The 72,089-nt window shown below is 38.2% G+C and overlaps 3 protein-coding genes across 3 annotated transcripts; 1 reads left to right on the top strand and 2 right to left on the bottom strand.

Moving 5' to 3' along the window:
* Positions 1-1,034: 1,034 nt before the first annotated feature.
* On the bottom strand, positions 1,035-5,447 carry LOC139735463 (macrophage scavenger receptor types I and II-like). The gene is made up of 2 exons (XM_071646219.1): positions 5,129-5,447; positions 1,035-1,102 (listed from the first exon to the last, which is right to left on the bottom strand). The coding sequence occupies exons 1-2, from the start codon at positions 5,445-5,447 to the stop codon at positions 1,035-1,037; spliced, it is 387 nt and encodes a 128-aa protein (XP_071502320.1).
* Positions 5,448-20,601: 15,154 nt separating this feature from the next.
* Positions 20,602-22,524, bottom strand: LOC139735462 (uncharacterized). The gene is made up of 2 exons (XM_071646218.1): positions 22,043-22,524; positions 20,602-21,098 (listed from the first exon to the last, which is right to left on the bottom strand). The coding sequence occupies exons 1-2, from the start codon at positions 22,317-22,319 to the stop codon at positions 20,602-20,604; spliced, it is 774 nt and encodes a 257-aa protein (XP_071502319.1). The 5' UTR covers positions 22,320-22,524.
* An 11,668-nt stretch (positions 22,525-34,192) lies between these two features.
* Positions 34,193-70,724, top strand: LOC139735485 (NXPE family member 3-like). Its single transcript, XM_071646240.1, has 6 exons — positions 34,193-34,367; positions 44,539-44,781; positions 48,170-48,367; positions 57,777-57,943; positions 62,631-62,692; positions 69,934-70,724. The coding sequence occupies exons 1-6, from the start codon at positions 34,245-34,247 to the stop codon at positions 70,722-70,724; spliced, it is 1,584 nt and encodes a 527-aa protein (XP_071502341.1). The 5' UTR covers positions 34,193-34,244.
* The last annotated feature ends 1,365 nt before the right edge of the window (positions 70,725-72,089 follow it).

Here is a 72,089-nt window from a genome sequence, read left to right as displayed (position 1 = left end):
CTCATTCATGAGTTGAATATATCAGTGCCAGTACAGGACTTGGCATAAACTTTGTTGTTACATTAATAATAAGCTAACACTTTACATGAAGTATTAGTAAAGTTTTTTGTTTTGTTTTTTGTTTTTTGTCATTTGTTTGTGGGTTTTTTGGCTGAAAACATGACATTAAGCACGTGTATCGAATAAGTCTTGCCACCGCCTCCTCGAATTCATAAAATGATTTTTTTTTCTCCACCACGATTCAGATGTGGCGTCATGTAGTTCCTGAAGCAAAAAATGTTACTAGTAATGGACATAATGTATACATTAGTAATGGCTTTTATCATGAGACAGCGACAACACTAAACAATAAAGCAGTACAAGTCTACACTTGTGTTCGATTTATTGATCACAAACATAGACATTTCAATATCTTGCTAAAAATGTTATACATGTACATGTACAGTTGATATTCCTGTAAACGTTTCCGACAGCCTTACGTGAACTATATAGAGTACATAAACGTATTTCAGTTTATTAAGAAAGACAAAAAATATCACATTGATGTCAAATAGTGATTTTGATTTTTTTCCTACCCGGCAACTTAGGGAAGCGCACCAGGAAAAGCCTGACATCTTGTACCCTTGTATTTTGCTTGTTTTGTTTATCTGTTATCACGTGTATTATCTTGCAAATACCGAATAGATAATCATAATGATAATAAATACTGATAAAGTAAATTGCTGTCGTTTTGACTAGTTTAACATACATGGGAGCTCATAAATTATCAACTATTCCCCACTGACACATTGCAACAACAGACACGGTCATGAAGAGTATATACACTGGTATTTAGGGGATATTTATGTTAGTAATGAAAGGACCTGGTAATAGTGAGCACTATGTTTGATACGAGATTTACTCTTACGCTACATAATGGTACTCTATTCGTGTACACACCGAATCACAGGTGAGGGCCCGGGCCCCTACGACTCCTACACGTTTATGAATACCGGCCCTGTACGGGTTCTCAGCTCTTAAGGCACATTTTACTGCTACATCAGCACCATGTGATGCTGCTCCCAAGGTGTGGCCTTTGCTGAAGTCGCGTTGGTCCTGGCAGCTTGGGAAATAACGGTATAAATACTAGTATTATGATGTTTGTAGACGAGATGGCGACCTCTATCGGCTGGCTCTGTAAACGATGCAGATGATTCCAAATACGATCACGATGCCAACCAAAACCGGGGTTGCTGGTATCCAAAATTCTGACCAGTCAGAAAAAAAAGGAATGATAACTTATGTTTGGCAAGAAATTTTTGGAGATGAAAACAAAATAGAAAAAATTCAGATACATACCTATTTCATATCAATTATACCGATTGAAGGGACACGCAGGTTAGTGGTTGGTTTGATGTCTCGTCAGTAATTATTGCGTAAGGCCTTAATGGTATAAAATGATTGTATGACTAGTAATCACTGTAAAGATGTGAATTCCATCAGCCTTATCCAATATTAGTAACGCATCAGTGAAAGTTTGACGAAAATCAGACAATCTGTTCAAAAGCTATAAATTTTGTAAGTTTCTGCCCAGTCATTACTGGATGAGAAAACTACTACCGTCCTGTTGACGACGTCATGTGCGTAGAACGAGACATGGAAAATATAAAGGGAATATCACAAAATATAATTTTCAGAAAAAATACACATTCCCTCGATTTGTCACTGATGTACTAGGTGTTTCAAAAAACATTTCCCACTTTTGATCATTGATAGCTCAAAAACTATTCATTCGATAAAACTGTCATTGATATAAATAATAGCTGAATAGTGTTCAATTTGGTTGAAGGTAATTTAAATGTGAAAGCATAAATCAGTTTCATTAAATCTAAGATTGATTTTGAAGTAAGGTTTCAGATTTTGATCAAATTTTAACCCTCTGTACAAAAATGAACTTTGCACAGGAACCAATGATGTGTATGTGAGTGTGTGCTGACAATGGCCCTGAACAATAGACATGCCTGAACCACCTGTTGACTAGGCGTCAGTCTCGTGCTCCCTGGCACATGAATGCTTAATCAATAATTCATGTGGATTGCCCAGGGCACTGCTAGTCTGGATTCATGCACGGTAAAGGGTAAACTGTATGCACATGGAAAAAGTAAGCACATATGCTTCCATGTGCTTCCAAACACCACATTCCGTTCCAGCTGGCAATCATTTTCAATTTTTGCTTCACATATCACTAAATTTGGGATATAAATAAGCATGAATGATCTAAAGTTCCTCATTTTAATACAACTGTCTACTAATTAAATAGTCAGACAAATTTTTCGCTTTTTGATAAAAAGAAATCATTTTTGATAAAGAGTTCAGCAGCATTTATCATTGGGGCGATATGTTTCACAGTAGATTTATTTAAGGCTCCATTTACACAAGTGTATACTCTAATTGATTTTCTTTGCTTCCTGTCACCATGTTTACGATAGAACAGAAGGTATTCATTGTAATTTCGTTTTTCAGAAGTAGGGAGAGCACCTATCGAGACCCAACGACAGTATCTGCAGGCGTTTGACTTTACACAGATACTGCCAGAGGCTGAATAAAGACTAGTTGTGATAGTGGAATTTCTCATGAATAAATAATGAAGCATTCAAACCCTAACCATTGTTTAGGACCATTGTCAGGGTGTTAACCACACACTCCCATACACACCCATTGACCCCTGTGCAAAGTGAAATTTTGTACAGAGGGTTGAAAATAGAGCAAAACCTGGAACCTAACTGTGAAATTAATCATGGATTTCATGAAACTGATTTATGTTTTCATATTCAAACCACCTTCAACCAAATTGTACACTATTCAGCTATTACTCATATCAATGACAGTGTTATCTGATATATAGTTTATGAATTATTAAGAATCAAAAGTGGGAAATGTTTTTTTGAAACACCTAGTTAAGGGTAATATTATTCCCCCTGCATTTTTATAGAGGCAAGTCAAGTGCTCATGAATTATGCAAGAAAAGTGAATTGAATCGAAGAAACTGAATTTTCTTTATAAAATTATTTTCTTTATATCGTTCTACACAATGTCATGTGACATCACAAACTTTAGTAGTTCTCATATCCAGCGATCCAACAGATTGTCCAGTTTTCATTAAACTTTTGCTCATGTTTTCTATTTCCGCATTCCCTCACATGTGTATATGACCTGAAAGGGATGTTCCCAAGAAGTTCTCCGACTGGACTTATAAAAGCGCTGTGCCTTATTCCTGAAGATGAGATGGTTTTGTTTGTGTGTGTAGCTGAGCATTCATTATGTGCGTGTGTGGTTAGGTAGTATATTAGTAGTTGTAATGGGCATGGGTGGGCTGCGGATTGTGGAGAGAAGGGAATGGTAGGTCAGTGGCGGATGCAGAGGGGGGCGCACTGGGCGCGCCCCCTCTTTAGTTTTTTTTAAAACAAAAGAAATAAAAAGAAAAAAATGAGGGGGGGGGGGCGTGCGCCCCCATTATGGTCCTGTTGACCTTTTGGAGCAGTGATTTAAAATATTTTCAAGATATCACTTTAGATGCATAATACTGTGTGGGTCAGTTGTATCACAAAACACCCTACTATATAAAATTTTTGCAACAAAGCCTAAAATATAAGGAGATATCACCGTTTTTCTCATTAAACTATAACTGTAGACGGTTTAATCTGGAAACATTTTTTATTATACGTATTGTTCACATTTTATATATTTAAAAATACTTAACATCGATTATACTGGTTCAAATTTTTACATTGGTTGTTTCTATCCCTTACATTTTAGAACTATTTAGAAGCACTAATGCTGTGTTTTTGTTCCATCTGCAAATGGTAAACTCTGCCTTTAATTTTGTAAAGGCGTCTCCCCTTTACGGAATTCCTGGATCCGCCCTGCAGGTGGTTATGTACAGGGCCGGCGCAGTGTTTTCAAAAGTGTGGGGGCCCACTTCCGGGTTTCATGAGCTAACAAGCAAAAAAAAAAAAAGTCCCTCATCTCTCCCCGTCCACTTCCGGGTTTCTTCAGCTGACAAGCAAAAAAAAAAAAAGGTCCTCAGCTCATTCTCTTCCCTCCCATTTCCGGGTGTTATAAAAAAAAAAGGTCTTCAGACAAAACACATAACCTTACCGCCGCCATACTTCAAGATCTCGATCTATTTCTTTTTTAGTGCCACTTACGTACTTCCGGGTTGAAAAAAGTGTGGGGCCCAAAGTGATGTCACCTTATATATTCCTTTGTATGGTGCACAAAAAGTGCGGGGGCCCGAGCCCTCACGGCCCCCACGGCTGCGCCGGCCCTGATGTAATACTGAGGCGCGGGGTGAGGATGGGAATAGGACATCACGAGCAATGACAGACTCCTGTCTGATATTTGTAATTTAAAGGGGAGGGGAGGTGAAGATACATGGAGGGTTTTTAATGTTTTGGATAACTATTGTAAAAGTATATTATCAGGAGCAGATGTAAAGGGGAGTTGTTTTGTGATGGTATTGATTATGACATAAAATGAAATTTAGATAAAATAGCTTTTTTTTGTTGGTAATTTTCTGTACTATTTTCGATCCATTTGTTATTGAGGTAAATGTGTGTCTCAGTTGTTATCTTCGTTAACTTAAATTGTGTGTATCAACAGTTACATTTTTTAATTTCTATTTCCTAGTTCGAAAATATGTTACTAAAAGAACTATTTATATTACACGTTGTACAGTAATACTAAATTGAATTGCTGTTTTTGGTATCATTTGAATGGAAGTAAATGAATATTATGGGGAAAAATACGTACCATTGTTTTGAAGTCCCTCATTGGCTCCCTCGGCAACTTCACGTACATCATATATGAAGAAAAAAAGAAGACATCAGGCATGATTACTGATAAGATATCTGCATCATAGGCCTATTCCTCGAGAAAGTAAAAAGAAAAAACAAAACCCAACCAATCAAATTTATGACGTGATATGAATGAATGAAAAGGCCGACCCTATTTATTTTGTTTTGTACGGGCAATTTCCGTGAAGTCCTTCCAAGTTGGTGAATTGCCTTTCTCACCTTTTTAATGCATGACAAATCACACGTTTCACATGTGAACGGCGAAATTAACAACATTTTGAATTAAAACCTACCTCTCACTGATCTCAGGCACCTGATACCGACGTCTATGATCAAGTCGCACCCAAAAAGCATTTCCTGGTAATCACGAATAAAACAATCTGTCAGACGGTCTTCGTTGCCGCTACATGAGGGCGTGGTAAACCACATCATTCCGACGCCGTGGTCAAAGGCGTAATGGTCCGTCACCACCTTGGCTCCGGTGAAATCCAGACTTAGCTGCCTGCACGCAACCATAGCGTCAGTGTCGTTGAAGTTCCTACTACATACGGTTCCCCAATGCTGTTCGAGGTAGATCTCTAATCTGCCCTCATTGGGGCGGATGCTTCCCATCAGCCTTAGATCGCCTTCACCTAAACACCATGGACAAAAAGCCATGCACGACGAGTGCGACTCAATCTCAGGAATGACTATATCAATAAGTGGAAGCAGTCATGAACTTATTTATGTCAAAATCAACCGATTATTTTGATCTTTTCAGTCCTGACGGGATTCGTATAGGGTGATGCAGCTGGCAACAATGAACACAGATACGTAAATGAATAAGAATTTGATCAGTAAAGGACGTTAATATACGCAATATAGTTGCCTCCACACGAATGAGCAAATTGTGAAACTTTGCACGAGTATGTATATGTCTGGACATTATTATTTTTGTTTAGTAAATATTGACCAAATTTGAAAAGAATTATTAAGAGGTGAAATAATAGGCACGCCATAGACTGGAATGAAGTCTTGATAATCAGAAAAAGGGATAAATGCAGGTCTATGTAAAAATAAACGACTGTTGTGTAAACGGTAATAATGTTTCTCAGAATCCAACATTTAAGACATATCCAGATTCTTTTGTTGCATTCTGATGCACCCTTTTTGCATTATGGCTTGTTACAGCTGAAATAAATCACAGCAATCATTAGTATATTGGTAGGAAATCATTGTGCCAACATTTATGATAGTAATCTAGCAGTTCTTGTTAGGTCCCATGTACACCCGAATCAAGGTCCTTCGTCGGAGATGACTTTCAAATGATATTCTGCACTATTTCCGTTATAGTTGCTCAGATATTTGCTAGTCTATATTGTTTGTAAATTGAAAATCTATGACATAAAGAAGCACATTATCTGCTCTACGTTGAAAAAAAAAATAATTGTGTAGTATTTATCCACTTACTCTGAGACACGGCTTGATTGACGCAGAAGGCAAAGACTAACAACATGAAACCCAGCTGAGAGCATGTACAATGTATGTTAATGCCGCGTCTCCTCTTCGACGGAACACATTTCGTCCTCAACGACATATCGCATTGCAACTGAGCCATCATCGGTCTTGAGCTTGATGAGAATATCAAGAGATGAGAAACAGAAAAAGAAATCAATTCATTTTCACTTCAAACGATGACATATGATTTGACTATTTTTTGTTTTATTTTCTTTATAGAATTATATCATCTTGCCATATCATCGAGGTACCCACATAGGATAGGCATAGTCTTTTTGAGTTAGTTCCATGCCAGTACTAATGTAACACCTCCTCAAGCTCTTGTGTCTTTGCTGGGTAAAAAAAAAAAACACGTCCCCCAAGACATGCGTGATGCCAACATCGTCACTGTCTAAAATAACAAGGGAGACCGCAGCGACTGCAACAACTATCGAGGCATCTCTCTCCTCAGTGTTGTCGGGAAAGTTGTCACACATGTTTAGTTCTACCACGTCTGCAGAGTCTTGCCTTCCGGATGTATTCAGAGTCGCAGAGCGGCTTCAGGGCAGGCCGATCTACAGTAGACATGAACTTCTCACTACGGCAGCTCCAGGGGATAGAAGTACCGAGAGCAGCAAAAAAGCTGTACATTGCCATCATGGACCTGACGAAAGCCTTTGACCTAGTCAACCGATGTGGACTCTTCAGTCTCCTGCAGAAATAGGACCCCTCCTCCCCGAGACTGCTCCAGATTGTCACATCCTTTGACAAAAGCATGCAAAGTAGAGTCTGCTATAACGATGGAACTTCTGATGCCTTCCCTGTGAGCAGCGCGGCGGTGTGCGAAGCAGGGCTGCATTCTTGCACTGACACTTTTTGGAATTTTCTTCTCCATGCTCCTTTAGCACGATTTCGAAGACTGCACGCGCGACTGCATGCATGCTAAAACAAAGGTTGAGGTTCTAATATCGAAAAGATGTTGTTTCCAGACGACGCGCTGCACTGATATCAAACACAGAGGTCGGATTGCAGAGGCTGGTTGATCGTACGCCCCATGCCTGTGAAGAATTTGGACTAACCATCAGCCTGAAAAAGACTAAGATTTTGACCCAAGATATATACTGACTCTCCTCCAGACATATCCATCAATGACACACATCTGGAAGAAGTGAACTCCTTCACCTACCTTGGTTCGACAATCTCCAGTTCCCTCTCCCTTGACAATGAGATAAGCAATAGGATAGGGAAAGTTAACGCAGTCATGGCCAAACTGAACAGGCGCGTATGGAACAACAGTCAGCTGACCAAGAACACCAAGCTCCGCGCAACGGCGTAGCCAGGATTTCATCTTAGGGGGGGCGGTTAGTCTGCGAGGGAGCGAAGCGACCGAGCCCGAGCGAGCGGAGCGAGCGAGGGGGGGAGGGTGTGGGAGGGGGGTGTCCCCCCTGCCACGGTAAGAACTTTTTGCATTTTGATGTTGTAAATGGTGCAATTTGATGCATGTTTTTGCGCGTTTAATCGACGTGAAACAGTCCCACTTGTTTATGGTAGCAGTTTATTTTGATGTAGATTATTATTGAACAATTTGCCTATAAAATGGTATAATTTAGATACACTTCTTGTATTAATTCTTTTCACTGAATATCATGAACGCGACTGAACCCGGGCGAGCGGAGCGAGCGACGGGGAAGGGGAGGGTGTGGGAGGGGGGTGTCCCCCCTCCCACGGTAAGAACTTTTTGCATTTTGATGTTGTAAATGGTGCAATTTGATGCATGTTTTTTGCGCGTTTTATCGACGTGAAACAGTCCCACATGTTTATGGTAGCAGTTTATTTTAGTGTAGATTATTATTGAACAATTTGCCTATAAAATGGTATAATTTAGATACACTTCTTGTATTAATTCGTTTCACTGAATATCATGAACGCGACTGAACCCGAGCGAGCAGAGCGAGCGGTGGGGTAGGGGAGGGTGTGGGAGGGGGATGTCCCCCCTCCCACGGTAAGAACTTTTTGCATTTTGTTGTTGCAAATGGTGCAATTTGATGCATGTTTTTGCGCGTTTTATCGACGTGAAACAGTCCCACTTGTTTAAGGTATATAGCAGTATATTTTAATGTAGATTATTATTGAAGAATTTGCCTATAAAATGGTGTAATTTAAACACACTTCTTGTATTAATTCTTTTCACTGAATATCATGAACGCGACTGAACCCGGGCGAGCGGAGCGAGCGAGGGGGAGGGGAGGGTGTGGGAGGGGGGTGTCCCCCCTCCCACGACGGTAAGAACTTTTTGCATTTTGATATTGCAAATGGTGCAATTTGATGCATGTTTTTGCTCGTTTTATCGACGTGAAACAGTCCCACTTGTTTAAAGTAGCAGTATATTTTAGTGTAGATTATTATGAAACAATTTGCCTTTAAAATGGTGAAATCTAAATGCACTTCTTGTATTAATTCTTTTCACTGAATATCATGAACGCGACTGAACCCGAGCGAGTGGAGCGAGCGAGGGGGGAGGGGAGGGTGTGGGAGGGGGGTGTCCCCCCTCCCACGGTGAGAACTTTTTGCATTTTGACGTTGCAAATGGTGCAATTTGATGCATGTTTTTGCGTGTTTCAACGAGTTGAAACAGTCCCACTTGTTTAAGGTTGCAGTATATTTTAGTGTAGATTATTATTGAACAATTTGCCTATAAAATGGTATAATTTAAATACACTAGTCTTCTTGTATTAATTCTTACACTGAATATCATGAACGCTGTCTGTTCAGCAATCAAGCAGAAAAAGCATGCACACGAGGGTGTAGATAGGGGCATATCCCCTGCCACACGAAGGTGATTTTGCGTTTTCAGACCTGAAATTCAGCGATCTGGTGCAAAGTTTTGGTGCAATACTTTTTCATCGAAGTGTTAAAATCACGGAATTTAGCTCTTATTCCAAATGTGCACCATCTGTGTGTATGTATAAAGTCTAGTGAGGTAGAGCTTAGGGGAAGGGGGATTCCCCCTCCCGCTCGCGGAGCTTATTGCGTTTTTTATAATTGAAATAAAGCGATCTGGGTATAGCCACAGTCTACTTCTATGCATGGCGGGGGGGGGGGGGGGCGAGCAGGGAGAAGGCGTTTGGCGAGTGTTATCTCCACCCTTCCCTTCCGATGGAGCTTTTGCCTTTTTAAGGTTGAAATTGAGATATCTCGTATACGCATATTTGATGGAATCAACATTTGGGAAATCACACACACACAAAAAAAAAAACAAAATGGGGGGGGGGGGGGGGCTGAGGGAGGAAAGGGTCGATTAAAAGGGGAAATTCCCCTTATACATGAAGGAACCTTGAGTTTTCGGAATATAAGTGATAAGTCTTGTGCACTCAGAATTATTCATAATTTTTTGTAAATCTAAAAAGTGTACTTAGCTAGGGAAAGAGGCACAGAGGGGGAGGGTTTGGGAGGGGGATACCCCCTCCCAAGCACGAGAGATTTTGCATATTTTGAATTGAAATTCAACGATCTGGTGCACACTTTGAGTGAAATATTCCAAAAAAAAAATATCTTATTTGATGAAAGGTTGCAAAGGAGACCCGCTTCATGTGCATGCATACAGTATACATGCATTTTTTTTTTCCGCCTCCCAAATCCCCGGTCCAAATCTTAGGGGGGGGGGGGGCGACCGCCCCCATCGCCCCCCCCCCCTGGCTACGCCAGTGGCTCCGCGTTTACCAAGCCTGCGTCCTCAGCACCCTGCTATACGGCTCTGAGTCCTGGGCAATGATATGCTGGCCAGGAGAAGAGGCTCAACACCTTCCACCTCCGTTGCCTCAGACGACTCCTGCACATAAAGTGGCAGGATATATAGGGTGACAAACACAGAGGACCTCATGCGTGCCGGCATTCTCAGCATGTTTTCTCTCCGAAGCCAGAGACGCCGAGCAAGTGGTTGGGTTATGTGCGTCGTATGGAACCAGGTCACATTCTTCGTCATATCAACACATCTATACACGACAACTTGAGACTTCCAGTATGACGGATGTAATATACCATTTTGAGATACTGGTGGACAATTTCAACCCTGATGAATAACAGCAGCTCTATTTCATGCTACTTTAGTTGTCTCTCGATTTTGCGCACGGACCGTAGATTTGCCGTCCGCGTTAAGCTTACGAAAACTCCCTGATATTACCAGCCATTGTCAACTATCCATATTCTGCGTATATGAGGATTATCATTATTTCACCTAGTGAACCTCCCAGTTGTAGAAATGCATGGTATTTCTACACAATTTGTCATGTTACCATGAAAGTACTCGAGTAAGCGGCATGTCTTTCAGCAGTCACATCAAAGAGGTTGAAGAGCTGGAGGTTCCACTGCCTGTAATAATAAAAAAAAAAACCAGCTGTCATTTTTCTTTGGATGCACAAAAGAATTCCACTGGTGCAACATTTACTGTGCCTTTCGTGATGGCGCCGTCTGTCTGAGCAATCTGAAGATTCCTTTTGAAATCGGCTATATTTTGCCTGTTATTTATCAAATAAAATGAAATTTCACCCAATGATGAAGCCTAACGAAACTTGAGGTAAATCCTACACTGCAAAAAGTCCGGTGTTAAATAGTGAACACCGAGCTGGTGTTAAATTTTCGGTGCTCATTTTATGGTGTTAAATTAACACCTCCGGGTGTCATTTCCAAATTTTAAACTGTTTTTTGAAGAGTTTCTTAGTAACTGCACTTCTTGTTGATTTTTAATTTAAACAAGACGATCAAGAATTTTACATTAAAATACTAGATTTTTGAAAAAATGTGAAAATAAATTTACACCAAAGTAACACCAGCTGGTGTGGTCTCTTATTGAAGCTGGACGGGTGTTAAACCATTGATATTAACACCAACAAATATCAAATCAACACCATGTGGTGTCATTTTTGAATTAACACCACTACAGTGTCAAAATAACACCAGGTACAGTGTCAAATTAACACGCCGAAGTGTCAGGTGAACACTTTTCAACACCATCACAGTGCATTTTCAACACCTGTGATTTAACACCCGTGGTGTTAAATCTAACATCGATGTTTTTACAGTGTATTCAATGATAAGTGCAGAATTGCAAATATGAGCTCTCGTATTTTGTGAAAGTATTTGAAACGGTATACCATCACTGCGAAATTAGTTTTCATCATTTCCGGGCACTTCCGGCAAAAGAAATTGATATGATATAATTTTTAAGCATGGTTCTTCGCTCACTTTTATAGTTTAGTGTTAAGACATGTAAACTCGAGTAGTTTTTTTTTCCCCGTTTCATCAATCTTTGCGCGATTTCCATGTCTGAACCAGTATGTACAGCCCATCTTTCATGAGAAAGGACGGCGAAAAGTATATTTACCGTCATAAAGACATAATTTCCTCAGAGGGCGACTGGTCATTATGCAGTGGCACATATATCAATAAAACATTGTCTCCTATTATGTGGGGCAGTCCAAGTTTGGCACATACTTCAAATGTCTTTAGTGGCGGAATCAAACATGAGATCAAGGGGAATCAAACTATTGTGGCTCCATCTCCTGAACCCCCTTGGTCACGCCACTAAATTATGATGAAATTCATGCAGTGAGATTCGGGCCCCGTTTTATGAAAAGATATAACCTGGCGTATAGACTAATGATAGAAATCAACTATGATGTAATAAATTTTAACTCCGCACAAAAAAGGACACAGCTCTCCTAATCATAATCACTCCGATGAGTCAAACGAACAGTTACTCACCATGGATACACACACACACACACACACATACACGCACACACACACACATACACACATTTTCTCTCTATGAAGAAGATGTCCTTGTACATTGCCTAATAGGGCTCATAACATACACTTCAGTTCTGACATAATTATCAATTTAAATGAGAAAGAGGCAGCTTAATATTACATGCATGTATACTAGAGCCTGTGTGTCCGCATGCATGAGTTCGCACATTGACAGAATAGTGTGATTCTGATGATTGAAAATGAACAGTGTCATTACGGCACACAGGAAAGTACAAGCCATGCCCAAGGTCACTCGATGTATAATTGAAAGAAAGAAAAAATTGCTGTGAATATCAATTTCGACATGAATGGTGATTGTAGCTTTGCGAACTTGCAGGTGTAGTACTTGATATGCAGGGGCTGCTAAAGGGGGACGGGGGGGGGGGGGGGGTCTGCAGCCACATCCCAACACTTTTTGCTATTATCCATCCCCCCCCCCCCCAGAAAAAGATCGAGACATAATACACACAAAAATTAATACGCGCGTGCGCGCACACACACACACACACACACACACACACAAATCCATTGCTTTCCGATTCCGCCCGACACGTTTTCAATTAAAGTAGGGGTGGGAAAGGTGATATTAACCTCGACCCTATCACCATCCTGAGTCTTGCCCCACTCCCTCCCCCCCCCCCCCCCCAAAGAAAAAAGTTTCGAGCCCCTTGATAGGTAAAATATTGACCGAATGATCGGTCTGTATTTTGTCGTCGCTGAGACGACGTCTGACTTCATCACGCGGATTCCTCTCCTGCCTACGGAGGAGAGCCGTTATGTCAAGAAATGATTAAAAAAAAAAACAACTCATCTGGACAGACGGATTTTTCTGTAGAGGTAAAATGATGCTACAGTCGTTTTTTGCAACAAAACCAGCTTCCTTGCTATTTGCTTTTTGAAAACACGATCATAACAGTGACACTTGACTTGACACGACGTCATTGAAAAGTAAGTCTATATGTCTTTCTAACCTTTTTCAAAGGTGGAAATCAATTTAGAGTCATATTGCAGGTGCGGGGGGGGGGGGGGAAATAATGGTTATATCTCAATGCATGTAGTCACATATCCTTGTAGACTACCCTGACCTCTATGATCTAAAATAATCCTAAACAGCTTTCATTCATGGAACTCATCCTCTACTCATTGACGGTCAGGGGAATTAAGCCTATAGCGTGGAGTGTGTATTTCTTGTTCACAATATGGCGATAGGACTTGAGACCGAATGACCGTAAATACATCTAGGTCCTATACTGATCTAAAGTGAAGTGCATCCAAAAATTCTGAGTTAAATCACAGAACCCGTCATGTATAAGTTTCATGTTGTTAATAATAGACGGGCTACGTGATACAATATAGGGGAATTAAAGTGGAGTAAATCGGGGGTAATGTTCGTTATTTTAGCGTTCGTCGGAACTGGATGATATCAATAAAGATTTGGACATAAACAGACATTGTCTTTTTCTCATTAAAAAAAATGGTAGAATTAAAGCTTGTGAGAATCATCGTAATCAATAAGTCCTATCACATATTGTTGCTTTCTGTGGTCTATACGAAGCTAATCTTCACAAAAGCCTCCGGTGAGTGGAGTCTTTCAGGCATGATACTCACCAATTTTATTATGAGCAAACGTTGCTCCTACTCGCAGCAGTGAGGGAAGATATGGGAGAGGCTCCAGCCTGGCTGTAGATGAACATGAAGATCCGACTGATGTATACCTGTGTAATCATCATGGAGTTTAATAGCGCCATGATCGAGGTGATATTCACTGGCATGAAGTTAGTCTGACTTCCAAACCGACTACTACTAATTGCTTCCCAGAATATTAACGCCCTCTAATGACGAAAGAATTAGCAGATTGAACTACTTAGTAGATGGTTCTGCAGGGAATGTCCCACTGGATTTCTATAGACATGTTACTTCCTATAGAGATCAGAGGTATGTTCGCGACTCGTTGAATGTAATATTAAGAAATAACGGCTAAAACAATACAATATGTTATATTTGTTAGTATAATGTCATCAATATCATCATAGCCAGAACTTCTTTTAGATGGTAAAGTATATGAACAAGGTAAAGAATCTCCTATACCGATGTGTGGAAAAAAATAATGAACATTGATTACGTTCATCTTGATAATCATATGGGCTACATGACAACGGAATGTTTTTAGAAAGGTTTTGACCAATAGTAGAAAAATGTGAATTTATATTTCTGCTATCATACGTAAATCTTTTATTTCGGACCTATCATACGTGATTTTAGAATTAGTATTTCCTTCCTTATACGTATTCATTGTGTATCATCAATAAATCTTGAGTATTCTATATACGCATACCATTCTAAACAAGGTCAATTTTTAATATGATATTTCCTTTGCTTCTGCATTTGATATGGTAATGTTCGCGACTACCACATCAGTATAGCGCTTTGCATCCAGTGGAAAAGGCGCTCTATAAATGTCTACTATTATTGATATATAGTGAAGGGTATAACGATGTGCTGTGACGTATTACAAGACTGTCATGTTTGTTCAACCTTATCAAACTTATTAATATAAATTATTTTTAGATGTTTTGAACGCAATATACGACTTCCAAACCGACGTGAGTTTGGGATTTCGTTTATGATAATGAAGTAATATCATAATAAAATTCTCTGTTCCTTACTAAAACTCAAGCTGTACGTACTTTAACATAAATGTTGCCTATCCCTCATAGCACCTTTCTTTGGCTGTCTAGAGCATTTGACCGGATGATACATTCACATCCTTTGGGCTAGTCCTTTTTGTTTGAATTTACTTGTAATAAACTTCCCTTGTTATTTTGTAAAGCACTCTTAAGATATATATATATATATATATTTATATATATATGCTCGTATCCGACCTTACCAAGCTATCATAAACAACAAAACACTTACACACTAAATGATCCCATTCAGAAAGTCAGAAACCACGGTCCAGACATTTTAGTTCCTTAACAATCAAAATTAAATGGCGCGACTTAACTCTTTTAAGGAGCAACTCAAGGGGTAAACACTGCACTGACAACTAATCACATCAGTTTCAAGCAGGCACGACATCCGGTTTTCTGCTCGTAACTTCACAATAAGGCTTTTCTGGAAAACAAATACTACACGGTAACAGTTCGTTACTCCGAAGATTCGTAATTCCAAAAATGAAACATGGTTCGTTATTCCTAAGAATTTTCACAATCAAGCATTTGGTCGAAATTGGTGGGGGTTAGTGGGACGATCGGGCTTCATCGGTCTTGATCGAGTTGATCTGATCGGCAGTGGTTCGTTAATCCAAAGATTCGTTAGTCCAAAAATAATATAAAGTTTTTATTCCGAAGATTCGTTAATCAGAAATTGAAAAAAAAAGGTTGGTAATTCTGAGGTTCATCAGTATGCTTCTCATCTCCGGATTAACAAACGTCTAGTTCTTCGGAATAACGAACCTGTGGAATGACGAACCTCATTTCATTTTCGGGTTAAGGAACCCTTGAGTATATAATCCCAATTACACGACGGGCTACGGACGTCCTCTCTCTCTCTCTCTATAGTCCCCCTTAACTAAAATTATTGTTCAACCCTTAACACTACTCACACGGACAACTACATACACACATACACACACGCGCACGAACACGCACTCGATCACGCACACACACACATGCACACGGACACGCTTCAACGCAGCGTTCTTTTACTGACTGTTATATGCACACCCAGGTTGGCTCTTTGTAATCATAATATTTTTATTTTCTGGTATATCATTCATTTGTTTCGAGGCGACGGTCTGAGTCACGCATTCCTCATGATGAATGTCTACAGCATTTCTGTATTTGACATAAGGTGATAATACAGTATTTGACAATTCATGCAAGGAAGTTGCGAGTAAGTTCGTGTAACTATTGAGTGATGCTTACTTGCATGTCACTTCATAAATCGTTGTATTTCGTTCATGTTTTTTTTTTTTCGAGAAGAAAACACAGAATTATAGCAACAACATGGTCATGCCGTGTAACGTTCAAGGGACCAGGCAATAATTAGTCTAATTTCAATCATTACAATGGTGATGAAATTATGTAAACGTTCTGAGGAACATACACGGAAGTAAAAATGTGATGATTCTTAAAGCGATTAATGCAGCTTCTATGCAAACATCAAGGAAAGTGGGAATATTGTCCACAAGATATTATCTTTCATTTGGCACATTCTATGGTATCATTTAGACAATGGTGAAATAGGAATACAGTGCTAAATTGATTATCTAGTTTAGGCGACTGCAGGTATATTACAATCTGCTTGTATTTTCCCACGAACTTTACTTAACAAATTCAAATGTTGTTCGGTTAACAAGGCAAAACTTTGCAGCAGCCTAGAACGTTTGGCAGCAATAGAAACTGAAACACATTATCAAACATCAACCAAATTCTGGTATCTAATTCTGTAATTGAGGGTCATTGGCTGAAAGTTGTTGTTAGGGTGTTTTTTTTTTGTTTTTTGTTTTGTTTTGTTTTTAGCTGCTGTTGGCTGCTGTTGACAGCAACACCGCAAGTACTTTTTTTCACTATTAATTTGTATGTGCAACAGCATCTTGTGAAGAACACTGCTGACTACAACCGGATACATTGTATCACAAACCAATAAAGCTTTAATGATATAGATACAGATATTCTCGTTTTGTTTTCTTTTTTGTTTTAGACTGCAGTATTTACGGTGAAATGTTAGCTTGAATAAAAGAATGTAATGAATCATTTGTTTAATGCTTGCTGAAGTACATAATGAACTACTCCATTAAATATTTTGTAAGATTATATGGTCCATATAACAATCTCATTAAAACATAACATATTATATGACAAATTTGATATTACTGTTGCAACAGATCACCATGGTGATTTCAAATGTTACATTCATGGCTGTGGAAGCAATATTTTCAAAGAAGGCGAAGTCAAAGAAAAATATCTGTAAGAGAAAGAGGTTTATGAAGTCCACAGAGCTGGTGGAAAGATGCATTTAAATACATCTCTGAAATTCATTTGCAACCCGAGTATCATCTGATTACTAAGAGGTCTTTAAGAAAAAGAACGATTGACTTGAACGAAATCCCTTATTGTCAATCGTGAAGTTAATAATTATTTTGGTATTACTACGAAAGCATCCCAAAAAGGTCCTGTAATGAGACACTGTATACGCTTTTACTCGCGTAAATACGCGTTCTTTTCAAAGTACGGGATTGGGCTGAAGTGATAATACATGTATACAGCTGTTACGCAGGCTTTTTTTCTTTTTCCTATAATCATTATGATGATAGTGCACATATCTTATCAACAAGAAAAAATACTTGTCATATTATGATCTTTAGGGATAATCCAAATATGTTAACAACAAGGAAAAATTCTTGTAACGTTATGATCTTCAGGTATGGATTGAAAGAAAGAAGATAAGTATGCATGCATGCATTTGTGGCGTATGGATTTATGTCTTGAGATGGTGACGAGGCTTTATATCTATCTAAGCATGAATCTAAAAATGAATGTGTTTTGCAAGCTTCCAGCAATGATCTTTTATGATTACCTCTGATACGTCAACAAAATTGTATATTGCTCAGGACGACTTACTGATAAATACATGACATTCAAATCCATGACTCTTCCTGGATCAATACACCTCATCATTCATCGATTTTCTTTCTTCGAAAGTTATATCCTAACTATAATTGAGAAGAAAATTAAAATTGATCATATGATATTCAAATTCATACATTTATTCATGAAAACGTGTGCCTAGACATTAACATCATCCATTCTCGCCTCTTGCGAAGCTTAAATGAGAATGCGTGCACTGCACTATAACTGCATCATAAATCATGTTCATATTAAGATTTTCTTTTGATGAGAACTGAATAAAGTTAAAGCGTGATATAAAACTTCTACTTCAAGAATTTTGTAATTAGATTCCAAATACGTAATAGCGTTGACACTTTGTCATTCAAATTCATCAATCTTCTATTTGCATATGGATGATTTTGGTCAATTAGATTGCAATTATGACATTGCTCTATAGTTGATCCTACACACACACACAGAAAAAAAAAATGCTTAAAACATAGGATGCCATTTAGAATGAAAGAGAGGGCCTGAAATACATCAGACCTTTGCCTGAAAACTAGCATCCATGAAAACGTTTTGATCAGTAATATACGTCAGCACATCATGGCATGGCAGATTGAATATGACATGTAGGCCTACAGGTATAACATGTATAGCAAGTTTTCCTGATACATTTTCACATCCACTATGTGATTATCAAATACATGTAGATGTATGTAAAAACATCTACAGATCAAAAAATGATAGCAATCCCATAAATACGGAACATAACTCACATGATATGTTAAGTTATACAAGAAACATTTTAATCAATCTATACATTATATTATTATGCTTATATTTGGAATTATATCGTCTGCTTATTAGGCAATGATAGGCAAAATAGAAACCGGCTGTGATTCACACGAGTTGATTCATAGGCCAAGTTTTTGAAAGGTGTTTACTTTGTTATGCTTGGCTTTGAAACTGTAATATACAACAAATTTCTATGATAACGGAAATACTATATAATAACGCTGAGAATAACTAAATAAAACATACATATACCAGACATAACATAACCATAACATACTAAACATATCCTAAAGAATCAGCTATACTTACCTAAGCCAAAAACACAACAAAAAACGTTCTTTCTCATACTCCATCAGTAAAATGTTCAATTCATTACCAATTTCCGTTCAATCATCCCCTTCACAAATTTTCAAGAAACTCCTCCGGCATCACCAGTTTATCTTTTGATTTCACTATTAATTTGTAAATGACCACCACTTTTATTATGTTGTATGTTTTCATATCTTTTTGATTTATTTTCCATTTGTATATATATGTTACTTGTGAGTAATACTATTTGTAAGTCCGTATTTTATTTTGTAACGTTTATACGTAAGGCTCGATCCCTTGTACAGCAGGCCTTTGTGGCTCTAAATGAAGCAACCATTCTTTTAAAGAAAACATAGATAGATAAATAAGTGAATTTCATCACAGACACCTTTTAAGGTGAAGTTGCTGTTATCCTCAACCTGACTGATCCTGCACAAAAAAGAGAGCAAAATCCTTGAATATCTAGTGGGAGCAGAAAACTTCATGTGTGAAGATATGAAATTTCTGAAATGAACGTTTGAATACAACACAGGATTGATCTGTCCGGTAATCATGGTTGGACGGAGGACGATATTCCCACAACTTTGTACTCGCTCTTTCTAAGTTGAACTCAACCAGTAAAACGATGCACTTGCTTGAAAACGAGGCGTAGTCTGCAGTGGTGTGAATTTCGCATTCTTCAAGAAGGCCTTTGCAGAAATGGGTGCCACACGTGGCACACGTAAGTCTGACCTGTGTGTATTTTTGTGATAACGAATGCCATCATTACTTCTTCAGAAGATAAGATGGTTTAATTCCTGTCTCATTAAATAAATAGATAATACACACTTTTTATAGGTATATATTGCCTACACCGCCCCACCATGTTTAAGTTTAGTCCATTGCTGTCACTATATATAATTTATATGTATATGTATATCGTGACCGTGGTTCTTCTCGAACTATTGATATGGTGTGGAGATTCATTTTGCCAATGATTAACCCTGACCAAAGCATTAGATAACACGTTGAAGATGAAAGTGCAATGTAGGCCAGTACAACGTATGTTATCTTGAATTATTCCAGAAAAAGTAAACTCGTGGTTAATCATTGTCCAGGCTGGAGATAAGTAGGGGAGCATGGGAAAAACATAAGTCAACGTAAGTGTTCACAGGACATTTTGAGCCCACCATCCTCCGGTTCTTGGGTACAAAGGTCAGGCTTGATACCCAAGTCCTGGCTACTTTAATCGACCCTCTACAGGGGCTGTGTGTTTCTGTGCTAATTTCCGCACTCGGACAATCTTGAATTTCAGATAGGCGTAAGCGCAAGATTTGAAAAGACTTCAGGCTCGACTTTTCCAGCGGAGTTATGGAAATATGATGGCCACGTCAGTTCAATGAAAATATCGTTTCAATAAGCGGAAGTTGAGCAAAACGCTTAACTCACACTCATTCACAGAAAGATGTACAATCCAGGACTTAAATGAATGTCCAATAAGAACACTGTTCGTCAATGGCCAAAACAGGATCGGTAAAAGGTCTAGCATAGATTTTTCCAGTGGAGTTGAATATGATGGCCACGTCAGTTCAATGAAAATATCGTTTCTAGTAAGCGGAAGTTGAGCAGAACGCTGAACTCACACCCATTCACAGAAAGATGTACAATCCAGGGCTTAAATGAATGTCCAAGAAGAACACTGTTTGTCAATGGCCAAAACAGGATCGGTATATAACGTCTAGCATAGAATTAGCTATAGGGATTGGTTTGCAAGCACTCCGTCATTTTGCTATTATGTCGTCATACGAGGGAGGTGGCATCATTTCTTGTGTTGGGTCACAGTTGGGGCTCTGCAAGTAACTGTGTGATGAAACGTCAGAATAGCTAGGTGGCGGTCCTGTACAAACAGTCGGCGATGTCGCAGGAAAAGATTGAAGCACTACCGGGGCAACCATTGAACTTCTTAGTAAAGCGTCGGACCCGGATGTCGACAGCGAGGAACCAGCGCCTGCAGCGTCGGTCCCTCTATCATCCCGTACCTGATTCTCAGTTGCTCCTGTAGGAGCCTCGTGCGACGGGGATGTAGTGGTAGCATCATCCAAACCTGGAGCAGGAACACGCCCGCGCCTGTAGCGAGGGATTGGTAGGAGGGATCGGCCAGTGGGACCCCATTCTCTGCGGCGCATGTAGGCGTGGCCAAAGAAGAAGACTACAACCGTCAGAAGCATGAAGCCACTCAAACGACCAGGCTCAGTTGCTCCACTCAACACTCTGCCACCTTTACGATTTAATACACACACACAAAAAAAAAAATGTTATTGAAGGATATTATGCAATTCTCAGCATTTTATTTTAAGCATTAAAAGTAAGATTATGATTGTTACTGTTGGCAATTTGTCGCTTGTGCTGGAACCAGTTAGACGTTGCATTGCCAACGAAAGTTTATCAATAATATCTGCTCTCATAAAATGAATAATCTAACACGGTACTCTAAAATTCTGATGTAGCATGGGGAGGTTCAATGCAAAGTTACTATTTCATTTTCGTTCAATTCGTTCATAAAGAATCTATCGAAATGTTTGACTGACGCAAACTCAAGTATTAATCCATTCGGGCTAAAAAATTCCCTTGTTAAGAACAGGTGATTATCAAATATAATCTCCTCAATCAACTTAAAGGTTTTCCCCTTCTTTGATATATATTTCGGTAATTCTTTCTATATGCAATTTTCTCTCGTAAAAAGCTCCCTAGCCCCATAAATTTTACCTCATTTATACCTTCTCTTTATCTAGTTTCTATGGGATCTAAAACTCGTTCACCATAGTTTGTATGGGTGAGGTTATGATGTTTGTGTTGATAAAGTTAGATACAAAACTCAATGTTGTTATTAGTACTCCACGCCAAACAAGGCAATATCTGATGTTAGAGATAATCATGTAGAGGAACAAGGAGATAACTGAGAGAAGTATTTTCACGTATTGTGTTCAATGGTTCTGTAAAATCTTTCTCTAAGGGTGCATGTAGTAATTTACCCCAAACGTCAGTTGTGTTATCTTCATAACTGAGAAATAGATTGAAGAATTGCATGAAATAAAGACTGGAAGTTTTTATAAATAAATGAGGAGGAGGTTGAAGAGCATGGATGTTAAAGCTTACATAAAGGAGATACTACCAAAGCAGAAAGAATTGAATAAAGAGCGATAAAACATTCTCAAAACCTACCACTACCGCAATCCACTGCTATGTCCCCTCCACCAGGGCATTTCTTTTCCTCACAAAGGCTGTACATGCAATCCGACAATCGTCTCTCGCGTCCATCACAATACACCCACTCCAACCTCACGCCGGTCGAACCACTAGCGTATACTCCGCCATCATACACGTCGACGTTGTCGGAGTCATAGGCGATGAAGCCCAGCTGCCTGCAGGCGACCAGTGCCTCTCGACGTCCGAAGTCGCCTCCGTTGTATATCGTTGCCCAGGAGGAACCCCCGAACATCTCAAGGCGACCGCGCCGAGGGGATGAACCGCCGACTAACCGCAAGTCACCATCTCCTATAGTTATTAAAAGGGAAAGCAAAAAGGGTTAGATCATACATAAGACACCTACCAAATCTTTGCATATCTTATTCTATGGTTGGGATTTCCAAAAACAAAAAACAAAAACAAAGATGCCATCTCTTCCTTAATTGACGTCAACAAGTAGCGCCTTTCGATATTCATTAAAATAGTTTCTTGCAATACACCTACCCGCGATGACTTCAAAATACTTTCACTTCGTCCAAATTAAGCTTAGGATCAAACAAAGCATTATGGTTACATGCAACAGATATTGCAAGTTCATTCATAATGTTCTAGACTCTCAATAATAAAATGATGACTTTCAGTAATAAGGGACAAGAATTAAAAACTAAATTCAGAATTGATCCCCCAACAAAAAAAGAAGCTTATAACTGATAATTTTAATGCAATAAAGTACCCAAACCCTCCCTCGTCGGTCAATTTGTGATGAAAAGATTTCCATTAACACCTCCATATTATGTAATCCCTGGTAATAACATTAAATTGACAACTTTCTTTATTACAGCAGTTTTGCCTTCCATATTGTAAAAACACTTTTGGAAAACACAGGAATAAATAACATGCTGCCGTCCGAGGGGCTGTTACGGCTACCGGAAGTACTTACGCTGGGCAAGTGCGAGTTCAGTGACTGCCAACACGAAGACGACGACGACTACCAACGTTGTCATTGGCCACTCGAGTGTTCCACCACGTCCACCTAGTCTCTACTGCTGTAGATATTTCAAAGTGTCAAATATATAGATAAGATGATAAAGCGGACTTATTGTAGCTAGCCTCTTGATTAATCAGAACGTGCAAAAGACACACACAAACACACAATGGTGATGCACACAAGTGTTGAATATGGCATGAGTATAATTAATTTCCCGGCATAATTGAATTTCAACAATTTTATCATGAAATATTCTGGGATCTTTTATTGCAACCCTGGAAGTCAACTGGTTATTTCCATTTTCTGTCAGTAATACTTAACGAAATTATACGAAATAGATCATATAATTCTTTGACATCTTTTTCCAATAATGAACGCTAATTTTGGATCTCTAAAGGGATGGTAATGTTTTGACTGAGATAAGACTTCAGGTTTCCAACGTTTTTTATGATATATGTATATATATATATATATATATATATATATATATATATATAATTGGCAGCAGATATATACATATATATATATATATATATGTATATATGTATATATATGTATCTTAGATGATGAGAAACTTTTTATGAAATAGGAAAAAGCGTACAATGCTGAAATGAATTCAAATGTTATTTGATAGATATTGGTTTTGCAATAGCTGAGATATCCAAAACAATAATAGAAGGTGGGACCCACATTTTATTAGAATCGCTTTGTTTTACTTTGTGAATGTCGCAGCCATTTTTAAAACCGATTTTCATCAATTAAACTTTGAATTCCTTTTAGAATTGCGTGCTTTTTAACATTTTTATATAGTGGTTTTTGAATATCTCACCAAAAGTTAAAAGCTGAATCCTCACCACAACCAATACTATGCCGTATTCCTTTAAGAAAAATGTCATATCATTATGAGTTCCCTTTACAGCTTCTCTTAGGTATACTGATGAATGTACATGAAGGTTGGATTTTGGGAGACAGCTATCGTATGACACACACAAGAGCACATGTTGTGCTCATAGAGAACTGAAAATTTGATCAAAATCAGACAAAAATTAGGGAAGTTATGCGTAATTTCGCTGATTTATGCAAAACAGCACATGCAGGAGCAGGTGATGTCTATATGCAAATGAGTGAGCTAATTATGCCATCACCTCGAAATTTTCCAAGTGCTGAAAAAGAAGAAAAAAGCTGACGAAAATTCTATCGTTTATGACGTAACAAGTAACATCTAAAGACCATGGAAGTAGCTTTATTACGACAGCATATTTACCATGTTTACTGAATAACGTGTGGGTCATGTATTATGCTTGTTTGTATGTACAATAATGTAGAAAATGAATGTGCTGTTCAAATACAATCATGATTAGGCCTAGATAAAAAAAGATGTATCAAAATCGATGTGCTGTACAGAGTTATGTAGTTCGTTCAATGATTATGAGTAAAAGCAATCAGAATAGACGTAATTGGTATAGAATAGCAGGTGTAATAAAATATAGAATATTTCCTAAAAGATTTGTCCAATGTCAGTTCTAACGCAATGTTCAAATTTGTAATTCAGCCGAATCACACCTAAGGGAAGATGGAATAGTTGATTATCATCTATTGTTATAAAAATAATAATTATGTATAACTTTACAAGTGCCCTTCTCACACAAGCGTATATGGAAATAATACGATATAGTTACCAGTGTAACGTTCAAATATATCAAGGTATATGTATTCCCATTGTACAATTTTGCTATGATATCATGGTCAAAACTGGGTATATGTTAACACATTCATCATTTTGAACTAAACATGTGATAATAGATATCAAAAAGGAGTGAAGCTCCTTGATATTACCCCTGAAATACATAAGGTGCATAATAATCTTAAGCTGCATTACTGAGATTTGTCTTAAGGGTATAGTGACAAGTTTAATCTTACAAGAGACATGGCCATAGCGTATCAATGAACACAGTTTGGATACGTTTGAATTTGCTCTGATGACCTCAAACTATGTGAAACATAGCCATAAGGATTGCAAAATTACAACACGCATATACAGGTATTTTGTAAGCTTTAGATTGTGGGAGATCTTTTTTTGTCTCTAAATCCATAGATTAACTTTCCATAATTTTTTGATTACTATCATTAGGCATGTAGGGTGGTCATCTTGTCAAGCAACTTTCTCTCTGTGACGTCATTAATAAACGGTTTCTTCTTTCGTATAATTTGCATAAATGGAAACAAAATGAAACATAGTCAATGTTTCATGTACGTCTTTGATTCATCAATGTATATTCTGCTTAGTCATTATGCATTTACGCAAAATATTTCTACTCTTTATGACCATTGTAATTTCTGTCGATATTTGCACCATGAGAAGGTTGCAGAAAAAAAATAAAAGCACTGACAGTGACTGACTCCAACAATAAGTAAGTAAAGGCACGATCATGTTCTCATTCATTAATGAAAATGAGAAATAGTGCGAGCTGTTAATATAGTAACTATTCCGGACTTTGCCATGATAATCTTCACAGCGTTCGACATGGTGTTGATGTGCATTTTACTAACGTCTACTGTCACAAAAAAATGATCTCCATGTAGCGTCACTCTTAGTACTGTTCATTATCTTTGTATATCTGAAGTGATATACGTATACGCCTGACATCTCGACGATACATACCGTGAATATTATACTCTCCATTGACAATCCCCAATATTCCGTCTATAGATGATGAAAATTTTTATGCCAGCAGCTTATGCAGGCATATCTTACGAATGCTTTTGTAAAGATATATTGCAATCTCGTCTCAGCATCATACAGGCATACTCACATACTCTTCGGAACGCTTCCCGTAAATAGCTGCTTCTCAGTATGTTTTTCATACGAATAAAGCAATGAAACCTACATGCATGATAACATCAAAGAACCTCATCACTACTATCCCTCCTGTGGCTCCATACAATGTACTTACTTCGTTGATTCTGGAGATTTCTTGCCGTCCTGATGCTCTGTTAGCCGCTTGATTTTGTAGGTGCCCTGCTCAGGATTTCACTCACGTACTCTGCAGGCATACACAACATCCTTACTCACCACGGATAGTCATCTGCATCACCCGCTGTTGTGCTATAATGGCGTATTATGCGTCGTATACCGCACGTTCACACACGGCCAGTATTAGCATCAGTGTCTGCATCAACGGCGCTCTGTGCCTGTAAATACAATATGGCGCCGCGATGAGCTATGTACATACATGTATATAATTCGGTGATGAGTTGGACCACTGGGAAATTTTGATTGATTGAGCACAAGATGAGCGTTTTCCGGAGAGAGTGTAAAAATAAATGAGGGCAATGTTCTTCACGTCGGATGACCATGTGTATATATTAATACAATGTAGGCCTATCCAATACAGGGAGCCCGGAACCGTTACATACACGATTTAGGAAATCCTTCTCAGTTTTAAACTGTAGGCCTACTGATGTTGAGTTAATATGTGCAGACGTGCAAGTTTTGGGAGGGGGTTGCTATTTCTTTTCTTTTCTTTTCTTTTGATTAGATAGGGGAACTACTTTTTGTGTATCTATATAATAGTAATATGATAACAATAATAGTGATATTTTATTTATATATATATATATATATATATATATATATATATGTATATACAGTGAAAACTTTGAGCAAACATATATATATATTCATTTTCATTTCATTTATTTCCACTTTCATAATTGGTTTACAAACTTTGCATTAAAAACAAACAAATAGACAAAAATACATGGTGTCAAATATGATAGTGGCAGAATCATGAGAAACACAAAGTAGGTTTATTGAAAATGATCCCTTTAAAAAATCATAGATTTAATGAAACTTATTTCTACTTTTATATTCAAATCACCTTCAACTAAATTGTACACTATACAACTATTACTCACACCAATGACACTGTTATCTGATAGTTTTCGATCTACTGAAGATCAAAAGTGGGAGATTTGTTTTTATAACACCTATACATCAAAATTGATAATTGTCAAAAACGCATTATCTGCTAAATCACCGTGCCTTATGATATGCTAAATTATCTCTAAAGTCATATCAATAATGCATGGGCTTGGGTTTCTCACATACATTGCACAGCTAGGACTAGCAAATATTACCTGCCGTGACAGTGATGCATGTTGGGTCAAAAATCACACGGTCAGGCCAAAGTAGATGGAGCAGAATGAAACACTTTTCAGTTCAGTTTGCCTCAGCTCTTTCCACTTAGCTCTATATAGTCTATATGACAATTAGCTTGTATTTTCTCACAGTTTATTCTTAAAATGACGAGAAACTGCAAAGCGTAGAGGTAATCAGCAGAGTTTGTCAGAAGAACCTTGGTTTCAGAGATTTTTAGTTTTCTAGGTTTTGTGAAAATATTTCTCTTTACAAGCTGAAAGTATAAAATAAAATGCTTGCGATGATCACGAGGCTCAAGGCTGGAAGACAGATATAATTTTCGCCGTTTTTCATCAGAATTTATCATTTCAAAGTACTAAAACATGTATTTGTCACCTTTAGACTCTTTACACTAGCATTGTTGCCTAATGGTAGGTCATTAAGTATTACTGAAATCATGGGCTTTCACATGGGTAATAGTTCCTTCACATACCGCCATGTTGCGACACTCGAGGCCATGGCGAAAGCTTCCGGCGGGCAGTGCAGGTGTACAAGCGCAGCTGCTTGCGCTTCAGCTGCGCTCTTCTCAATTCACTCCAATTCATTTCACTGTCATTGTCATTTTCATTTTCTTCTTCCAAAAAAGAACATAGCCTTCGTTTACATGGTATAAGAAAATTACGAATGATCTTGAATACACAATAGTTTCTTTTACAATAATAATTACAGACAACTGATGAATCGAAATCTCAACTTGTTACATTATCCATGGAATTTTCGCCGTTTTTCATCAGAATTTATCATTTCAAAGTACTAAAACATTTATTTGTCACCTTTAGACTCTTTAGACTAGCATTTTTGCCTAATGGTAGGTCGTTAAGTATTACCGATATCATGGGCTTTCACATGGGTAATAGTTCCTTCACATCCCGCCATGCGTTGCGACACTCGTGGCCATAGCTACAGATAGCTTTCGGCGGGCAGTGCAGGTGTTATACAAGCGCAGCTGCTTGCGCTTCAGCTGCGCTCTTCTCAATTCACTCCAAGTCATTTCACTGTCATTGTCATTTCAATTTTCTTCTTCCAAAAAAGAACATAGCCTTCGTTTACATGGTATAAGAAAATTACGAATGATCTTGAATACACAATAGTTTCTTTTACAATAATAATTACAGACAACTGATGAATCGAAATCTTAACTTGTTACATTATCCATGGAATTTTCGCCGTTTTTCATCAGAATTTATCATTTCAAAGTACTAAAACATTTATTTGTCACCTTTAGACTCTTTAGACTAGCATTGTTGCCTAATGGTAGGTCGTTAAGTATTACCGAGATCATGGGCTTTCACATGGGTAATAGTTCCTTCACATACCGCCCATGCGTTGCGACACTCGAGGCCATGGCTATAGATAGCTTTCGGCGGGCAGTGCAGGTGTACAAGCGCTGCTGCTTGCGCTTCAGCTGGGCTCTTCTCGATTCACTCCAATTCATTTCATTGTCATTGTCATTGTCATTTTCTTCTTCCAAAAAAGAACATAACCATCGTTTACATGGTATAAGAAAATTACGAATGATCTTGAATACACAATAGTTTCTTTTACAATAACAATTACAGACAACTGATGAATCGAAATCTCAACTTGTTACATTATCCATGCTGCGAGGGCAAAATAAAGAGAGAGAGAGGGGGGGGGGGGGTCCACTAAAAAGCTGAGCTTTGTTTACTGTGGACAACTCATTTAATCCTACAAAACGATTTTATGAAGTGATTCAAAACAAGACGGACAGCTGCTTCTGAGGAACTGGAGCAAAGATGATAAAAAAAAGGTGGCTTAAAGAGCTGTTCATGGAATAAAGCATGTCTTTCATTATCTGGGGATGATGACAATTGCATCTTTAATGGATTAGGTGAAATAAAACTGCGTCGGTAGGACTCAAACAAAGAAAAATCAACTTCCATATAAAGAATACAATGATTTATTTCGGAGTGCAGAAAATTGCAAAATTTATACGGCCTGCGTATATGAATGTATTTTTAGCTGATAAAGTCCTTAAATCATAAGAGGTATATTTATGAAAGTCGTCAGGTTGCCTTCTGTATAGATATTTATAAAATGATTAGTGTCTCGGAAAGACGTTCCTGAAATACTTTGGAGTGTATTATTACTAGAAATTGAACATGCATTGTCTCAACTGACACTGACATCTTTGTTAAAATCTTATAATCTATCAAATAATGATGCATCTAAATTATACTTTGATTAAATTAAATCTTGTGATAACAGCAGCTTGATAAATCTTGGTGGGTGTTTCCCTAGGCTGAGAATTAATGATTTATGGTAAAATTAAGTAAGGTTATGATATCAACAAAGAAAAGGATGTCATGCTTAGTCTGTTGATAATAACAATGCCACGTAATACTGTTTTACAGATATTGACTACGTGCTCTCGTATCAGTTGAACTTTATTGTCGACAGTGACATCCAGAAATTTAATTTCAGATGCGTTTTCAAAAGCAGTGATATCAGATATTTATTGGCAGAACTTCTAACATATTGCTAACAAGCATGTATACTTATTCATTTTGAAAGACTGCTAGGTACAATTAATTTGTTCTCATCTACTAAAGAACACGTTTTGCTATTCAGAATCTATAGTACGCACGAGAATTGGATTGTGGTGAGAAAAGAGAACACCTGAATGATTATTCTGCAAAAGAAGGATATTCGAAGATCTGCAAAATTCATTTACATGTATATAAATTGCTAAACAATAAAGGGCTTAGAAACCTACCCCGTGGAACTCGGCGTCAAGTACATCTTTATTGTTATTTGTTTTGGAGGTAACTCCTTAACCACCCAAAAGCCTACAATTGCCACGTATGCCATAATGAGCTAGCTTATATTTTGGAGGTAACTCCTTAACCACCCAAAAGCCTACAATTGCCACGTATGCCATAATGAGCTAGCTTATAGTAAGATTTCATGACTGTCACCAAATGAACGGGAAAAGTCCGGGAAATTACCGATGATATGACTATTTCAAATAAAGTGTGCGACATATCAATGAAGTGCCAAAGAGCGAGAATGTGGCTGTGTTTCTGTCGAAATCCAGATTGAAAATTAATGGTGAAATGTCATCAAAATTGAGAATATTGTTTGTTGTTGTATTGTTCTTGTTACTATATATTAATTCTTCAAAGACTTTGATAAGGATGAAAGTAAAGGAACAGTGGAAGAACCTTGTCAATTTTTAGGTGGTCACGAAAACATAATTAAATGTAGACCTGTATATGAAATGTATGTGAGAGAGGATCCACAACAGAAGAGATAATGCCTGTTAGAATGAATATTACCTTTATCATCAAAGCTTGCGCTGTGTTTGTTATTCACTGCAGTAACCCGTTGTTCATAATCGACAGAAGGAACTTGCAGAATTACCTTAAATGGCCTAAAAACTAAACAAAAAAGTGCTAGTCAGACTGCTATATGTTTTGAACAAAATTCAATCAATTGCTTAAATATCATACAGACTAAAAATATCGACTGTATAGCTGAAACTTCCAGTTATCTCATTGTTAGAGGAGGAAAGCCAATACAAAAAAAAATACTAGTAGGTTAATTTCCAAGGAAAGAGATATTCCCTACAGCACGATACAAAATCAAAATGGCAAAAATCGGATTAGAAATAAGGAAGATATAACATTTTGAAATATCGTTGTTTTGTTTTGTTTAGTTTGTTTATCTTTTTGAAAACATTCCTTCGGGAACCAGTCCTTACGAATGCTCAAATGACCAAATTGATGTTGCCATGCTTTCACAGTTTTTCATGTATGTTTTTAGTTGAATTCGAGAAAAAAAAATTGTTTATAGCTAGTACAAGAAGGTTTGTTCTCCATACCAAGATCAATACGAGGATACGTCAGAGTTAACATTTGTTCTTTCATATTTTAGGTGGTGTTAAGGCAAGTGTTACATATAGTGCTGAAATATGAGATTTTTATCAGTTCTGTACATGAAATGGATAAGAAATTGTGAGAGCCTGATATTATCAACTTGTTTATTTGAATATTCGTAAGGACTGGTCAAGAAACAAAAATATTTCCCGAAAAAAAAATTGTGATTTCAAAGTGTCATATCTTTCTCATTTCTTATCTCATTTTTGTCCTCTTTTATATCATTCTGATATAGGGAAAATATTTCTCTTTCTTTTGAAGTTTATCTATTTCTGAGGTGGATTTCCTCTTGAAATCCTATATTTGTAAAATTTCGTTTCTCTTTTGAAATATCCATGGTTTAAATGTTACAGTATTTTCCAAGTATGGATTTTTCTTATTGAATCGAATATTTTTCTTCCATTGCATAATTTGTTTTTTAGATTCTTCAGATTTTGTTTCTAATCTCTCATTTATAATAAGACCAATGTCTAAGGATAGATTTCGAATTTTTCAGAAGTCTCTGAGCTCTTTTATATTTAGCTCCTCTTTTATCTTTTAATTTTGGATTAACGCATCAAAATGTGTAGGAAATATCTTCAAACAATGTCTGATATATTCACATAATCCGTGTTAAAAAGCCTTGACCAGTCTGCCCTTATGGAATTGAACGAAAGTAAGCTAAATAATTTATGCTGTTGTGGCTCTGAGTCGTATATGTAAACGATTAAGGCTTATTGATACTATGTTTAAAGTCAAAGTAAGACATAATAGGCAAATGGTGGGTCATATCGGATTGAATGATGTTAGAATCGATAGCTAGAGTTAATAAAACCACTTATAGCAAATGCTGAACCTAAATTCCACTCCGTGCTAATATATCATCAATCACTTTCGTGGATTTGGTCACGAGACGTGGCATGTAATAATGATAACATGTAATTCCGTGATATAATGTTACAAATTGTCTGTTTTTCTACATATTACTATAGAATACAGTCTCAGAATACGTTTAAAACTTTCTTAGATTGGAAAATCATAACACGTTGAAGACATCTCATGTAGATGCTCCATATAGATTAGAAACCTTTTTGATAGGTTTTAAAGGAGACAGGACATGCGAAACTGTGCACACATTTAAAGGCCATGTCACTAGCATTGCGCATGTACTGAAATTTGGTATATAGGAGATATGTATATAGTTTGGACACTGGAGACAACCTTTAGGAGACGAGTGCCTATTTCTCCGGTTTCGTTTTTACTTTGCACCTAGGGTTCGGGGAAAACTGGAATTTGATGTTGTTGTTTTTTTTTTGTTGTTAAGTTTAGATATAGTATATGATAAAACGGATAATCTGAGAATCTATAATTCTTAGTTCTCGTCGTTCGTAACAAGTAGTCCTAAGAAATGTATAGATGTAATAATATATATGATATATAGATTATAAAAGAAGTTTATAAAATTGTAAATCTACTGCTTTACTATGCTTTGTATAGTAATAATTTGGCTGGAGAATTTTTTTTTTGATCCACTCTGCATGCTCCGGGTTCCCCACGAAACTGGACCGAGTCAACCGAAGCCATCGAGATCTGTACTACCAAAAGTCTACTGTATGATAATTACCCCCTAGTTCCTAATTCCTAATGAAGGATTACCCAAAAAATACAAGGCAAGATAAAAGAATGTGTATATTATGTACCATCGCCAGTTTTGTCTGTCTGGTTCTCATGTGCATGGTCGCATCCATTTTGTAACGCGCGCGTACGAAGTCGGTTGATAATAAATGTGCAAGAGGGGTAATGGATTTCGTTGAGGTTTGGCGTATGTATACGCGATGATGCCGCTTCGCCATCCGGTCCAGCTATCGGAGTCTGACTTTTCACGAAATGACACTAAAGGGATTGCTACACAATAACTTGATTTTGAGTTTTAAAAAAGTAGTTGTCATATTGCAAATCTTGCTATGGGCCGTCAGTATATGCCGAAATCATGAAATTGAAAATTTAGGGGAATTTGGTCGATCGTTCCACTTCGTGAAAATGTCAGTGACATGTACACGGACGTATGAGACGGCGATTAACGTTGGCCGCTCTCTCCTCTCCCTGCGTCGTGTTGGAAGTTGGTTCAGGCTATCCGCGAGGACGCAGACTATACAAAGTAAAATGGCGCCCCCATAAGATCATTGCATCAAGTAGCTCTCTGCGATGTGAATTTGAGGATCAGAACAATCGGCGTATAAACCGACCGTGCAAACAAATTCTCGACGCGAGGTCGACTTTTATAAGCAAATATGCGCATGCGCAGAACATTTCTTCTTCTTTTTTTTTTCCTCTGAACGTCCGCGTCTTGAAAATCTAAAGTTCCCCTATATTACATCCGCCAAGGAATGAGGTTATGTTGTGTCGGCGTTAGTTTGCCTTTTTGCAAACTAACTCAAAACGTTGCATACGAATTTGGATGAAACTTGCAGGAGAAGTTGATAATAACACAAGGAACAGATGATTAGATTTTGGTACTGATCCGGTATTTATGAATTTTTGAAGGATTTTTTTTTTTGGGGTGGGGGGTGGGGGATAGGGTCAAGTGAAATTGGGAGTTCAAGCTGCGCGAGTGTGAGCAATTTTCAGCATTTGCATATTTGTGGGCGGAAGGGAGCTGTTTGGCGGAGTCTGCGCTCTCCGAGTGCTTTTCTAGTTTACGTATTATTATGTAAGAGATAATGATACTCCATAAGATTATCTACGCAATAGTTCGTTTATCGCATAAAGTATATATATTAATATCTATAAATTGAGATATATTTTAATGTATAAAATCATTATATATTATATATATGATGACATATTTTGATTGGGCATTTTCTACATATTGAAATATAACACGCTGCCTCACAATATCCACTTTACTTGCAGCAAAGAGTGCCAGTAGGACCCACGCCTTTCCTGATAATATTATTGCGCCTGCGCAGTTTGAGTCTGCTTGACCCCATGATGTTGTAAAGTGAGGCGCTGTTGCTTGGGTTTATAACTGTGGGTACTGTATATCCTGGCACGATGGATACTCACTGGAAGCAGAGTTGTTTTGTCCTTAATATTGTGACTTCTGTCTTCATGATCAGCGCCTTCTTATCTTACTCATCGCACTTTAATATTCGGATTAAACTGCCGGTACCAAAATTAGAATTGTCGCTACTAAGAGCAGGAATTACAAATCTGACGAACGATCTGGATTCAGTAAGTCCATTTTCTTTTAACTGACGTTATGACAATGGTGTAGTGTTGTCTATGTACCATAGAATCACCTAGGTAAGGAAAATATTTTGGGGATATGATTATAGGGATTGTGTGTGTCGTACCAAGTATAAATGAATCGTATACTATAGAGTAAAATAGTGTCAATTATGCGGATCATGTTATTTCATAAACCTGTAGAATTTATTGTGTGAATTTACGGATAAAGCATATAAGGAGTTTCGTCTCTACTGAGTAACGAGGTTGATGGACGCAAATTTTAATGAACAAAACCTAGCATTTGAGAATTTTATTAAGAAACACATTTATTGTGCAAGATGACGACCAGCGCGACAGCGGCATGTATATGTATGGAAAGCAGTATAGAAAGCTATAGCTAGATAATTATGTTATATCCGCACGAGCTATGTTTGTGAAAGGACTGATTCTTTGTTATTATTATTGTTGTTATAATTATTATTATTATCATTATTATTACTATTATTAATAATATTATTATTTTATTATCATTTCTATTATTATCATCATCATTATCATTATCATTATTATTATTCGATCATAAATTCATACAGGATAAAAACGATCAGGGAACAGCTGTTTAATATCGAAGCCCTATAGACATTGCAATTTCCTGCACAGGGAATTACTGTAAGAAAGACAGCAGCAAAAGAGAAAAGGAATGAAACGATTTCGAAGCATATTTGAATTGAAAGTGCTGCCCGACTGAGGTACAAATAATCATTTAAAATTTTTTGAATGTTTTCTACACAAGAAAAAGAAACTACAATACACATAATTATATAAGACTCAAATATTCTTATATAGAAGCAACATTGTCTCACACACGCGCGCACAAAACACACTCGAGCACACACTGGTATATACCGATGCAACACAAGGGCACATGCGCAAACACACACACACACACACACACACATTTTACACATTCGAGGAACACACAGTACACAGCAATATGACATGAGGGCATTATTTTCAATGTACATTTTTGAAAAGACGTGCACCCGCTTACACGCGTTACAACAAACGCACATCTATACATTTCGACTTGTACTATAAGTATAATGCATGCATGATAAGGTTGGTGACTGGTATAGAATGACAGTCTGGCAGTCCTCAAAAATCATAATAATTAATCAATTAAATAGAAACATAAACTAATGAGATATTTAAGGAATCCCAGTGCAGGAAAAGGCACACAAAATTGAAATTCGTGCAAGCAAAAAGCACACATAGTCTTAATTTCATGTAGACTTTAACAACGCAAAAACAATAGGCTCCTATAGGCATGTCGTGGCTGTACATGTATATTACAAAATACACGCGCTAAAAAAAATACGTTTTTAAGACTATAATTATAGGCATGTGGTAGCTGCACATGTATGTTACACAATGCACGTGTTAAAGGAAAGAAAAACACGTTAATAAGACCTTTTGAAAAATTGAGAGAGTGGGTGCATTTTGCAATTCAGTGGGATTAAAGTTCCAGTTCCATCCAAAGTCAATGGCTGTCTATGTTGAGAACTCACACCTTTTGGTATTCCTATTGTTTCTGTGTTGTTGACTCTACGCGTATGGTTTATTTTGAATATATTTCAAAAGACGCAAACATGCAATTTCATCCATTGTTTAGAAACAAAGCCGGGTTTTTTTTTCAATCTCTCTTTTCACCTTCATAAAGTGGACTGATTCATTATCATTCATACTTGGGACTTATTCGGACTTGCTGCAGCAAAAAACAAAACAAAACAAACCAAAACTGGAAATAAATCAGCATTTAAAACGTGACCTCTCCAAAATGTGTACTCTCTATCTCGCTACATAGGCCTACCGCACTGTATCATAGGCCTAATTATCTGTTTTGTAAAGTAAATAGCACCATGTGAGCAAACAAACCTAACAGCAAATGGCATCTTTGCATTGCAGACAGGAATCCACATCGAGAGTAACTCAAGTATATACAGGCCTACACTCTGTTATTTTGTACATTGAATCACAATGCTCATATCACAAGTCCAACTGGTCAGGCAAATAATTCCAACGTTATATATCCGAGCAAAGATCGATTGCAGGTCAGGTTCGGATATTTACACCAGCTAGGGTAACTATAGATGTTAATGCAGCTATTTTCTTAATGCATTGATTTATAAATGCTCACACACACACACACACACACACACACACACACACACACACACACACACACATACAAATGTTTCATTTTGTTAATTCATATAAAATATAGGCTAACACTGTAGGAATTCCAAACTTTTCATCATTTCCTCAAGCAATTTACTCTAGTCACGTCAGGGTTGACCACATTCTACGATTATAGACGCTGATACAACTCAAATATTGCCTTTGCACACACAAAAAAATACACGTCATTATACACTTCCAAATTGCACACAGACACACACAACTAGCAAGGAACGATAAGTTGACCTTATGTACATACTTCCATCTCTCATTCGATGTTGACCACTGTCATGATAACTATCACGTCTAACTTAAGAATTTCGTATCCTGTTCCTTCTTGCTCCCTTGGTGTCATTTTATGTGAGCAGATATGGCATATAGTTATTATTTTTCGTTTTCAACTTGATTTACAAAAACATCGCTAATCATTATTTCAAATGCTTGGTTCCCACGATTTTTGACTAAAGCATCAGATCATGATTAGACGTAAATCGAACATTTGACATGTTTCTCTTGTTTAAGAATGGATCTGTCACTCAGAATGATTTGTAATTGGATTATGCCAGTAATTCTAAATGTCAATTTTTCCGTATGCATGCATTTTTTTTGCGACTTTGATCGTGTGACGTGCCTGTATACATTAATTTTCTTTTGTGATAGAGAGCTCAACCACAAGCAGTAGCGACCGATATTTCTCGTGTATTCTACCTTGATATTTCAGGTGTAGGGTGTAATACATACGATCAAAATGCCGGTTGTTCATCTTTACTATAGTATACCATATTGGTACGAAAAATACGAAATAAAATCGGACGCACTTCGCAAGATTCATGCAGGTCGGCTGTAAAGACTCTTCCGAGGATCAATGCTTCAAACAGGATATGCAACAAGGTGATGGAAATCTTCCACAGATGTGGTCCGCATCCATGTTGGATTCAGATCCATACAGCGACAGCATGAGTGCCGATTCACAAAGGATTCACACTATAAAATTGTGATCCACAGAATCACCAATCCTCAGTTTCACTCCATTTTCTTGATTCGCAATTGCAAGATTAAGGTTTCCCTTTCTCTGTCATTTAAATTATAAACAAAACACTCGTTCCTTGTCGTTTTGATATCTGTTATAAGAGCTTTAAGCTAATTTTTCGAAAAATGCGAATGTTTTGACTAGAAAGAAGACGACTTTTCATTACTGCATTTTTATTCAATCTTGATAAAAGCAGTCAAACCTCTCATTTCCCTTTCCCCTTTCTTCCATCCCACCTCAGCGCCAGTATAAAAATCAATAAAATAGTGTATGATCATGTCAATCTTTTTTTACCCACCTCGAATATATATATGTACAGCTTTGTGGAATGAAATGATATTAGGAAAACACCAGACACTTTCGGATTCGAGTATTCTAACTTCATTGCAGCAATTAAAGTGAGCCTGCCGCGTCACAAATATTGACACCCAATGCATTCCGGGAGAGTTCTTATTCGCTATTGGTTTATATAGTTTCAACCACGAACTTGGACCCCATGAGCAATAGGCTGGGGCCAATTGCATGCGATACTCGTGCCCGCAATTTGTGCGTTTTACGTCAACGATTTCGGGCCAACTTTCCTGGCAGCGATGCCATGCGGTAGAATTTTGTTTACTCGCATATTTACTTAGTCTATCTACGAAAAATCGAATGATCATCGATCTTATTATCTCGGGTTACAGTTTTTTTTTCCTGCGATTTTCACTGCAAGTCATGCAACTGCGCCCTTAGTAAATTATGTTTTACACTACAATGTGTTACAATGAAGAGAGGTGCGTGGGACATTGATTTAGGAATACAATTTTTATGATGTAATGGTGTCGAGTTTGGAACATGCTTGCAAATGCGACTTACACACAGTTGCAAAGAAGAACACAAAACCTAACTGATTTTTTGTGATAATAATGATTCCTTCAAATTATGATATACTTTTTGGAGTTTTTTTTTTTAAGAGTGAGTGTTAAATTCAGACGGACGAAAATCAAGACAGCTAAAGTGTAGTTACGGTTAGCATCATGATGTGCATAACTTTATTGCCCCACTAAGTATAGCCCTAGGCCTTCATACCATTTTTGATGTATTTTTGGACCTACGTGCGTTTACATCAAAAGTGGGCTAGCCTGGGGCCTATTCGGCGCCAGTCCGAGATTACCTCACGAAAGGAGACCAAATAGGATTCATTGGTCTTCCTGGATCTAGACAAACTTAATAGACCCCCAAAATATTGAAATTTTGAACTCACCTCAAACACACGTTAGCCCCCATAATTCCGGAAATGTGGAATGTTTCTTGGAAAGGAATTGACCCAAACATTTCACCCAAAAAGTGTACCTGAGCCCATGTCATCAAACATGTTAGAATAACAAATCTTGCTGGAATTTCAAATTTCCAAAGCAACAGCCAATCCGGAAGCTAGATTCTTGTCATTATTGACAATTGCCATTCAACAGTTGCTGTCATGAACTTGTTTATGAATTGGGCCCAGATTGATGAATTTCAATTCTGAAAACGCAAAATCTCCCTTGCGAGGAAAGGATACACTCTCCCCTGTTAGGTCTAGGCCTATACCTCCATATGTAGCGATAATAAATTTCTGAATATTTCAGTAAAAAGAGTACACCAGGGACCTGTTTCATAAAACTTGTCATCAGTGACAAGTTGTCACAGATGTGACAAGCTACTGAAATCCTTGCATCTGATTGGCTGAGAGCAAATTTCTCATAGAAATGTGGCAGCTGTCACTGATGACAAGTTTTATGAAACGGGCCCCAAATCTGTCGTTTCATTTCCAACAAAGTCAAAAGTTCCATCGTGTGGGAGAGGAATATCCCCTTACAATTATTATTTAACCACTACTCCACTCGGTTCCCAACATAGGTCTAAAACGCGCCTTTTTGATTGACAATATTTCCCAAATATTCCATCAAAATGTGCAAACGAGATATTCTTATTTCATTTCTAAAAATGCAAAAGCTCCGTTCGAGTGGGATGGAGATACCCCTCAATCCCCGTACAGCTAGTCCACAACAATGACACACACGAGGAACAAGAGCCGAGATACCGCGACTTAATGACATTTCTCTGAATGTTTATTTTTCTTCCTTTTTCAAAGAAAAAAAGCACCTGTATGCAGTTTTTACCAAATCGCTTATAATGTCGAGCCTCGGTGATTAAGTTTGCCTTTTCCTCCTCTGGCAACCAGCAGCATGCACCTGGAATCACCACAATTTCTATATCATGTAATACGATTTTCTGTTTGTATTTTATGTCCGCTTGTATTGCATAATGAATTGCCGAATAAATAATAATAATAATAGTAATAATAATAATAATAATAATAATAATAATAATAATATAATAATAATTTCAGGTCTGAAAATGTAAAATCTGGAATTTAGACCATTCCATTCCAGAACAACTGCTCATGCAAAACTTGTGAATCAGCTGTCCATGAATATACATACAAAATCGTCTCGTATACTTAACACTGACAAAACTTCTGTCATGATTATCGGTTCCCCCGTGATAATCTCGGGAAAACTGAAAATTTCAGTAATCTCGGATAGTTTGATAAAAAAAGTTCAGTTCACCAAATGTTTAGGAATTTGATAGAAGAAATGAAATGGTCTAAACAAATCTTAAATGTAAGTTAACTTTCCGAGAAAAGTGTCTGCATGATAAAGAGAGCGAAGGGTGTTTTGCCCCAACAATCCTTGAAGTTACTCTACATACAGATTAGTGTTACCACGATTTGATTACTGTTCTGTTGTTTGGTCAAACAGATTTCAGTCCCATGCAATTAAGCTACAAAAAATTCAAGAGGGCCGCACGAATAATATTGAGCAGAACATAAGACACACCGTCGGCTGATTTATTCAAAAGTCTTAAATAGTCTTAAACGAAGTTCAGTCGCGTTATGATGATAATAAATGCGTTCGTAACTTAGCATCTTTTTACCTTCAGGTACATTTATTTGGTAGTGAAGTCTAAAGATGTAGGCCTACATGATCATCACACACAAGGCAAATATAGCGAAAAGAAGTCTATACGTGTGCCAAAATTTCCCTTTGATTGTCACAAGACTGTGTAGCCCAATCGTATCTTCTTTACTTAAATGGAACAAACTAGATTATTCAATCAGATCAGCTTCTACCCTAATATATTCATTTAAAAGATTGTTTGTAAGAAACACAACCAAATTTATTCTGTGATATCTAATCATTCCTGCACAAACGATTTAATTGGCATTTCGGCATTCTGGTGAATTAACTCTTGTTGTGGCAGATCAATATACACTGTATTTTTATTGTTGATTTGCAATCTACGGCATATATCTTTGTTTTCTTCATACGTTTTGCTAATCTGCAAAAAGTCTGTTGTTAAATATGAAACATGAGCTGGTGCTCGTATGGTGTTAAATTTCAAAATATCAAAATATTTCAAAATATCTTCAATATATTTTGAATATTTTTTTTTTATTGTTACTACCGGTATTCTTGTTGATTTTGAACTTCAACAAGGCGATCACGAATGTCCAATAAAGTATAGTTGATTTCTTTTTTGGGGAAAAAAAAGGTGTGAACACATTTACACCATAACAGTAGCACCAGTCGGTGTGGTCTCCTATTGAATCTGGACGGGTGTTATGCAATGACGTTAACACCAGCAATATCAAATCAACATTATGCGGTGTCGTTGTTGAATTGATACCATCACAGTGTAAAAGAATATCACCAGCTACAGTGTCAAAATTTACTCCACGAAGTGCCAGGTGAACACTTTTCAACACTATCACAACATACTTTCTACACCTGTGGATGTGGTCCCCTATGATCCTCTTGATCGGTGTTAGATTTAACACCCATGGTGTTAAATCAAACACTGATGTTTTTGCAGTGTGTGTTCATCAACGCTATTCAGGGCTCCATGGAAGACCACTATTTATTTGTGAATGGGCTATCCTGACAAAAGATTAGGGGAAAAAAGTCTTTCCTGTCCCTGAATCCCCCCTTCCCTCAATCGTCAAACGCATCCACAGCCCTGTTCCAACGTATTCCGAGAGTAAGTGGAGTCAATAAAACGCGTATAAATGCACTTTCACAAGTGATCACTACATAATTTATTACATTCTTGGAAACTCCAAATGTGGTTAATGTTGATTGTCATGATTACAAAAGGAAGAATTATGAATAAATTCATTTAAAAGACAATCAGGGATGATAAGAATAGTGTTGATATTTGTACTTTGGTAAGAATAAGGAGTCAGACTTAAATTTGCATACCTTTACACTCGCTGGTCATGCTAATCATTCATTCACCATTTATAAGTATTTTCTATACTGTAAAGAACTAGACCAAAGTATCGAATCCCCGTCTAAAGAATGATCAATGTTTTGGGGCAAATTCGAACGAGATTGTCATATAAGAACAAACGGAATTTAAAAAAAAAAGAATCATGATAAAAAAAAAAAGAAATATGAGAGGGAGAGAGAGAGAGCAAAACCTTGAAGGTTTATAGCAAGAACACTGAACATTTACACTTCCTGTAATGACTGTGTGACTGAATTGAATCAAAGAGAAGTGAATGGGTATAGTTCTCACTAGGAATCATATCAATCAGACTTTGACTTGTTCTTATTGTCACGAGACTATAGACAGCATGCAGAGTGTTTCTTTACCCCTATATATAATTATGTATAGTACATAGTCTCGGTATTTCGTGTTCAAATAAGGTTTTTCACAACTAGTACACTCAGAAAACATGCTAACATTTTAAAGCTCATATAAGCAGATATCGATTAAAGTACATCCCTCCAAAAATGTGATAAATAGAAATAGGAATGCACATGTAAAGTAGTAGTAATAGTAATGATAATTGACATAAAAACCGTAAGAGTTTTAAGGTAATGATAATAATCCTATAAATAATGTGCCTCTGAATTTGATTCCTCTTAAAAAGAAAACTGATAATTGAGTGAATCTTCTAAAAGGAAATGAATCTTTTGAAAGCGAAATTTTGAATAACTTGACTATCAATAGCACAGTCATTCTTCAAAGAGCGCTAACACTGACTATTTTATGAATACCTGTCCAACTTTTAGCCAGCTATGAATTGACTCTGGTATATACTTTCAATTCAAATATTCCTGTCTGAGTCCCAGATGAAAGGGAAGTGAGGTTCGTTTTTCGTTTTTACAAAACACACCACTGTGTTTTCCCTTTAACCCGCATACAGTCAAACCTGTCCTATAGCGGCCACCTAAGGGTGACAAGAAGTTACCGTTATAGACAGGTGGCCGCTACAGTCTGGTTCTTTACTATGCTTTTTTTTTTGTCTCGGAGGGATTGCTTTTTGTGGTCGTATACGGCATGCAGGTGAACGCTGGGACAGGTTTGACCGTTTAGAGGTTCCTTTCTTCCGAACATCGTTGTTTCGAAGGTTAATTACTCTCAATGTTAGCTTTGAAATGAAAATGAAACGAAAACGAACTTTCGGAAATACGAATCTTATATTGTTTTTGGATTAATCAACCTTCGGTGTAAGGAACCCTTTTTTTGGGCATTTCTTGGTTTGTTTGTTGTTGTTTTATCTTTGGAATAACGAGATTTATTTTATGATCGGATTATCGAGCCTTCGAGATAACCAATCTTCGGAATAACTTAAACCAAAAGGGTATACCATCCCCCACACCATTCCACGTTCAATCCATTTCCAAATTAAAGAAAAAAGAAGAAAAAAAATCCTTTGCACGTCCACGTTGGCAGAAGTAATGGGGTATATTTGATATCCTGTTTGCAATCAAATAAATGGCACTATACTCTATCTGAGAGATCTTATGTTTGCTTTTTTTCAGACACTGAGTGCGTCTTATCAAAAGTGTGTGAATGTATGCGCCTGGGGCAAAGAGCGGATTTGGCGCAGTATAAGTCATAAATTATCACATTTTAAGTATCATCAAGGCATATAAGACCTTTAATTGTTACAACTCATTAAGGTAATCAATTTCTTGCCATTTGAAGAAAGAGATAGAGCTGGATCATGCTCTTATACATAGCTATATTTAGATTTCATTTGTCTTCTTTTCACCCTGTTACGAGGCTATATGCAAATCACAATCTCAAATCAAGGCAAACTGACTTAAGTTTGTTTTGTCTCACGATGAGTTCCGGTATTCTGTTTAAGCAAACTAAGTAAATTCAAACAAGCAGAATTGTAAAGGTTTAATCTTAAGAAAAAAAATGACCTGAACAGAGATATATAACAAAAAGCCGGGGATTTTATTTTTATTGTTAAAGCAGCAAAAGAATAGAACGAACTCCCCATTCTTATGAAATACACAAATTCAGTGTACACTTTTATGAAAGTGTTGAAAACTTAATTTTCCATAATTGAATGGATTTTATGTATCCTATTTATATCTATTGCAACTGCTGTGTCATAGTTCATACTATGCATATAGGGTCTATTATGTGCCTGGTAAAACTATACCAATAATAATATTGACACAAACTATATAAACACTAATGATAACTCAATAATTCTTCGTGTTTTTAACACTTGCAATAACATATACCTCCAATCAAATGATGTTTCCTTTTGATCTTATACACAACCATCAATATTCTAATTCTACTTCTCATTTTTCGGTCTCAACCCAAATAGAAAACCTGTAAAACACTCAAGAACTTACTTATTTGTGTCCGATTTTAGCAGCTTAATCGTCCGATTTTAACTTGATATTAAATCAAATTTTGAAGCTTAGACTCCTAATGCTGTTTTCTACAACAACCGCTATTAACATTACATCATGTGGCAGTTCCCATTGTCTCCAGCCATTTGCTGTCTCTCAGTTAACTTTCCTCATAATGGCCTCGTGTTTATTCATTTTTATTTTTATTCCGCAGCCAAATATCACTGAAATACATGGAATTACAAGCCCCAAATTTTCGTTCTTCCTGATTTCTGATCCCGGGAGGGAGTATCAACTATGTGATCAAATTGAGGTAGTAATCGAAGCTAGGGATGATAAAAACCAGCGGAAACTGACAGGAGGGGACTACTTTCGTGTCCGACTATTCAACGACAAACTTAAGGCCGGTGCGTCAGCCGACCGTGATGTGGAGTACGTTGGCGATGGACGATACAAGGTGATGAAGCAATGTTGGTTTCAACTGTTCCAAAGTAGTAAATATTAATCATGCACGACAGATCTTCTTGTTATAGCAAGTTCCTGTGCAACATTATGATTTGTCGATAGAAATCTAGCGAATGATGTTAATTTGGAGACAAATGACAAAAAAAGCCAAGCTTTGGAATTGAAAAGCTATTACTTACATGAAGAACAGCTGAACAACTACAGTGATATTGATACTGTATTGTTTTATATTTCTTTGTCTATTAAAGGTCTATTATGTATCTATGTTTTTTGCTCCGTGTGTACGCATTCCATGTGTACTGATATAATATGTGGGCATGCAAGCAAAACAAAACAAAAATAAGTTAGTGTACGTTAACATGACTTATTGACCTGATGGATCGTCAACGCTTTGATGATAGATGGTGCTTCTGCTGGACAGTGGCGTATCTAGGGAAAACGGCGCCCGGGGCAAGCGCGGAAATCTACGCCCCTAATTTCTGAAAAAGTGTTCAACCCCAACCCCATCCTGGTAGGGACTTTATGCTTTTTGATGCTTTTTCAAGCACTTAAAAGGGGTCTTTTTGAGAGTGATTTAAATGTAATAAATCGTGATAAGTTTTGGCGAGCGAGCGCAGCGAGCGAGCCGCAAATTTTTGTGTTTCAGCTTACAAATCATGGAATTCTTGTCATCTTTTGCTTACTAAATCTTACAATTCTAATCAAGATATAGTGACGGCCTTATAGATAACGATTTATACCAACAAACTAAAATACTCGCCAACTTAGTACGCGCGAGTGAGTCAAAATTTGCATTTTTCCTCGTCATCATCACGTTTTGTTCATATCTTCTTTTTTTTGTGACAAATTTTGGCGAGCGAGCACAGCGAGCGAGCCGCAAATTTTTGTATTTCAGCTTACAAAACATGGAATTCTTGTCATTTTTTTTGCTTATTAAATCTTATGATTCTAATCAAGATATAGTGACGGCCTTATAGATAACGATTTATACCAACAAACTAAAATACTCCAACTTAGTACGCGCTCGCTCGCCCAAATTTGCATAATAGTTATATCCGCGCCATCATCACGTTTTGTTCTTATCTTTTTTTTTGTGACAAATTTCGGCGAGCGAGCGCAGCGAGCGAGCCGAAAATTTTTGTATTTTAGCTTACAAAACATGGAATTCTTGTCATTTTTTTGCTTATTAAATCTTACAATTCTAATCAAGATGTAGTGACGGCCTAATAGATAACCTAACGATTTATACCAACAAACTGAGGAGTTGAAGAAACTATGCGCGAGTGAGCCGAAATTTGTATATTTCCGCGTCATCATCACGTTTTGTTCTTATCTTCTTTTTTTGATAAATTTCGGCGAGCGAGCGCAGCGAGCGAGCCGAAAATTTTTGTATTCCAACTTTCAAAACATGCAATTCTTGTCATTTTTTTGTTTATTAAATCTTACAATTCTAATCAAGATATAGTAACGGCCTTATAGATAACGATTTATACGAACAAACTGATACTCCATCTTAGTACGCGCGAGTGAGCCAAAATTTGTTTATTTCCGCGTCATTATCACATTTTGTTCTTATCTTTCTTGCTTTTTTTGATAAACTTTGGCGAGCGAGCGCAGCGAGCGAGCCGAAAATTTTTGTGTTTCAGCTTACAAATCATGGAATTCTTGTCATCTTTTGCTTACTAAATCTTACAATTCTAATCAAGATATAGTGACGGCCTTATAGATAACGATTTATACCAACAAACTAAAATACTCGCCAACTTAGTACGCGCGAGTGAGTCAAAATTTGCATTTTTCCGCGTCATCATCACGTTTTGTTCATATCTTCTTTTTTTTGTGACAAATTTTGGCGAGCGAGCACAGCGAGCGAGCCGCAAATTTTTGTATTTCAGCTTACAAAACATGGAATTCTTGTCATTTTTTTTGCTTATTAAATCTTATGATTCTAATCAAGATATAGTGACGGCCTTATAGATAACGATTTATACCAACAAACTAAAATACTCCAACTTAGTACGCGCTCGCTCGCCCAAATTTGCATAATAGTTATATCCGCGCCATCATCACGTTTTGTTCTTATCTTTTTTTTTGTGACAAATTTCGGCGAGCGAGCGCAGCGAGCGAGCCGAAAATTTTTGTATTTTAGCTTACAAAACATGGAATTCTTGTCATTTTTTTGCTTATTAAATCTTACAATTCTAATCAAGATGTAGTGACGGCCTAATAGATAACCTAACGATTTATACCAACAAACTGAGGAGTTGAAGAAACTATGCGCGAGTGAGCCGAAATTTGTATATTTCCGCGTCATCATCACGTTTTGTTCTTATCTTCTTTTTTTGATAAATTTCGGCGAGCGAGCGCAGCGAGCGAGCCGAAAATTTTTGTATTCCAACTTTCAAAACATGCAATTCTTGTCATTTTTTTGTTTATTAAATCTTACAATTCTAATCAAGATATAGTAACGGCCTTATAGATAACGATTTATACGAACAAACTGATACTCCATCTTAGTACGCGCGAGTGAGCCAAAATTTGTTTATTTCCGCGTCATTATCACATTTTGTTCTTATCTTTCTTGCTTTTTTTGATAAACTTTGGCGAGCGAGCGCAGCGAGCGAGCCGAAAATTTTGTATTTCAGCTTACAAAACATGGAATTCTTGTCATTTTTTTGCTTACTAAATCTTACAATTCTAATCACGATAATAGTGACGGCCTTTACTTAGATAACGATTTATACCAACAAACAACGCGTCATCATTACGTTTTGTTCTTCTCTTGTTTGATTTTTTTTTGCGCCCCCCCCCCCCATGTTCGAAACCGTTGCCGCCCTCCTTTGATCCAATCGGAGATCGCTTCAGAACGAAAGAAATTGCAGTCGCTGCTCCGTGTGACATTTTGCCTGCTAAATATAAAATGACATGTGTGAACACAATATACATTGTCATTTTGTCCGCATCATCTTCATGTGTTGTTTTTATCTTGTTTGACTTGGTTTTCTGCCCTCCCCCCCCCCCCCGTCCGGGCGAGTGTTTTTTCTTCGTTTTATTCTTCTTCTTCTTCTTCTTCTTCTTCCTTTTCTTCCCACTTTTTTCCTTTTTTTTTCTTCTTCTTCTTCTTCGTTTTTTTTTTTCGTTTTTTCGTTTTTGGCGCCCCCAAGGAGCGGCGCCCGGGGCACGTGCCCCCCTTGCCCCCCCCTAGATACGCCACTGCTGCTGGAGTATGGATGGAAATATGATTGGGATACCCACCCCCTATCTCTCTATCTATCTATCCATCTATCCATCTATCCATCTATTTATCTATCTATCTATCTATCTATCCATCTATCCATCTATCCATCTATCTATCTATCTATCTATCTATCTCTTTATAGGCATACTTCACTCTCCGCTGGGCCGGACAAGCATTCGTAAGGGTCATACTGGTACACTCTGCAGAGGCCGTTCGTTTCCTCCAAAAAGCTCAGGAGGACCTCCCAACAAGGTACGGCTACCTAGGTCGTTTCGAGCGCAACATCGATGGCAAACTTATCACGGAAGACACTCTCTGCAACATCGTACCACCAGGAAACGTAAGCTCCTATCAAAGCTTTCATAATCATGATTTAAAACTCTCACGAGTCACGACTTGTGCCCAGTCTGTTCATCTATAGAGAATCAGATGTAGGGCCTATAGTAGCTCCATGGTTTGTGCTTTGCGTGGCGACAAATGCAATGACGACAGTCGCAATCTCACATTGCAGTGGAAGGCCTTTACATACATAATATGGGTCCAGGAACTACCCCCGGAAAACCACCCTCCGGAAAACTACCAGCCGGATAATTACCCCCCAGGACAATTTCCCCTAGGGCAACTACCCCCCAGACAACTACCCTCTTAGGGCCAATCACCCCAAGGGCAATTCCCCCTTATGACAACTGAATACCCCCTGGATAACTACCCCCCCCCCCCCAAAAAAAAAAAAAAAAAAAAAAAAAAAAAAAAAAAACTACTCCCTGGATAACTACCCCCTGGATAACTAGCCCCTCCCCGGATAATTACCAACAGATAACTGCCACCCGGATAACTACCCCCGGGTTAACTCCCCCCCCCCCCATAACTACCCCCAGATAACTACCGCCCGATAACTAAACCTCCCCAATAACTTCCCATGGATGATTACCCCCTGATATCTACAACCGCCCCCCCCCCATAACTATCACGAGGAAAATTACCCCCAGGACAATGCCCTCGCAGGGCGATTACCCCCTGGATAACTACCACCCGGGTGATTGCAACTCCCCCTGGAGCTCTTACTTTTAAAAGAAAGAATATTATTACTAGAGAAAACGAAGTTCTTTGTATTATTTATCAGGAATCATGGAGATGCCATGCTGATGCTTCTTTTAATGAAAACAACAAGATTTACGATTTGTATCGTTTGTATTTAGGACGATTGATGAACAAGGCATAATTTCTCCCTTCTGTATTTGACTCTATGTTCATAAAAAACGAAACTGTCCCTTCATATTGCCAATAACCAACCTTTTATTATAGGATCGCTTTGTCTTCTTTGTTTTTTGGATGTCTCAGCCATTCCAAAACCTCTTTTTATCATATAAACTTTGAATTCCTTTTAGAATGGTATGCTCTGTATGTATACGCCCTGGTTTCTTGGTATCTCGCAAAAAGATTAAAAGCCCAATCCTCATCTCCACCATATTATCCCTTAAAGTATCAACAACATTTCATTTGAAACCTAGCACAATTATACATGTATGGAAAACAAGCTGTAATTATACTCTTAGGAAAGATCAGGGCACCGTTTGATAGAAGTTGCCAATTAACTTGTTAGTCTCTGATGATTGGGTGGTAGTTATCCGGGTGGTAGTTATCCGGCGGGTATAGTTATCGGGGGTAGTTATCCGGGTAGGTTCTAGCTATCGGGGGGGGGGGGTAGTTGCCCAGGGGATAGCTGTACTAGCGGGGGATTGCCCTTGGGGTAGGTGCCCTACTAGGAGGGTAGATGTACGGAGGTAGTTGTCCTAGGGGGTAATTGCCATGGAGGGTGATCGCACTAGGAGGGTATGATGTCGGGGGGGGGGGGTAGTTGTCCTAGGGGGTAATTGCCCGGTTTAGGGTGATTGCCCTAAGAGGGTAGTTGTCCGGGGGGTAGTTGCCCTACAGGGGGAATAGTCCGGGGGGGGGGGGGGTTATTATCCGGGTGGAGGTTATCCGGAGGGTAGTTGCCCATGCAGGGGGTAAAAGTGCCAGGATACGACATAAAATATGTCAACCATGGCCTCTCATTGGATGTAGAGAGTGAGTGGTAATGTTGCTTGCCAAGTTCTGACCATCTGATAGGAGAAAATGTCGCTTCTAATTGATACGGTCGAGATTTCTCATCTTTTATGATAGACGACTGATTCAAGACAGCGATACGAAAAGATGAGCAAAGTAGCAACATGTGCTTTGGATGTTGGCCTTCTTTGTTTACTCTCAGCTTGAAAGACACTCTTTTTTTTAACAAATCCCAGCAAGTAAAATACACACACACACACACACACACACACACACACAAATAGACTTTCTCCTCTCGGTGCAGCTCCTAAACTGTGGAATAGCTTAGCATTAAAAACCATGAATTCCTCAACAGTCGCGGTCTTTAAATCAAAACAAATAAAAACCACATTATTTCATGTAACTGTGCATTATAGCTAAGGATTATCAGAAGCGACCACGCAGAGCAGAATATGCACATCTACGCTTTATAAATTGATATTATTTTCATTGTTACTATTTGAAATTCATTCGAGAACCCAAAATCATGAACACATACACACAAATGGATGACCATAATTCAAAGTATATTATGTATTGTATAAGGGTAGATACTCGTTCTTAGATACATGACGTTAGTCTTTTTATATCACGTGATGACTCAAAACATCTACGCCGCGTAGACACATGCAGTTCCCATAATACAAAGGGTTTGTAAATCGGTGTAACATTGTCATCGGCAAAGTGAATATCCAAATCAAAACAGAACCTTACAAAAGCCACTGAAAATCTACTAATGGAATTAAAGAAGAAGTCATTATGACACTGTAAAAGTGGAAATTTTCACACAACTCAACTCGGTCAGGTAAGATAAACTTCACATAATTTCAATTCCGCAAAATTAAAACATTAGATAGTGCTACATGTAGTGAGCAGAAATATTAGCATGTTTTTATCTTCGTGCTAGTTTCTGATTGTGTGCCATGTGCAGAAGTTTTCACATCGCGGAAATTTAAACCCCGGCCCTTACCCCCGTGGATCCGCCACTGTAATAGCTCAAAAAATCAGTGAAAGTGTCAGGGGTGTTTTGAAAGCATAGTTAGTATGGCTCGTAGAAATAGAACTGGATCTTTAGCGCCACGAGCATCATGAGCATCTTTTTGATGGACTGTTGCGCTAAAGGAGTATAGGTTACAGCTCGTTATTCCAAAGGTTCGTTATTCCGAAGGCTCTTTATTCCTAAGATTCGTTATTCCGAAGGTTCATTGTTGCGAATTTTATTTTCGGATTAACCAATCTTCGGAATAACGAACCTTCGGAATAACGGCACAAATTTTCGGATTAACGAACCTGTAAGTATAGGGAATTTGCGTGTTTCGGATTAACGACCCTTCGGAATAACGAACCTTCGGAAAAGCGAACCTTCGGAATAACGAACAGCATCCGAAGTATACACTATTATTATTATAATTATTATTATTATTATTATTATTATTATCATCATTATTATTATTATTATCAGTATTATTATTATTATTATTATTATTACTATTATCATTATTATTATTATTATTATTATTATTATTATTATTATTATTATCATTATTTAGAAAGATAGACCCTTATCACACTGTTTATTGTAGAGGGAGATAAATTGAAGAAACCCACACCTCAACCCTCACCCCGCTGAATAATATCTTGCTTTGGTTTACATTAAATTTGTCAATTCCTGTATGATATCCTTGGGAAATGCAGAAATGAAATCGAAATCAAACTAACGCTGACTCATGGTATTATTCCCAATTATCAATTCTTATTTCTTAATGTGATAAATGATATTTCAAAACCGTATTTGAGGTACTATATTAAAACATGGAACATTGCGGTATAGAGGTGGGCATAGAGAGGAGGTATATAGTGGGACAGATAAACAGAGGCTGGACACACATCTCCGAACCTAAAAAAAACCTTCAAAAATATTAAAGAACACTAATAAGTTAGGTAAAATGTAAAAAGGACACCAATACTGGGGATCTTCTAGCTTTTTGCCAGGGGAGGAGGGATGACAAGGGGAAAAAAAAGGTCTTATCATTCTTCTTCTTTTTTTTGCCGCCACTTCCCTCCCAAAATCAACTGACAAGCAAAAAACAAACAAACAAACAAACAAACAAACAAAAATACCCGAGGGGAGGTGGTTAAACTCGCTAAACCCCCAAACAAAACAAAAACAATGAGCAAAACGAACAGGAGCCCGGAAGGGAGGGGGTTAAATCCCCTTACTCCCGTTGATGAAAACATGGTTATTATGGCTTGTAGAAGTAGAACTGGATCTTTAGGAAGATAGACCCTTATCACACTGTAAAGTGAGCATATTCGCTCCTGCAAGTATAAAATTTACATTGGTGTTATCGTGATTTTCTGTCCTTCTCTCAATCTATACAAGAACAAAAGAAAACATGTATTGCCATTAAACATTAACTATCAATGATCTGCACTGTTAAAGAGTTGCAGTGTTGCTAAACTTTGGCACAAATTCAAATAGCATACAAAACGTTGAAGTGATCCGTGGTCATACAGTACGACGTCTCAAAATGCACACCTGCATTTGGGCATAAAAAATACACGTGCCATTTCGTCATACACAATAAAAGAGTTTGATCAACACTAACCTGTACAGCACTATTAAGTTTGATTTTGGAAACGACATTTATGTTTAATATATGATTTTTGCAGTTGGTTGTTGTTGTTTATGTTAGAGTCACAACGGTAAATTAATGCGGGCTTCTGCAGCAGGAATGACCTTTACTCCGAGTCAATCATGTATATATTGATGCAGACAGTGTGTGTATGACTATCACTGTTGACTCATGTTCGTTGTGTCTGATGGAGCGGAGTTTGAACCAGTGCAGCTGACGTGAATGTAGGGTGTGTCGGACTCAAACCATCAAAACACCAGTTGTCATCCTCACAGTATGTGAGGTGTACTAAACTCCCAATTTTTTCGTATCATTCTTTAAATATATATATTTGCTCTACGTGACTGCTGCCGAACTAATTGCTTGTATTGATGTTCGAGCAAACTACGGAACTCATTACGTTTAGTCAACATTCTGAATGTATATATATATATATATATATATATATAATACATATACATAATAGTATTGTAGCAAACAACGGGGCCTTGGTACTTATGCAGACCGAGCAGACCGTCCGTTTGATCGAAATATACGATCACTCTATGAAGAGGATAAAACCTTAAGTTTCCCACCACTTGTACGTCACCAGTCTACACCTTGCACTTCACACCATCTGATTCAAAGGCACATTCTCACTTCTCGCATCTAATTCACCCAACACACTGACAAGTGAATTTTCACTCTCACTCCCGACGTCGTTTCTAGGGTACGTCGTCCTCCGACGTTCGCCCTGGAAGTACGTCGTTTGTACTTTTCATTTCCAAAGTTCTGAACTTCGTTCCCCATCGTCAGTTCTGGAAGTACGTTGGACGTACTTGTTCCTTCCAAAGTTCTGAACTTCGTTCTCCGACGTCAGTTCTGGAAGTACGTCGGACGTACTTATTCCCTCCAAAGTACTGAACTTCGTTATCCGACGTCAGTTCTATACAGAAGTACGTCGGACGTACTTGTTCCCTCCAAAGTACTGAACTTCGTTTTCCGACGTCCGTCCAGATACATGTACTAAATTATCCCACGGTGCAGCAAAGCCCGCTGAAAAACGCTCGCAAAGGCTGCTTGACGAGTTGTCTTCTACGGCAGAACCACCGGTTGCCACCCTAGTCCCATCAGTATTCATTCGTTCCAACCAGTACTTGTGTTATACTGAACACGAATGCATATTTACAGGTAGAGTGTGTACATATAATACTCACGTTTACAACTCGTACCGAACACAAAGACAGAGAGTCAATGCTATCCCGAGGTACAGCCTTCTTTTTTCACCGCCTAGCATTGAGAACATGAGTAGAGTAGCGTGCACATTAAGAACCAGCACAAAGATATTAAAGTTTAAGTGAGGTAGCTGTTAGTACCTGTGCTGAATTATTATAGGCATGGTTATCAATTTCTCCTAAAATTTCTTTTATTCTTTCTTTATTTTTACACAGAATTAAGCTATCCCTTTAACCTCTTCACAGTTTGATTGAAATCATTTACATCAAACATTTACACCACTTTCAGTCCCATAACTGATCATGTTTACTAATTAATCAACGTTATTTGTCTAAAATGTGTCATATGGCCAACCTGTATACACACGTATACACACACAATGCTAAATGTATGTGTTAAACCTCTGTAAAACAACTTTGAACTAACTGTAGGAATTATCGCTGCACTTATCATCCATACTTTTTATCACTATTTGAATTTCCACAAAAATCACTAATTGACAAACAATCATCAATACAGAAGACTGACTTAAAGGAACAATGCAAACACTCTTTTAGAATGCATAGCTTGTTACATGTATAAATCAGCACAAAGTAACCACGACCACATTGTATTACTGAATTGCTATCAACAAATTTCACTCACGCAATATTTTCTCACGAATTCCAAATGAAATCCACTGCACACCACTCAAAATAGATATCATTTTGTTACAGTATATTATATATATGGGCAATTCCATGGGAATGTGGACATGGCACTAAAATTTCAAGTTTATCATATTGCAAAAGAATTACTCATTATATATTACCCATATATTGCAGTTAAAGAAACTCAAAGAATTATATCAGTCGGTCAAATATTTCCCGAGAAACAGCTACAAATGTTGAAGACAATTTTTCAGTCATCCAAATTGCTAAAATGCATGCTTAACTTAATATACATTTTTTTTAATAGAAAAATTCTGCTAGCACTTCAATTAATTTATTTGAAAGAAGCAAATTGGTTCTACTTCAGTCGCCCATGAGGAAATTTTTATGCCATCTTCAAAAATTTTTAATCACCACATGAAAGGTCAGCCCTTGAGATGTGTAACGCGAGTTACCGAAACAAGAAATATTTTTCATTCTGAAGGAGGCAGTGGAGGTAATTTGTTGGGAATCATAATTTTCTAAATTCATCACACCCTGATACTGTATACAGGATGTTGACTTGAATAAACACTGTTATCACATTAAAAAATGTCAATGAAAAGTGTAACGCGAGTTACCATGTAACACGAGTTACCGGCATGTAACGCGAGTTACCGACTATTAACACAAGTTTTCCCCAACATAAGCAAATTTTAGCACTTAATTGAGCTAGATTGTGATGAAAACAATCAAATGCAGTGTTATGGTGATCACATGCCTCATTGAATAGTCTAGCCAGGCTTTCACTGCATGTGTACATGTACATCCAGCAGTGAATGAGAACATGAAATTTATCTTTTTAATTTCCTGCATCAGTATTACAGAATTTTTATTACAGAATGCTATAAAGCAGCAAGTGTTGGTTCTAATCCTTATTCGGTGGTCTACTGCAAAGATGACGCCTGTCCGGAGATAAGGAGGCTGTGGGTTCGAACCTGCTCAAGCGGGGGCCCATGATTTTTTTATCATGGCTACTACTAAAACACTGATTAATTCAGTGCTTATGTACGTTGATGTAGGGCAATTTGTCAATCAGTTGCAATGAAAACATCTCAATGGAAGAATTTCATGAATTTGAATAATTACGCAGTACCCGCTGCATGCTATAAGGATTAGAACCAACACTTGCTGTCGGGCGAAAGCTCGGTGGTCTAGTGGAGATGATGCCCGTCTGCTGATCAGGAGGTCTTAGGTTCGAATACTGCTCGAGTATGTACGCCCATGACTTTTTTATCATGGCTACTATTAAAACGCTGATCAATTCAGTGCTTATTTACGTCAATGTAGGGTAATAAGCCAGTTCGTAATTACACTGTAGCTCATGTACACATTGGTACAAATGACTTTTCTTTTTTCTCAGTTGGTTCAGCACTTCACTCATTTTCAAGGCGGCATAATGCATAAGCTTGCCCGACATAACAATTTATGGAATTCGTGTTTAAAAAAAAGAATAACTTGCATTTAGATCAGGGGATTAGTATACTTCCACCAGTTTATAATTTAGCAAGCATCCATTTCATTGTTTTGTATTGAATGCAGTAATAGCTTATTTCCTTTCATATTGCAAAATGCCATTCTTGCTGTCAGGTGGATGTGCTGGCAAGCATCATTTAGATAAGGATTGCATGAATAATCATCGCATTACAGATGCTTAAAATCTCAGTGAATTTACAAACCAAAATGCCTGTTGGTACAAATGACCTTTTTCTGCTCATGCGCAAAGTGAAATCACGAACTGGTCTATTTGTCAATCAGTTGCAAAGAAATGTACTAGTTTTCACTCCACACACAGAAAGGATTTGAATTTTTGAAAGATTGTAAGCTTTTTTGTAAACTTGTAGATAGGGTCTGATACTTTTATGTTTTGTTTTAAAAAGACTTTCAACATTTTTCATCTTTACACTCTGAAAATTACAATGCACTTATACACCTAAATTATCTGGGTATATTCAAACATATTCAAGGTCTCTATGAGGAGTGAAGCTCTTATTAGTCTTAAATGCATTCTTCTATTGGGTTTATTAGTAAAATATTTGTTTCACATTTATTCATTTTACTATCTACTAAAATAAGCATCAAAATATTCAACACAAGATTCAGTGCCATCAGAACAGTTGTATGTCATCAATTTGTGTCACCCTGTGTTAGTGGACATAATGTAACGCGAGTTACCGTAACGCGAGTTACCGACATAAAGGCTCCCTACATTTTACCAGGTCATTGTTACTCAACTTTGATAGTGTTAATTTATGAGTCCTAACCCACTATCAATTCAAGGTAGGAAAACTTTTATCAAGATTGTCTAGTATGAGGAGACTTTCCAAAAAGAGGTCTTTATAGAATTGACCATGTCCTTTTTGTGTAACGCGAGTTACCAAAATTTAATGATTCAAGAATCCCAACATGTTTGTCCTTTATTTTTCTTTTTGGATTCATTTAGTTGGTGTATATCTACTTAACCCATGATGAAAAAAGCAACTTGTAGATCCTACCAATTACAAAGATATTGGCACATTATCCCATAAATGTACCCATTATTTGTAACGCGAGTTACCGTGGAATTGCCTATAAAATATATATTATATATATACATATACATATATATAGTATATCATATATATATATACATATATATAGTATATCATATATATATACATATATATATAGTATATTATATATATATATATATATATATATATATATATATATAAGTAACAAAGCTGCAACAAAGTTCATGCTGTATTCACCAACGGTTTATTTCTTCACACAAATTTTCGAGCGTCTCGCCGCCCTTTCTCAAGTGTTGATACTGAGAGAACAATAACAAAATTTTGTTATTGTTCTCTCATGCAGTATTTGCAGCTTTGTTACTTATCTTTTTATCTTGCCAACACGTGGACTACCTTATCAATATATATATATATATATTATAGGCCCTATTATATAGGTATAATGGGAAATGAGCCCCTGCATTTAGGTGACTTGAACCTAGAAACCATGTGATTGATATCTACCTGTTCCCATAAATCGGAATTCAGGCCAACCTGCAGGAGGAAATGAAGAAAATAAATGAATGAGTAGATAAAATTGAATGAATCGTTTTCTCCCGACATACCAGGAACCAGTGTGCGACTTTAGCAACCACAGGGCAAGAGGACCCTGGTTCTGCTCGGCGCCACCAACGCTCAATTGTTCCGACTTCGCCTGGACTTGCGCAAATAAGAAATATGCCGGCAAGATTTTACAGCCGAGGCTGCGCAAGATGGACAAGAAGTTGTTTACCGGGTGAATAAAAAGATCTGCACTTTTCAGGATATTCATGTTTCATGCCATAATGCGAATGTCATAATTAAAGTGGTTTGTATGGCCTATGTGTGTTTTGTCTATTGTGTCATGCTTTTATTTGCTTGCCTTTAACTGTTTAAAGGGATTGTATAGTTTTGGTTGAGACCGAATTTCAGGTTTCTCACATTTTTTGGTGAGATAATGAGAAACTTCTTATTAAATATGAAAGAGCATGTAATTCTATGAGGAATCCAACGTTTATTTGATGAAAATTGGTCTTGAAATGGCTGAGATATCCAAAAAAGAGCAATTCTAATAAAGTGTGGGACCCACACTTTATTACGATCGCTTTGTCTTACTTTGTTTTTTGATGTTTCAGTCATTCCAAACCCGATTTTCATCAAATAAACTTTGAATTCCTCTTAAAATGGTATGCTCTGTACTATATTATAAATGTTTTCTTGGTATCTCGCAAAAAGTTAAAAGCCCAATTCTCATCTCCACCAATACTGTACTATCCCTTTAACGAATCTTTCGTTAAAATCAAGCATAAGCAACAAATCTGTGCATTTGCACTTTCGATGCGAGATTGGACTTTTGGCCCATAACGCTATTCAGTGCGAAAAATGCGACCAATACGTTTCTTAGTCACTGATAAGAATGCGGAAGGGTAGTGTATCACGATCAATATTTTAGAAGATATTAATTTTCGCTGCGCAGACTAGGCGTTAGTTTCGGGTCTATAGGGCAATTACCCCCTGGGCAATTACCCCGAACCCTTCCCCTGGTCCTAATCCTAATCCTATTCTGAACCTAATCCTAACCCTAACCCAAATTCTTAACCCTAAACCTAACCCAGACCCTAATCTTTACTCTAACCTTACCACTAACCAGTATTTAGCCGGAGGGTAATTGCCCTCTGGGGGTAATTGCCCGGATACGTTAGTTTCTTCTATCTTGTGTGTGTAGCAAACTTGGACTTTTCAAGATTTATGTAGTTTTTCTATATCAACATTTTACCGAATATATAAAATGTACACGACAATGTTCATAACAGTGTGTCAAAGTACAAACGATGACTTACGTTTTAGTAGGATAACTGGAATGGTGTTATTGTAATGTACTATAGGTGTTACAAAAAACATATCCCACTTTTGATCCTTAATAGCTAAAAACTTATATTTCAAATAACACTGACATTGATATGAGCAATAGCTCAATAGTGTACAATTTTATTGAAGGTAATTTGGAATTAAGCTTAAATCGGTTTCATTTAATGCAAAATCAATTTTTAAGTTAGGGTTCAAATTTTGCCTACTTTTAACCCTCTGTATAAAACTTTGCTCGGTGGTCGTGCGTTATTGGTGCATGTTTATGGGAGTGTGTCATTAACAGCCAGACAATGGTCTTAGACGATGGCCAGGGTTTAATGCTTTATTCATTAGGAATTCCATTATCACTGCTAGTTTTTATCATCCTGAAATGTAGTCCATGGGCCAGGCCAGATGTTGGTACCACCTGAGGTGGCAAAATCTTTTTTGTTTGTCGGGCATATCAAGCTATGATAGCATTTCCAAATGAGTAGCTTAGTCATAATAAATGAATTTTTAACCAATTTGGTCTCGTTTTTATATCGCTATACTTCTGAATCGAAACTAACCGCTATACAAAGAAGAGCACTGTCTTCTGTATGTCCACAGGTGTTCTGTTAAAAAAAAAGCAATTCCTCGTGGATTTTGCCGTATTTTTCAATTATTAACCATTTTCCGGTGAAAACGCTACGGTGAAAACGCTAATGCCACGCCAATGTCGCTGTATTTTCATCCAACAATGAAAGATAATGCAAAAACAATGTACCGGTACACTACAATACATTATAATAAATACTATATTGTAAATGAACAGAGTGATTTTTGTTTAAAACTGATGTATTTGTTGAGAGGGTAGTATAAAAACAGCATAGATAATCCCTTTTGTTAGGAACTTTAGATATGATAACGGTACATTGTTTTGTTTTGTTTTTTTCTTTTTAGCAGTGTTTACCAGAATACTGTTGTTAATCAGGCCCCCCCCCCAAAAAAAAACACACACACACACACGCACAAACACGGAAACAATTGTGACATAATGTAAAGACGCAGTATTGTAGCAGAATTAATTAAGAACACATTGACAGGACAATGAAGGTCAAAGAGACAAAAGAAGGGGGTGAGAAGAAAGAAAGAGAGATCTGATGCCATGCAACTCCATCACCAGCTGGAAGTACGAATGGAAGTCGTCCCGGAGATCAAGGTGAGTTGTTACTTTTCACTGTGCTTCTGTTTTAATATAACTGGTGAAATTTTGATGATGTCATTTTTTTAGAGCATCATTATGTTGAATATATGTGCCAAATTTCAGAGGAATTGCTTTAAAAACCTTGAAATTATCAAAGGTCACACTCTGCCTGTCTTTGGTCAAAGAGCGTCAAAAAATATTTGGTATTGGTCGGGTTAATGGCTGAAATCTATGACTGAGCTACTGCTCTGGAAATGATATCATAGCAAAATATAATCCTTTGATACATGCCATTTCAAAATGCACAACTAGAACTTGCCACCTCAGGTGGTACCAATAACCCATTTTCGGGTCTTGGCCTATGGACTAATTATGTGACAATTATTGTTTCCGTGTCTGTGTGTGTGTGTTTTTTTTTTGTTCTTTTGCCTGATTAACAACAATATTCTGGTAAACACTGCTAAAAAGAAAAACAAAACAAACAATGTACCGTTATCATATCTAAAGTTCCTAATAAAAGTGATTATCTATACTGTTTTTATACTATCATATCAACCCTCTCAACAAATACATCAGTTTTAAACAAAAATCATTCTGTTCATTTACAATATTATTTATCATAATGTAGTGTAGTGTATACCGGTACATTGTTTTTGCATTATCTTTCATTGTTGGATGGAAATAAAGCGGCATTGGTGTGGCATTAGCGTTTTCACCGTAGCGTTTTCACCGGAAAATGATGAATAATTGCAAAATACGGCAAAATCCACGACTTTTGCTTTTTTTTTTTGTAGATAAAGGGATATACACTGTATCATAAGCTTTGGATATTCCCTTCGCCGTCTTGAGTAAAGACTAAGACCACCGCGTTTAAAACAGAACAGCTGTGGACATCATAGCACTTTGGATATTCCCTTCGCTGCCTTGAATAAAGACTAAGCGCACCGCGTTTACTACAGAACACCTGTGGACATAGTATTACCATGGAGCTACTACCATGGACATACAGAAGACAGTGCTCTTCTTTGTATAGCGGTTAGTTTCGATTCAGCAGTATAGGGATATAAAAATGAGACCAAATTGGTTAAAAATTCATTTATTATGATTAAGCTATAGGAAATGCTATCATAGCTTGATAAGCATATCTATGCCCGACAAACAAAATGACACCAAAAAGGTTTTGTCACCTCAGGTGGTACCAATAACCCATTTTTCGGGTCTTGGCCCATGGACTAGTAGTGTATGCAACCACATGAAAACATATGGATACTTCTTAGCAGGCATTTTAACCTTTACCATGAATTCAGACTATCAGTGCTTAGGGCAATATTGCATTAATTATCAATAAAGCATTCATGTTCCTTTGAGCAAGATACCAGAAGCCAGAAGCAGAGCTCTGAACAGGTGCTATTCATGTCTATTGTTCAGGGTCATCGTAAGTATACACATTCACATACACATCTTTGGTTCCTGTGTGAAGTTCAAGTTTTGTAGAGCAGAGGGTTAAAATTTGACCAAAATCTGGAACCTAGCTTTAAAATCCATCATGGATTTAATGAGACTGATTCATGCTGTCACGTGCAAATCACCTCAAACTAAATTGTGCACCATTCAGCTGTTACTCATATTAGTGACAGTGTTATCTGATATATATGCCTAATTTTCGGACTATTAAGGATCAAAATTTGGAAAACACACCTATAGTACATGTACCATACACAATACGTAAACTACTACTCAAATTGCGGATAAAGAGCTAACACTATTCAAAAAAAGTGGGTGAATGTATCACACACATACACACGTGTTGATACTGAGTATGCTGAGAGAGTTGTTATCGTTCTCTCAGTATGCGTAATATTAACACTTTAGAAAAAGCGAAGCGCTCAAAAACATTGCGTGCCGAAATAAACTGTTGGTGAATACAGGATGAACTTGGTTGCATTATTTTTTTTTTGATAATGATGATGACCATGATGATGATGATGATATATACATATATATATATATATATATATATATATATGTATATATATATATATATATATATATACAACTGTACGCCCACAAATATGACTATATAGGCCTACTCTTGTTTTTTTTTATTTACACGTGAATATAAAGGCAAAATACAGGTACAATGAATTTTCTATGAAGTGGTTGACAGTACAAACCAAGCGTAATATGTTACATTATTCTTATCATTAAAGAGATCATCACATAACAATAAATGGCATGAAAACAACAGACGTCTGGATTTGTTTGCTGAGAAATCACTATGATAACTTATATAATAAGGGTTTATGTAGGCCTACCCCTTCCGACCAGTAACATCCTACATGTCCAGAACTGGTGTTCCAAAGTAACGAGGTATATTGCGTGTGTTCTATCCCACTATTTACTTTTATAGTGTTAAGGCAGCAATTCCTGTGCATGGACCCCAGTATGTGACTGTGACGAACAAGTACAGCGGTAAGTAGATTATGATAAGTGTAACACAGGTATAATCTTGGTTTGTCATTGTTATATCTGTTCTGGATTGTAAAGTAGAAGATATTCTGAAATGGTCATGACCTTAGAACATGAATTTCAAACCTGTATCGTTTGGGCAATATGTGGGTGGAACTGAAGACAAGAGAGAGAGAGTCTTTGTTAATTTGAGGGTCAGAGTGACACGAGCAAGTTTGATAATGTATAAAGCAAAATAAGGTGCATTCTGGTTTATAACAAACTGAAATTAATGACTTAATAGCCTCCCTAATTTTGCATGCAATTGGTCGTTCTGCATGTGTGATCGTGGAAACCTTCACACAGCAGCTTTCTCTTTGAATGGTGTGACGCAATAAGATGAAGACAAGTGCATGGATTACACTGACACCTATTCATATTCATGATTTTCTTCCTTTTCAATTGCCACAAAACACATCTGTAAGAGGTGCATCAAACATATTAAACGCATGGAGGAGATTAAAGGATAGCAGGAGATCTGTACTTAAATTCAAATTGACTTTAAAGGACAAGTTCACCTTCATAGACACGTGGGTTGAGTGAATGCAGCAATATTAGTAGAACACATCAGTGAGAGTTCGAGCAAAATCGGACAATCCGTTAAAAAGTTATGAATTTTTGAAGTTTCTGTTCAGTCATGGCTGGATGAAAAGACTACTATAGCTTGTGATGTCACATGAGTACAACGATATAAAGAAAGAATAAAGAAAATTCAGCATATTTCCATTTTTCTCGCATAACAAAAGAACACTCGACTTCTCTCTTTCAGAAGGCAGGGGGAATAATATTAAGCCCTACCCATAATATACGTCAGTAGCAAGTCGAAGAAATGTGCACTTTATTCAAAATGTAAAGTTTTGTGAAATTCTCTTTTTATTTTCCTTACATAGTTGTACGCATGTGACATCATACATTGTAGTAGTCTTCTCTTCCAGCGGTGACTGTGCAGATACTTAAAATATTCATAACTTTTGAACGGATTGTCCAATTTTCCTCAAACTTTCTGTGATGGATCGCAATATGGTGTCATTGAACTATAGAGGGCCTCTGTCAATTTTGTTGGGGCACCTCTCCCATTATTTTATACAGGCAGATCCGTCTCCTACTCGGTCATCTTTCATGGTGCCTCGTGTTCGTCCCTTACCCACTGTCCAATCGCCATAAGAACCCCGCAACAGAGAACCAGTAGGGCCTACCCACACACCTAGCACCCCTCACACATCTAGTTAATCATCCAGTTCAACACACACACACCCACACTCCCCAATAATCCCCCGAGAGGACACCACCTCCCCCCACTACAGCTATTTTTGGCGACGAGGATGGGATTCGAGACGGATCTTTGCATACCCATCCATGTAGGATATCGATGGCGGTGTGCTACAGTAGGAACTGAGAGAGTTGGACACGCCTTATGTCTCGTGGTTGGCGCCATGAGTCTGTTGCTGTAGCAGGATGGATGTTGGATGTCTTCGTGGACTTGACTTCGTAGTGAGGGAGCAGACCAGACAGATGTAGCATTCGTGTACAGCAGGTGCAAACTGTTATTGTACCGGGAAGGGGGTTGATTTTACGCATGGACATGTCTTCATAGCGAGAAGGGGATTGAATTGGAACTGATGTAACTTTCAGCATTTTGGGTGACTGCTGACTGTGGTGCTGCAGTGATTTAGCGACGGAATTGAATAGCAGCAGAGGAACATTGAACCAGTGGGGCTACCGTTGTTCGGTACTGTGACTGATGCTGGTATATGACGTAGACTGATAGCATCCTGCTAGCGGTGATGTGGCTACGTTTTGGTGACAGCTATCTTATGGAACTTTGAGAATGTGTAGTGGTGAAGACTGAATTACTGCTAAGGAGTTCCATGGACTCAGCATTTCATGGACTCAACACCATCAAAGAGCGGACAATTGTCGCGAAGGACGAAATGACAGGACATTGTTACAGGCTGAAAAACTGTTTTGGACAGGTGTGGACAGCATTAACCAAAGTTCCACAAATGTCTATAACTGATTGGTTTAGGTCATTGGTATAGTTCCACACATGTCTGTAACTGATTGGTATGACATGCTATTCTGTACATGTATGAATGAGGAAAGTGTATTGTAGGGCTACAGTTATATATCTATGTCATTGCATGTTTACATGTGATGGTATTCATAACTTCTTGCCATGTCACAGTGATATTGCTGGTACCCATGCATCTGTGTATACTTAGGGGGATTGATTGATTGTGATGGTCAGTTAATGCCATTCCCCTTGAGAGTATTGTAAGATCATTTTTGACAAGGGATGATTCAATTGCCATTGTGACTGCAAGTTAGTGGAGGTGGGCCAGGTTTTCCCGTCAGTGTACCTCTTTTTGTAAAGGAAAAGAAACGTTTCGATTGTTTCTTTCCTTGAAAAGAAGGCTAAACCTTTGTTGTTTATGTATAACTAGCAAGTTATAATATTGTCGAAGATGGCTTACATTCAGATTGAAGATGCACCGGGGATGTCTCTGAAAATCCCTTGCAAAGTGAGGGACACCTGTTGTTGGAAGTTTTACAAGGTGTTCATCCTCAGGCCACTGGTCTGGTTTTCACAGAGGAGGATGATAGGAAGAGACGAGCCATGGCAGTGCAAGGGCAAATTCCACCCCCAGTTGGCGGCTGGAAAGACAAGGTTTACGTCCCTGTTGTTCCTGGTCATGCAGACGGTGATGCAACGAGCAAAGAGTTATCAGACCTGAGAACGCAACTCCAGGAGCTGTCCATGAGAAAGTCTTCAAAGTTTGTAATGGCCCCAGAACGGAAGATCCCTGTGTTCGAAGGAAGGGCGTCGGAGGTGGACGACTTCATCACCAGTATCAGAGCTGCCTTCTCGAGGTACGACATCTCCAAAGAAGAAAAAACTTCGTACCTCCTTGATTTTGTGCGAGGACTCCCCAAGGCTGAGGTCAATGCCCTTATTAAGGACGAGAAGACTGCAGAGGAGATCCTCCAATTTTTGCAAGACTCTTATTCGAGTGCTCAGAACCTTGGAGAGCTGCAGAGGTTATTCCTGCAAAGGAAACAGAGAAGGGGAGAGCCTCTACGAGACAATGCCATCGATTTGGAGAGACGGTTCAACAATCTCTGTCGCCGAGATGAAAAGCTGTATTCAGAGCCGAACATCATTCTTGTTAGGCAGTTCATCGAGGGATTGGATGACCAGATCCTCCGGAATGCTTGCCGGGACCGTTACGAGGGAGATAGCACCGTCAAGTGTCGAGACCTGAGAGAGTTCGCAGTCCGGAGGTCTGGACGGGAGGAGTCGCGAATTACAGGGCATGACAGTGCACGACAAGCGGCGTTACAGACCAAACAGGTTGGGCTCCAAACCCCTTCGTCTGAGATATTGGTGGCCCTCAAGAAGATGGGAGAGAACCTGGTGCAAGGAGTGCGTGAAGTTGTGTAACCTGTTCGTTCAGTTCCCCCTGGTACTGGTGGTCCTCGTCCTGCCTACCCAATGAGACAACCAAGAGGAGCCTGTGGGATGTATGGGCATTTTGCACGAGAGTGCCCTGAAAGGTGTCAGCAGGGGCCTTACCCTTGTCAGTACGTATATCAACCGTACCAACCACAGTTCCAGACTGGCGAGCGTTTTACTCAACCTGATCAACAGCGGTTCCAAGATCAGCAGGCGCAACAGCATCAGCATTGGTCTCAACCTGAAGGAGTGAATCAGCCAAGTCTTACACGGAACCAGTATATTGCCAGGTCAGGGAGACCAGAACAGCAGGCATCTAGCCCAGATCAGAGGGTCACTCAAGACCAACAGAGGCCTCAGCCAGATCGGAGGAATGAAGGACCAATTAGGGCTGGAACCTCACGTGTTGATGCAAGTTCTGAGAATGGGGATACTGAGTTCCTGGCCAAGACAGTCGGAGATTGTTACACAGTTGATGTCGATTTTGAAGGTGTTGAAGTATCGTGCTTGCAGGACCCAGGCTCTCAAGTTACAACGATCTGTGAGAGTTTCTACAGTGAACCGCGTGGCATAGTGTTGAAGGAGATTCCTTCCCCATTCACCCTAGTCTCTGCCAATGGCAGTACCATCCCCTACGTCGGATGCTTTGAGACCGATATCAAGGTCCTGGGAGAGATAGTCCAGGAGAGGGTTGTCTTGGTCCTGGCTGATTCTGCTGAAAGAAGGGAACCTGACTCGGTCCAAGGGATTCTTGGTATGAATGTCCTACAGGAATGTTGGGAGAGGATTGAGCTGCCAGGACAGGGATACCTTACGAGACTTAATCAGCCTACCTCTAAGCAAGCTTGGCAAAAGGTGATGAAGTTTATGAGTGCCAGATCCAAACTAGGTGATGAGGATGGCAGAGTTGGCAAGGCATGTCTGAGTTGGCAAGGCATGTCTGAGTGGAGGTGTTGTGATCTCAGCTCGACAGTCTGTGATCACTGAAGGCCAGATTCCAGCAGGCAATGGGTTCGAGTTTGATGCTGTTCTGGAGCCCGACCATGATGGCGCCATACTATGTGGAGTAATCGTTCCTCCCTGTTTCGTGGATGTACAGGATGGTAAGTTCTCCTTGGCAGTACACAATGAGGGTGAATCTCAAGTGGTTCTACCGGATACCACCAGACTTGGTCACTTATACCTTGGGGAGAGGTATTGTCAGGATCAGCCTGTGCAGGACGTCTCAGGAGCTGCTGGTGTTTGCTGGATATCAGCTGAGACAAAGGACGAGCATGACTTTCCTGTACCCGTTGACGTAGATTGTTCCGGTCTGGGTGTGGAACAAGTGGGCAAACTGAAGCAACTCCTCATACAGCATCAGGAAGCATTCTCTACAACGGATAATGATGTGGGATATACTGATGCAATCACACACCAGATTGATACTGGGTCAGAAGTTAGGAGTCAGCAACTGTCAGACGAGGTAGTGAGAGAAGTTGGGAGAAACGCACGGTCACCATGTGGTATTGAGCCAAGTGGGGAGGTTCGACGTAACAGAACATTGACTGGTTACGTCAGGAGACATCAGAGTCGGTTGAAAACAGCCCGAGCCATTGCTGCCAGACAGGCAAGAGGAATCATAGCTGCTAGACAGATTAAGCAGGCTAAGCGAGTGTTTAAGGCACCACTTGGATTGGGTCAGTACGTCCTTGTTCGGAAACAAGCATTCAAGGGTAGACATAAGATCCAAGATTGCTGGGAATCGCAGCCCTATCTTGTGGTGAAGCAACCGTTTCCAGATCGGCCAGTGTATGTTTGAAGGAACAAGTCTGGAGAGAAAGTTTCGCACGGCACTCAAATGAAACTTTGTCCTTGGCTTCCGTCAGAGGATCCTGGTTCTGTTCATCATGAGGTTGAGTCTTCCAGTGTTTTGGACAGTGAAGGTTCTGGACCAGTGGCCACTGCAGCATATGTCTTGCGCTCACGTGGGAGACCGGATGGTGATTTCCCAATTGTTTCCAATGATGATGACCCGGTTGTCGATGGAAATGATGAAGTAGAGGAAGAGAGCATGAATGGGATTGAAGATGATGAGATTGAAGAAAGGAATGATGACACTGGAAACACTGATGCCAGGTCAAGCAGTCCCGCTGGTGAAGATGGCCAACTTCGTCGGTATCCTGAGAGACTTGGTCGGGGCCAACCACCTTCTAGGTTCAGGGATTATTACATGTTTTAGAGTAAACATTTCCTTTTTTATGTCATCAAGGGACGATGACATAGTTAAGTGGTGGGGGATGTGATGGATCACAATATGCTGTCATTGAACTATAGAGGGCCTCTGTCAATTTTGTTGGGGCACCTCTCCCATTATTTTATACAGGCAGATCCGTCTCCCACTCGGTCATCTTTCATGGTGCCCCGTGTTCGCCCCTTACCCACTGGATCGCCATAAGAACCCCGCAACAGAGAACCAGCAGGGCGTACCCACACACCTAGCACCCCCTCACACATCTAGTTAATCATCCAGTTCAACACACACACACCCACACTCCCCAATAATCCCCCCGAGAGGACACCACCTCCCCCACTACATTTCACTAATATGTTCTACTAATATTGCTGCATTCTCTTAATCCTTATGTATATGAAGGTGGACTTGTCCTTTAACATGAAGCGTATACTTGAACAAATGCAACAGAACGTAGCCGGGGGGAGGGGGGGGGGGGGCAATGGGGGCGGTCGACTATGAAATCCCCATGACAATTTTTTGCTAAACTTGGCAGGTATATCATTCCTAGGGGCAAGGAGTTTCAATTCGTTCAATAATGTGCACCATGCCCCCCCCCCCCTTCATAAAATTGAGAAATCTTCTCTATCCAACCATGTAGGATTGATAATAATCCAAGTTAGTGCTAGGAGTATATTATATAAGTTGGTGACTGTAGTTTCAAGCTTGTTCATGACAGATCCGAGAGAAACCCAGTCACCCTGTCAGGGGGTGGGGGATCAAATGGGGACCTGTTTGTATTTTCATCTTCTTCTTGAAAATACGTGCTCATATTTGTCACTGAACTTGGCAGGCGTCGTCACTAAAATATAGTATGACAGGATGGTCCTATGTCCAATTTCTTGTTTCTGTTTGGGTGTCCAGTCCAAGAAAGCTAAATATTGTAATGGTTCAACTTGTCTGTTCTGATCATTGAACATACAGTGTACTTTCATTTTCTGAAGTTGCAAATACAGTATGTCGTGTGTATTTTGATTGTTCGATTTTTCGTGTTCATCCTTGTCACTCCTGTTCTTTCTTTTCGTTTTGCCCGCTAATCATAACTCTTTTTTATTACTATTCCTACTGTTGCTCTCATTCCTGTTAACCAAGGTGGTGCACCTCCTTGTTGTAACTATCTGTTATAATCCAATAATATCTTGCTTTCATTTTTGATACGCCTTGTCCGCCTTGGACTACTTAACATAACAATGTCGGAATTTCGGAGCTTGGGTATTTGTTCCATGTTAATCGTGTCACTGCCGGTATCCAGGAACAGCCTGGTGGTAGTGTCGCTGCCCGGAAAGCAATAGATGACAGGTTCGAGTCCCACTGGTTCCTTTTTTCCGACATGTTTGTTAATTTACAGATTAGCAGTTGCGATCTTAAACAAATTTCATTGGTAGAGGGAGACAAATGGAAGAAACACCTGAACCTTCACCCCTCTGAATAATATCTTGCTTTCATAATATCTTGCTTTCCACACATTTTTACTCTCAGAATACTCTGATGAACGTGGTTGCCCAAACAAGAACCTTCCTCCTTGTCGAATTGGATCTCTCATCAACTCTTCTTCAATGGCTGCTGGCTTTTTTCTCAAAGGCAGATGGTATTCCAACTACTGCCAACTGCGTGCTTTCAAGAGCCCAGAAGCTTACAAATGTCTTAGAAACAAAGCGTTGTATTTCCATGGTGACTCCACATCCAGGCAGTACTATGAATTTCTTGTCAGCAACCTTAAGGAACTCACCCCAAATCCACCAACTAAGCAATCGAATTGGAAGGTAGGTCCATCGTTAGCTGAAAGTAAAAAACACAATTTCACGGTACACTATCGCCATCATGGTTATCCTATACGTAACAACTTGACTAATGCGACAGAGGTGAAATACATTGTCGATGCACTGGATGAATTAGACGCTACACCAGACACGGTATATTCCTTTACATTTTGGGCACATCTCACCACTGTGAACATGAGTCACTACGAAGATCGCGCTCAACAGATACGAGCTGCTGTGGAAAGACTACACAAACGTAGTCCTAAAACGCTCGTCGTCTTGAAAAGCGCCAACACAAGAACGGGATCCGCTCTTTCTGTCAGCGATTGGTACGCCCGCTCGCTGGACCTCAAAATGAGACAAGTCTTTGCAAACTACTCCAACATAGGATTCATCGACCAGTGGTCTATGACTGTGGCGTACTCCAACAAAGATATAGTTCACCCAGTCAGCGATGTCATCTCCAGCGGCATAACAACTCTACTGTCTTACATGTGCCCAGAGGAGTAAAGATATAACAGAATATAGTACACTGTACTTTTATACTTGCGTGTCTCATCACACCTGTTAATAAGTTTCCACGAACATAGGGCCTAGCCTACACACATGCACACACACACATTATAATATATATCTCATATATATATTTATATATATATCATGTACATATATATATATATATATATATATATATATATATATATGTACATATATACATATATATATATATATGTATGTATATATATATATACCGGGTGTCCCCAAAAAAGCGGAACGGTGGATATTCAGTATCTTGCGGTCTAAAAGTTATATATCTTTTGACATCATTAGAAAGAGCATCTTCCGCAGAAGACTATGATACCAAAATCATCAAATTTGGTTCAGTACTTTTTATTGTACGCCAATTTCTGAAAATGCAGTAATTGCCAAATTTCGCCGGATTTTTGCGACTTATGAGATAACTAGAGATTGTAATTTGTCATCACTGACAAATTAAGGTGATCCGATTTTTTTTTCATCAATGATTCGAGTCCTGATCGCAATAGGCATGACCATACAAGTTTCATCTGTGTTTAGAGACATTGGCCGTGTGATGTTTGCATTCTCATTTAGAAAAGGGAGTCATATCTGCCATCTTTGGTACCAAATTCTGTATACACTGAATAACGAAGATACAGCAATGAATACATATGACCTTTGACCCACCTTTGCACTCCCAAGATTGCATCTGATCAAATAGTGGTTATTTTGTGAAATGATTCTCGCGACATCGTCTATACGTGTGGAAAATATGGGAAAGATAGGACAGGTATTCACTAAGATACAAGATGAAACATTTATGACCTTTGACCCTAATTTACATACCCAAGATGTTGTCTGATCTAGTAGTTGTTATTTTATGAAATAATGTACGAGACATGAACTAAACATGTGCAAAATATGGGGGTGATAGGGCGTGTTTTTCTTGAGTTATTGCAAAGAGAGTTGCAGAAAGAAAGAAATATCTCAATACATAGAAGATAAGCTTTAATTTCAACCAATTTTTTATCGTAATCCCGACATCGTATGAAAAAACAAAGGAAACAAAACGATAGCGCAAAGTCTCAGCTACAACATATTAAAATCTGGGAGAAATTCACCGAAGGGTAAGTGAGCTAGTGCTCGACAAAGACAATCATGTCAATTTTCACATTAAAGAAAATTCCCTCCCATAGAGATAACACGTCATAACGAAGATACAAAAAGAAGTACATATGACCTTTGACCTCAATTTGCAACGACAAGATGGCATCTGAGTAAAAAGTGGTTATTTTGTGAAATAATCCTTGTAACATGGTCTTTGCGTGTGCAAAATATGGGAAAGATAGGACATGT

The sequence above is a fragment of the Diadema antillarum genome, unplaced genomic scaffold (assembly GCF_040938485.1).
Source record: "Diadema antillarum isolate AM-2024a unplaced genomic scaffold, OU_Dant_1.0 seq00000581_RagTag, whole genome shotgun sequence".
NCBI lineage: Eukaryota > Metazoa > Echinodermata > Echinoidea > Diadematoida > Diadematidae > Diadema > Diadema antillarum.
This window is presented reverse-complemented; position numbering and strand designations above follow the sequence as displayed.

Coding starts and splice junctions, on each gene's coding strand:
- LOC139735462 (XM_071646218.1), bottom strand. CDS start 22,319: ATGTTCGGGGGTTCCTCCTGGGCAACGATATACAACGGAGGCGACTTC. Junction 21,099..22,042: donor AGCAGTGGATTGCGGTAGTG/GTAGGTTTTGAG, acceptor TAAATCGTAAAG/GTGGCAGAGTGTTGAGTGGA.
- LOC139735485 (XM_071646240.1), top strand. CDS start 34,245: ATGATCAGCGCCTTCTTATCTTACTCATCGCACTTTAATATTCGGATT. Junction 34,368..44,538: donor TGACGAACGATCTGGATTCA/GTAAGTCCATTT, acceptor TTTATTCCGCAG/CCAAATATCACTGAAATACA. Junction 48,368..57,776: donor ACATCGTACCACCAGGAAAC/GTAAGCTCCTAT, acceptor CCGACATACCAG/GAACCAGTGTGCGACTTTAG.
- LOC139735463 (XM_071646219.1), bottom strand. CDS start 5,447: ATGGGAAGCATCCGCCCCAATGAGGGCAGATTAGAGATCTACCTCGAA. Junction 1,103..5,128: donor GTGCCTGAGATCAGTGAGAG/GTAGGTTTTAAT, acceptor TTATTTCCCAAG/CTGCCAGGACCAACGCGACT.